This window comes from Malania oleifera, chromosome 2 (assembly GCF_029873635.1).
Source record: "Malania oleifera isolate guangnan ecotype guangnan chromosome 2, ASM2987363v1, whole genome shotgun sequence".
Taxonomy (NCBI): Eukaryota; Viridiplantae; Streptophyta; class Magnoliopsida; order Santalales; family Ximeniaceae; genus Malania; species Malania oleifera.
This window is the reverse complement of record NC_080418.1, coordinates 88,825,524-88,897,612: the sequence shown is the minus strand read 5'-3', so window position 1 is coordinate 88,897,612 and position 72,089 is coordinate 88,825,524. Positions and strand designations below refer to the sequence as shown.

Genomic DNA, 72,089 nt, shown 5'->3' with positions numbered 1-72,089 from the left:
AAAGTAAGAGTTGTAAATATTGAAAAGCTACAAAACAATATTGCATTTTTGAACAGAAATAAAAAAGAAAATAAATTATTTTATTTTACTAAACAAACTATAAAAACTTCTCAATTTCTTATTTCTTATAAAATAAATAACAAAAATTGCAGAGCTTTCAAGAATAACTCAACATTCAAGGGCTAGCTTAATGGTAAAAACTATTCTTATCATGTCTAAGGTCATCGATTCAAATTTTCATCAAATCCTCGACCTCAACCTCCTCCCCCACAATATCATGCCAAAAATCATATGTGGCTTGTTAATTAGGCTGCTATGTGAAATCTTATGTAACATTTAGTTTACAAAATAAAATAGGAAAGAAATAACATAAAAACTGTTTGAGGATGTTTAATATAACACAAATTATTAAGTAAAAATGTATATTATTTCAATAAAAAATATGAAATAACCTAAGAATGACTATTTCAAAATATTGTCATGAATCTGTTTCTATGATATTCAATACTAGTTGGCACAATAATGTCTTTGCATGTCACATATATTAAAATAACAGTTTTTTTTTTCTTTTAAACTAATATATTTCTATATAATATTTATTTCATCTTCACCTTTTACTATTTTTTAACTAAACATAATGTTACACAACATTTATTTCATTTCACTTTATTCCATTTTGTGAACCAAACATAACCTTATATTTATGGAAAAAGAAAAATTTAAATCATCTTCCACTTAAATTTAACCATCATTTGATTTGACCATATTTTTCAAAATTTGATTTATTCACAATGTTATGTTGATTTACCAAATGATATTAGACTTCTGAAAATCAGACAATATAAGATTAACTGGAATGGTAAATTTGAAGATTTCTCTTTATAATTTATCTAGATCAAGGAGTTTGCTGGAAGAAAGAAGACGAAAAAATAAAATAAGAAAAAATCATTTCTAATTATATATTTTTTATAATAATGCAATTAAAAATGGAAAAAAACTATTTTAATAAAATTAAAAATTAAGAAATATAAGTTAGAAATGATGTGCAAAACCAAGATTTTATTTATTGATTTACTATATATTCTTTTAATTTTTTTTTCTTTCCTTAATATATCACAAGGTTACCAATTAAAATCTGTGAATGGGGAGATTTTAAATGTAGCATTTCGAAACAAGTTTAAACTCTGGCTAGCAACTACCAGAATTTTCAAAGAGAACAGGCTCAATCTGTCAGTCACACGTGATGGAAAAAAGCCTCGACTGCACTATTACACAAGCTAAGAAACAGTATAGCACAGCTGCTAAAATTTCCACGCGTCATTGATACTGTATGTCCGGGGAGACTTTAATGTATGCATTAAAATATTGATCTTTAGTATTAAAATTTAAAATCTTAAAATGTTAAAATCTTCAAATATTACCGCATAATAAATCAGAAGGATATCATACTATGATCAATGGAAGGAAAATCTTACCAGCGATGCGTCACCCTGACCGAAAAACCTCCATCCCATGCAATCTACAGTATCAAAAGGCAAACATTAAATTACATATATTTCCAAATTTAACACAAATGAAAATTTAAAATTTCAAAAACAGTGCAGGAGAATCACAAACAAGGACGAATACAAATGCTTACTCACCTCGGATAGATAATTGGGTAAAGTAAAGCAAACGAAGAGCTCTTTTTTATTTTTAAAACCATAAATGGAAAAAGAAAATGGATGTATTCAACGATTTCTTCTTGAAAGTTTTAAACATGAGAACAAAAGCGCCCTAGATTTTCAAATTCCCAATCTAGAGTATAAGCAGGGAGAAGAAGCGAATTACCGATAGAAGAGGAGCAGGCTGTAGCAGATTCCAGTACCAAAAATGCAATTCTCAAGAAGAGAAAGGGCAAAACAGTCCCAAGAATCAACACAGCCGTCACTATCGCCCGATTAGAAATTCGGCGCGTCGCCGGCGAGGGCTTCCCTCCACCACCTCCTCCTCCCCCGCCGCCGCCCCCGGCGCTCAATATCGTGACTCTTTTCATCCCTGCTGTCGATATGTAAAACTTCATCTTCGCGTGCTGTTGCTTCTTTACGCTCCTGTTCCCTCCTCTGTCCAAACACAAGTGTAGACGGAGAAAGCCAAGGGAGGGAAAAGGGCAAAGAGATCAGCGGGTGCAGAAAGCAAGGAAGGAGTGCACCTAAGGATCCAGCGCTGCGAGATGCTGTGAAAGGGATGATTCGGATTGAATAAGCCGTCAACAATTTGGAGAGATCTGTAATCTTCACAACAAAAACTGCATTTAATTGAGTGAAATTTAAGTTAGAGGTCTCGAGCAAGCATTGAATTCTTGCACTTACTTACATCGGGGTCACCAGTTGGATTCTCTCGGAGTTGATTTCGGAATAATTTCCTACCCACCCTGAAGGATCACTCGAGCGAGAGCGAGAGCGGGGGGAGAGCGGAAAAGCCGAACCAAATGCCGCGTTCAAAGCCGCGGGAAAAAGACCGAAGATTGCGCCATTTGCCCTTCATTTTATCAAAAATTGCGAGTTAGCCTTCGCTAGCTTTTCTCGTCCCCGACAAACGGCGACCTTTAGATTCCTTTTGGCTTTCTGTTGCACTCGGAAGTTAAAATTGGGATTGGTTATCGTTTTAATTTCCAAGTATTGGCTACTAACAAAAGTAAAATTATAAAATTTTGTGCACAATTAATTTTTTTATTTTATGAATTTTAACAACTTTACTTTTGAACATTCAATTATTACGCATTTGTAACAAAAATATCCGTTCTGTGCACGTGAGGCACGCTCCATAGCCTTCAATTTTTTGCTTTTGAAAAAATGACGAGTTATGAAAATATATTAGAAATTCAAAATTAAAATTTTTAACTAGAAAAGATATAGAATTATGGGGATATATTGAAAACTCGATTATCAAACTAACTTGTCAAATTATATATTATTGTATATCTTAAAATTATCATTATTGATCATTTGTAAATGTCAAGTTGTCTTTTTTCTTTTTAAATAAAAAAAATTTGAATACAAGCTTTGGACACACTGTCTTGCGTGGTCGTGTGTTCCATGACCCCAAATTTGCTATTTTTAGGTAAAAATTGAAGGTGATGAAATAAGGCTCTAAAATATTCTTTTGTTGTTTAAGTTGGTAAGAATTAAAGAATTGTTGAGGAAAAAAACATTATTTTAAGAAAAATAAAAAAGAAAAAGGCACCACAGTTTAAGGTAGTCAAAGGTAGCTTGATTGCTCCACATTCACACAAGGGTTGCACGCACCAATTCACCTTGAATTTAGGTCAACAGGGCAGCTTGGTTGCATCTCGCATGCACGCAAGTCAGACGCACCCACTCGCCTAGGTTTGAGGTCATTAGGAGCAGCTTGGCTACACCTTGTCCACTCACGTATCACACACATAAAAGGAACCTAATCTTGAGCTCTTCAAGGCACCTAACTTAAAGTCTTAAGCACCTCAATTTGAGGTCTTCAAACGCAACTCAATTTCACCTCATTTATCCACTGTCGTGCACACAAATTCTCCTTGGATTGAGGTCAGCAAAGAAACTTGGCCACACCTCACTTGCATGTGTGTCAAACCACAGCCACTCATCTTGGTTTGAGGTTGTAGATAACAGCTCAGCGGCACCTTGCTTATAGATGTGCCACGCGCACAAAGGCACCTATTCTCGAGATGTTCACGACACCTCATCTTGAAGTCTTAAGCACCTTGGTTTGAAGTCTTCAAGCTAGCTTGGTTGCACCTCACATGTGCAGCATACTTGCATAGGGCACCTCAGAACATTGAAGGAGGTGACCAATTGCCACAACTAAAGTAGGTATGGTGGCATATAAATCCATGTATGTAGTCATAGGCAAACAATTATCTACCCCGAGATAACCACCCACATTAGGGAGGTGATAGCCACGTGCAAACATGTGAAATGTAGTTAAGCCCTTGTATGAGAACAAACCATAGGGGTTGGACATAAAGGATGAAGGACTCTCTCATAAACATGCTTCCACACAAGAATGAAAGTGTTGTATTTGAAGGAGAAAGCCAACTTCCTAATTATGTCACTTAAAGTTAGGGAGTAGGAAGCCTATTACCTAATCCACCAATGGGATTAGTCACACATATCCAATTATGTGCCTTTCAACAAAGAATTAAGGGAATCCTTGAAGAAATCCTCTAGAATCTATTGGAATTGGTGTATTCTCAAGAGGGGGGTGAATTAGAATTTTAAAAATATCTTCCTAAGTTTAACCGGATATTAGTAATACACAACTTAGTGTCTTTCTAATCATATACCAATTGCGCAGATAATGATATGCGAAAATTAAATCATGCGTAGCATTCACAATATAATAAATATAACATACATGTGTAGAAATATAAGGTACTGGAAATTAAAGTAGACACATGATATGTTATCGGGGTTCAGCCAATACTGCCTACTTCCTCGCCTCTAGCTCGCAAGCTCGATGATTCCACTACGGCTCACTTACTGGTTACAATCAAATCAAATTACCAAAACTGACCTCAACCTTTACATACAATCCTTTCGAGCTAGATTATCACCCCTTCAGGCTACGCCTGAAATACAACAGATTCACAATACAAGTATCGTGTACAAAATATGAGCTTCTCCAACAAGCAATTTTGTACCAGTATTAACCAATGCACATCAATCAGATAAGAACTATAAGCTCAGTGCAACAATGTGTAATCACACTTAATCTAATGTCAATAAGCAATTAATTGTAGGAGTGTATTCTCAATCTATCTTTGAAACAATATATCAAAATATATCAATCACAACTAGGGTTTCAAAGATTTCCAAAGAGTGAAATCAAAATACCTCAAAATGATTTTCTCAAAGCTAAGAACAAGAGATAATAGAAGTATAAGCTTGTCAAAACAATTTGTGCTTCACAATCACAATACAATCTTAAGATGTCAAGATCAAGCGCTACTGGTTCTTCTAAAACCAATTGGCGGTAGAAGGGGCGCAACTTTTTCCTTTAAACGGCAACGCAGAGCCCCGCACTAAGTGACAAGTGGACATAAGGGACTACACCAATTCCAAGCAAGGGTGCCGATGGGTTGGCACGTCAAGCACTGTCGAGCTTGTAGGTTTCTATATGCATGATATGCTATTTATTATTACAGACCGATATTTATTTATTACAAACCCAATGAATTGAGTATGAATTACAAAGAAATTTGACATTTTGGGTCTTCTTTTTCTTCAAGTCACTGTGTGTCGCTATATGATTTTGCCAATTTCATCCTGCACACAAACTCGGCAAACATTAAATATCTTGTATTTGTCATTGTCAAAAACAAGAGAGGACTCAAAAAGTCAACATAAGCGATGATAACATGATTTATGTTCACTATTGGAAATTATTGAAAATTCTAATATACAATCGTTTGTATTTTCTCATGTTATCTTGAGATTTATTGTCTATCTTTTTTTGCATGATGAATGCAAAGCTTCTGTCTTATGTCTTCACTGGATCTATACTTTTGCTTATGGTTGCTCTTTGCCTAAGCATTTATGTAAAAACCCCAAAAAGAGATATAAAAGATTAGTTGAATGGTTCCCAAAAAAAAAAAAAAAAACTTAATTAATTAATTAATCGGATTTAAAAAGAAAAATAAAAAAATAATAATTAAAATTTATTTTATTTTTATTAATAAAATATATTATTAATATTAATTAAATATATTATTATTATTATTATTATTATTATTATTATTATTATTATATATGTATGTATATATATATATATATGTTAAACCTCCTGAAGCTTCAAAGAAGCTTTAGGTGGATTCTTATAGTCTTCACACCCCCCCCCCCTTCTTCTTCTTATCTTCTTCTTTCTTTTCTTTTCTTTTCTTTCCTTTCCTTTATTCTCCTGCGCAGCCTCTGTAATCTCTCTCTCTCGCCTCACATTCTCTCTCCCTCTCTCCTCGATTTCGTGACGGATTTTCGCCCAATCGAAAATCCGAAGATACCACTTGACTCCATTCGCCGTTGCCGTCATTTCTACCGGAGCGGATTGGTGGTAGGAGCGGCGTAGGCGTATTCCCTAGGGTAAGTCATTTTCTCCTTTTTCCTTAATTTCTTGCAAAATATAAGTCCAATTGACGAACAGACACCACCACGAGAATCTTAGAATGATTCTCTACAAGTCTAGTGGGACGGAATTCTCGTGGAGGTGTCGGGCCAAAACCCCAAATTTGGGGTGCAGGGGTTATTAAAGGGCTTATTTTTAATTAATTAGCATTAATTTAGAAATGCCAAAACATTAAGTATCTATTACTGAAGTAAGATTTCTGGAATTTAGGGTCCGGGTGAGCGCCACGAGTGTAATTTTAGGACCCGCGGACAAAATTCAGAAAATTAAGTGGGGATGTTAAATAATAGTTTAAATATTAATTTAAGGTATATGGAGCCCAGGGAAGGCTCGATGAGTATTATTTTGGAGAAATAGATTAATTAATCTGGGGAAAATGTAAATTGTAGGAGTTAAATTTCGGGCGCCAAGGGCGTGAAATTTTGGGTCCTAACGAATTTCTCAGTAGCCAGGTAAGGGAATAAACTAAAACAGTTATTTTCCATACAAATTATTATTAATTATGGGTAAATTTATTTTCAGAAAAGCATATGCTATATTGTTTATTATAAATGAAATGTGCGATTGGGAAAATACTACTATGATGATTAAAATATATATGTATGTATGAGGTGCCGGAAAATCACAATTTTAGAATATGAAGTATGACTTTTAACAGCATATGTGTGGCATGAATATTATTTTACATGAAATGTATTATGATATAAAGGATTTTACGAACAAAGCATGATTTCAGGTATTATGAAAAGATGAGTTATGTTGTGATGAATTTGACGAATATATGATAAATGATTTATTTTCAGAATATATATATATACCTGAAACGATTTTGGAGCGAGGCCATGTATTTATGTTATCGGCACGAGACCGTATTTATGTTATCGGCACGAGGCCGTATTTATGTTTTCGGCACGAGGCCGTATTTATGTTATCGGCAAGAGGTTGTATTTATGATATCGACACGAGGTCGTATTTATGCATGATTTTGGCACGAGGCCGTAATTACTATATTTTCGGCACGAGGTCATAATGATGTTATATATATGATCATGTATTATATGTTATCACAACCAGGATGTTAGTTTAGTTCAGTTCAGGGGTTCGGTACCGTAGCTATATTGTAGATCAGATATCTACGTCAGATTAGAGCTAACCATCTCATGAGGAGATGGGAGATGGATAGTCGATGTGACTTTCAGTAGAGTGTGGATGTCCACCTGGCAGTCTGGACCAGGGTGTGGCAGGCTCATCGTACTTACAGACATATTTGACTCGGCAGTGGTCGGCTAGCCATTGTCGGGTCCCGTCTTTGGGCTGCACAACCCGTCATGGGGGATAATACATGACACCAGCTAGCTATTCATCCAGGGTTTGTTTTCAGTATTACCAGTATAACAGATGTTTTATGTATGATATGACTTATTAGAAAATATGAAAGCATGTGATTATTCAATATAATATGATGAACGTTTATGAAATATGAAATGTACTGTATACATATAATTGCATTTAATATTCATGTTGTCACATAGCTGTATTTAGTTTATTTTCCCTTACTGAGAAGTGTCTCACCCCCAAACTTAATTAATTTTTCAGGAGCCCCTGAGAGACCGGCGAGTCAGGGCTGCCGTTGAGCTAATGAGATTACCCTGTGAGAAGGGTAAGATTTTGTAATAGGGTCAAAGTTATTTTGTGTTTGACCCTAGAGATATTTTGATGTATATGAGGATGTATAGAAGTACAGTTTTATAATGTTATAGAAAGCTCTGGTATTATGTTTTATGATTGGATGTTTGAGATTTTAAGTTTACTACCGCTAGGTTTTCCGCTGTGTTTGACAGGTGTCCCCGCTACCCACGGGTTCCGGTTGACCATTTGATCTATTATGTGACATTTTATGTTAAGAAATTGAGGGATGTTACAATTTATATAATTTTTGATATCTTACTTTTTTTTTTATTGATGTCAAAAGGGGGAGAAGTTTTAGGCAAAAATTGTGCATGACGCTACATACCTAAGCATGTATATTGGCTTAACTATGAAATGAAATTTATGATCTTGAATTATGACATGATGTAATATTGCTCTAATCTTGATATATGAGCATGATATTGAAATTGATCGTGATGTATGATATGCTTATTGAAATTGATCTTGATATTGCAAATATTGTTAAAATGATGATTATTGTAAAGGGAAGCCTTTTAAGGCTTACTCATTTTTGCTCCTTGTTTGTCATCATCAAAAAGGGGGAGATTGTTGGCCTCACGAGGTTTAGAATCTTATTTTGATGATAATAAATCAAAGGAACCTAACATATTAGGTTAAGTGAAGTTTCATGACTCAAGTGTGTTGATAAATGATCAAGATCAAGTGTTTGAAAAGTCTATTGAAAGCTTGTACTTAAAGCTAGAAGAACTTGATGAAGTATGTTCTTAAGTCAATAAGCTATTAAGGAAGTCAAAGCAAATACATGAAGACATTGAGAGCAAAGCAAATACATGAAGACTTAGTGATTAGAAAGTCATAGTCCTTAAGAAGTCTATATAAGTACTTCAAACAATTCAATATTGAGGCATGAAGCTCTTAGGAATTTATATTGACTTAGAGACCTATGTTTGAAAATCTTAGAAAATTTCAAAAGTCTCAATTCAATATGACTAGTATAAAAGCTAAAAAGAGTTTTGGAAACAAATTTTTTAAAAGCATTTGTTTTGCACGATCAGGTGACTAATGCTTCACCATCAGGCGATTAGCATTTTATGCTGATGAAAATTAAACAGACTGGATAGAATCAAGTGACTGACCTCTCAGGATCAGGTGACTGACCCCATTCTGTGTTTTGAAAATACACTGTACTTAAAAGGCACAGGTAACTGACCCCGATATTTTAGTTGACCGACCTTCATGATTTTAAATTTATAAAAGTGGGGGAAAGTTTCCAAATTTGATTGCTTGGCCCCCAAACTTTCAAAAAACTTGAGAAATACTCCTAGTAACTTGGGCAACATGAAAATATTGTGCTGAATACAAGTACATACAAAATACAAATTCAAAAGTCTATTGCTGAAATTTCTGAACCTATTGTTGTGCTATTGCAGATAAAGCAACAAGTTTTCTCATTTGTTTGTACTAAGAATTTCAATTCTAAATCAAAAATCCGGTAACAATCATTTGAGCTTCATCTTTCTATATTGATTATTGATTGAAGAATATTGTTATTTTTAGTAACTGATTTATGTATTGGATTTCATTCCCCCCATGGTTGGGAACTAATGATTGGCTCATATTCCCCCAAAAGTGGATTCCGCTCTAATAGCTCCGAATAAATTAAATACATGCATTAAGATACGAAGGCTTCTTATTCCACAACAACGAAAGTACTTTTTCAATTTTTCATATACTAGGGGATTTGACTTAGAAAAGAAAATGTTCCATACTAATGGATTCGGGTCCATAACCATGGGTTCCAATGCGCGAGATCTTGTAACACTTACCAATAAGGCCCTATCGATTAGTATTACACAGAAGAAATCAATTATAGACACTAATACAATTAGATCCGTTCTTCATAAACAAACTTGGGATTTCCTATTTTGGGCGGAACAAATCTACTAATTCTTTCATTCCAGTTAGTAAGAAGGATCTTGCACTAAGAAATAGACCCTAAAAGCTAAACTAAAAAAGGGCACCTAAGTAATTGCAATAATCAGGTTCATTGATATTCTTGGTATAGTAGATGTTATCAAACATACAATCATTCCAGATTGTAATCTCTAATGAAAAATATTGCTCCACGGGCAAAAGCCCCTGTCATGATGAATCCTACGATGTATTGACAATGAGTGTATAACGCAGCTTGCGTAGCAAAGTCTTGTGCTATGAACGCATAAGCGGGTAAAGAGTTCTAACCAATCATAAACTTTATTGAGATAGGTAAACCAAGGAAACTCCCCCCCCCCCCTTGAGAACCATATATGAGAATTTCATCTCGGAATTCTTGCTGAAACTTCTTTAGAGAAAAAAATATCTACCTATCTATATTCTATATAGAATCGATATAGAAGAACAAAGTATAGATTACAGTAACAAGAATATTTCTAGTGGAACCTCTTTCACAATCCCTGAAGAGATAGTTCACTAATAGACTGAGGGAAGGGCTCGTGCAGCTACCGCAGGATGGATTTGCTGTTTGCTTACCGGCTTCATATAATTCAGGTCATTTTCGAGGATAACCAAAGGGCAGTTTAGCTCCCATTCCCCAAACTATTAAAAAACAAAAATCATTCTTTCAACAAAAATGTGAATTAAGGCATGATAGTCACTTTTTTCTATATAAAAGGATTATTCGTTACTCGTTGGACTTATTCGAAGCATTTCTTTCGGGATCCTTCATATTATTTTTTTTTCTTATTTATTTCTATTTATATATTTCATTCTATTTAATATTTAGATTGATCGATTATATGTAACTAATATCTTCCGTTTCATCCAAGTAGGATCTAAGGTATAAGCATTTAATATTTTTTAATGGATGAACATGGGTTACAAATTATGTCTCGGTAGGACATGTATTTCTATTACTATGAAATTCAAAAAAGGCCAAGATACTTTGTGATTTCTGGTAAAGGTCATAATGCCAGAGGCATCATTACCGCAGGGCATAAAGGGGGAGGTCTATCGAATTTTAATATTAGAATAGTGGATATAGTCATGATTCAATGGGTCAGGTCTACTTGCTGCCAAATCCATGGGCGAGCAAGAGACAACCTAGCAGTTAGTAAGAGGGATCTTACGCTAAGAAATAGACCCATGAGAGAAAAACATATTATATTGGCTAGTAATTGTGAGACCCTAACCAATTCTTTCAATTTTTTTTTTTTTATAATTTCATTCACGTCTTAGATCTGGAAATTGAATAGTTTTCCATACCATAAAGGAGCCGAATAAAGCCAAAGTCTCATGCGAATTGAAAGCTAAGCAGTGGGAATTTTAAAGATTCTCGGGGGAAAAATAGAGAGGCGCTCTATGTTTGGAGGATCTATGAATTCCTCTTGTGGACCAATTGCCCCTGTCTACGAACCTATTCTAGCTATCAATGAATTTCTAAAATTTTGGGTGGGATGGGAGTCGTAATTCTTTCTACTTCTTGAGGTATAATGACAGACCAAGCGGCTCAACTAGAAAAAATTGGCGGATTCATTTTATTTGATAAAATTAGGTTAGGGGTCTATAACAAAATTCAGATTATTATAAATACAAGATTAAAATGACTGGCATTTTTATTATTCACTATTCACAACCCAAGATTCTATTTTATCATCAATTCAATCACCGTTTACGATAGTTTCCATAAATCTCATGATAGGTACCCAAAGATTCATAATGAACTTCGATGGGAGCTTCTCTTGAGGCAATAATGCGTTGATCTATTCACCACCGAAGCCACAAAGAACTATCTAAATTGATTATTTTCCACCAATAAGTTCCGATTGCATCATAGGAATTACAAAAAAAGGTTCTTTTGTGTACCTATAGTTATTATCGTAAATTCTTTCATTTTGATAGTTTCTGAAATTAGATGGATTATACCTATTTGCACAAATGCCCAGTAAAAAATCAGTAAAAAAGTCCCTCGATGGTCATACAAATTAATCGACGAGTTGGAACACCAAGAGGGGGGAAATGAAGAGGACGTGGTGGGGATAGAACCTCCTCAGGGAATATAAGGTTTTCGTGAGGCTGATCTTGAGCCACCATCCAAGCACGAATACCTTCGTTTAAGAAAATATTTTTGGTGTAGAAAATCTCAAATTCCGGATCTTCCGCTGCATGGATTTCCTGGGAAACAAAGTCATAGGCACGTAGGTTCAGAGCCAGACCAACTACTCCAAGAGCACTCATCCATAAACCGGTTACTGGTACAAATAACATAAAATGAGCGATATCAGTCAACCATTAACTTTGCGTTTGTGGATGAAATCCCCTGAGAAGGGTTAAAATGGCAGTCCCCCCTAGGGGGTACCAAATAAATGAATATTTTTTAATGGATGAAAATGGGAGAATTTATAATCCCAATCCTTGTAGTAACATCTGTACTAATCTGCTCTTGTTGAGAGTGTTACTTGTACACAAGTTGTTTCTCTTGTTATTATTTGATGATTAAGGATTGTTGAATCATTGGTTGACGAGATGGGGTATTCTTGTTAGAGAGAGATTTGTTCTTGTTTGATGATTCAAGGTTGTTGAATTGTTGGCTAACGAAAAGGGTTATTCTTGTTAGAAAGGGATCTCCACCTGATATGAAAAGGTTGTAACTTGACCTATAAGGAAGTTGGAAAGGAAAATCCTCACAGCGGTTGCTTGGGGCAAGGACGTAGGCCGTTGGCTAAACCTTGTAAAAATACATTCTTCAGCTCTTCTCCCTACTCTCTTTAATTTTCTGCAAGCATATAATCTGCGTGTTTGATCATTAATTACTTGTTGAATCTTGAGAGTTGCTGAAGTTTCTTATTTTGATCCATATTTAAAATTAGCATACTATATTGATTGGTTGGTTAAAAAAATTAGATTATCAAATTTTGAAGCTCACTAAAATATTGAATTTGTTTCACATTCAAAACTAAGAAACATATTGGTTATTATTATTTGGTTGTTAAATGGTTTGACAAATTCAAAAGTAACCTTGAATCTTGATTTAATTACATTGCTGAAGTTAATATCGTTTTATTAATTAAAGGAAAGTTTCAGGCCTTGTAAAATCAAATCTCTGAGATTATCTTTCACATTAACTATTTATTGATTGAAAAGAAATTCAAATTTTGAATATTCTGAGATTTGTTAATCTATCTTACATTGGTACTCATAATTTACAAAGTTGATCTTGAACATCATACAAGAACTGAACTTGGATTGATTGTTGGATATACTTGATTGTTAATTAATATTACTTTACTTAAAGTAATTGTTGAAGGTTCATTGGATTAAATTTTCTATTAAAGTCTTGAAAGCTGAAATTGTTAAAAGTATAACTGATATAAAACTTGTATGATTGCCTTATCTATTTTGCAAGAACACTTCAGATTGGGGTATTGAAGTTATATATTTGTTCATAACTGAGAAAATTTATTGATTCTAAAATTTGGTTATATATTGAAGTATTGAATTCAAAAACTGAAGTGCTGAATATTAAAATTGAGGTTAATAAATCATTCGATTGAAAAAAAATTACAAGGACATTTAAGATTATTTTCTGAAATCAATATTGTCCTTCATGTATAAATCTAATCTGGAATTGTTATTCATTGAAACACTAAAAGTTGTATAAGCAACATCATCTTTTGTTGGTTAATATATATAAAGTGGTTGATAAGAATTAAGTTGTTGATTGGAGAGTGTGATTACAATCAACTTAAGTTGAAGAAGGGTTATACTTAAATAGTTTGCAAAGAAAATTTTAAAAATCCAATTCACCCCCTCCCCTCTTGGGAATTTACCTTACTTTTCATACATGATCAGGGAAATGAAAGTCTTCAAACCCTCGGAGTTGTGTGACATATACTTCTTCATTTATGAATCCATTTAAAAATGCACCCTTTACATCTATTTGGTAAAGTTTGGAATTTTTATAGGATGTATAGGCTAGTAGCCTTCTTATCGCTTCCATTCTAGCTACTGGAGCAAAGTTTTCATCATAATCTATTCTTTCTTCCTAATTGTAACCTTGAGCTACCAGTCTAGCCTTGTGACGGACTATAATTCCGTTCTCATCCTCTTTATTCTTGAATACCCATTTAGTGCCAATTATAGAGTGATTAGCAGGTCTAGGGACTAGCTTCCAAACCCTATTCCTTTCAAATTGATTCAACTCCTCCTGCATGGCAACTATCCATGATTCATCATTAATTGCCTCATTTATATTATTTGGTTCCTCTTAAGATAGGAACGCACAATGATTGCACAGATTCTTTAATGATGATCTGGTGGATACTCCTCGTGAAGGTTCACCAATAATATGATCTTCGAGGTGATTCCTTGCGAACTTCCACTCCTTGGGCAATTCAAATCTACCGTGAGAGTTATCATTTAAAGTTGCATTGATTTCATTATTCTCATCCTTTATTTCATGAATCTCTAAGTCTTATAAACCTTTTCTTACTTCAATTTCATCAATATCAATAGGTTTAGGAGAAAATGGATTAGCCTCATCAAATGCTACATGAATTGATTCTACAATTGAAAGAGATCTTTTATTGTAGACTCTAAAAGCTTTGATGTTCTCAGCATATCCTAAGAAGATTCCTTCATCTGATTTGGCATCAAACTTTCTTAAATCCTCTTTGTCAGTTAGGACAAGGCACTTGCATCCAAACACATGAAAGTAAGATATATTTGTTTTTCTTCTTTTCTAGAGTTCATATGGAGTCTTTTCTAGGCTGGACCTAAGTGAGACTCTGTTTGTTACATAAGACACGGTGTTCACCACTTCATCCCAAAAATATTTAGACAAGTTATGCTCGTTCAGCATGATCCTAGCCATATCCTAAAGTGACCTATTTTTCCTCTCAACAACTCCATTTTGTTGAGGTGTACAAGGTGCTGAGAAGTTGTGCGATATTCCATGTTCTGCATAACAATTCTCAACTTCTTTATTTTTGAACTCTCTACCTCGATCACTACGAATGTTTTGAACACCATATCCCTTTTCATTCTGAAGTTTCTTGCATAAATTAATTAACATTTTACATGTTTCATCTTTGGAAAGCACCCAAGTAAATCTGGAGTAGTCATCAACTATGACGAATGCATATTGCTTTCCTCCTAGGCTTTGAGTTTTGGTGGGACCAAAGAGTTCTAAATGAATAAGTTTTAGTGTCCTACTAGTAGAGATATGTTTTTCCTTCTTAAAGCTTGTCTTGGTTTTCTTCCCAAGTTAACAAGCATCACACACCTTGTCCTTAATGAACTTAGTGCTAGGTAAGCCTCTAACTAATTTTTTCTTTACTAATTTGGATAATAGATCCATATTGGCATGTCCTAATCTCCTATGCCACAACCTACTAGCTTCATTTACAACAGTGAAGCATTGGACTTCTTGAGATATCAGGTTCTCAAAGTTAATGCAATATACGTTGTCAACCTGATTAGCAATAAACAAGGTTTTATGATTTTCTCTATGTTCAACTATGCATTTATCTTGTTTGAAAGTTACTTCAAAATCTTTGTAACTTAGTTGACCAATGTTAAGCAGATTATGTTTTAACCATTCTAGTTTAAAACATCATCAATCTCCAAACAGGGTTTCTTACCGATTTTACCAATGCCGATAATTTTTTTCTTTAGCATTGTCTTCAAAGGTGACATATCCACCACCAACCTTTAGATTCAACAAGGTGAACTTGGACTTATCTCCGGTTATGTGCCTCGAGCACCCACTTTCCAAGTACCATTTATCTTTTGTTGGTGTGAACCTAAAGCATACCTACAAAAAGGGATTCAAGGTGTTACTTTTGATACCCATACCTTCTTAGGTTTTTTTGATTCATTTTCAGTTTTTACTCTTCATACTTTCTTACTTTTAATATCCTTTCTTTTGTATGGACATTCAAATTTTATGTGCCCCCTCTCCTTACAAAAGAAACACGTAGTGTGTTAATATGCATTAACTAAAGATGTATGAACATAATTGTTAGAGGCTTTTACGAAGTACCCCATGTAGAGGTCTTCTTTGTCTAAGGACATTTGTTGAGCTCCAACAAAGTTTGTCAAAGTTCTCTTTTCCTCTAGTAAATTTGTACATGATTTTAGTTTGATCCTCAACTCTACTTTTAAGACTACAAATTTCTGAGTCTTTTGCACTTTTACCATTTACTTGTAGCTTAACTAGTTCTTAAGACATCTGATTTATTTTACTCATAAGTTCATCAATAGTTGAGTTCTTTTCTTTTTCAGATAATCTTGATGACTCTAGTTGATTCACAAGTGTTTCATTTTGTTCTCTTACAGTTATGTTTCTCTTGGATACTTTTATGAATCTATTATGTAATGAAAATAATTCAAATTGGATTTCCCTATCTGAAGGCATACTTTCACATGATTCATTACAAGATTCATCATCAGTTTTACAAGATAAGGATGAATAGGAATTTACCTCGTTGTCTCTTGTAGTGAAGCATAGGTTAGCAATCTCATGATCACTTAATTCACTTTCTAAGTCACTGATCTTGAGTCATCCCAAGTTGTTTTCATTGCTTTCTTTTTCTTCTTCTTGACATCTTTCTTGAGTTGTGGACAATCAGGTTTTATATGTCCTACTTTCTTACAGTTATAACATGTAGGCGGTTCATTCTTTGCTTCTCTCTTACTTGTCCCACCCTTATCTGTTTTTGACCCTATGAATTTTCTAGCAAATCTTTTATTATTATTTAAGAATTTGCCTAATCGTCTATTGAATACAGCTAAATAATCATCATCTTCCTCATTGTCTTCTTCCTCACTAGAATTCTCTTTTGAAACTTTTAGGGCTATTGTCTTCTTTTATTTATTGCCCTCAGTGGTTCTTTCATTAATCACCATCTCGTATGTGAGAAGCCTATTATTTCATCAAAGGAAGTATTTTTCAAAAATCTTCCTTCAGTTATGGCAGTGGCCTTAGATTCCCAAACAGGAGGAAGTCCTCTAAGGACTTTCCTAATCATCTCATAGGTAAAATAGTTCTTACCTAGTGCATTAAGGGAATTTACCAGTGATAGATTCTTCTAGGTTCATCTTATAATAGATTCTTCTAGGTTCATCTTAAATGCCTCATACTCGCTGGTGAGCATGTCAATCCTACTGTCCCTAACATCCACTGTTCCCTCTTAGGTAATCTCTAACTTATCCCATATTTCCTTAGCTGATTTACAATCCATGACTCTATTGAATTCGTTTGCATCTAATGCACAATATAATGCATTTATTGCACTAGAGTTAATTTGGAGTTGTTTCAAGTCTGTGTCAGTCATTTCCTTTTCTTCTTTAAGGACTTCTTTGTTATCTATATTTTTTTTTGTGGGAATCATGTCACCATGTGTGACCACCTTCCACACCTTATAATTCGTACTCTCCAAAAATATCATCGTTCTTTATTTCCACAAGGCGTAGTTTACACCGCAAAAAATGGGAGGTCTAGATGATGATAGACCTTCGCCAAAAGGGGATACTCCTAACTGTGCCATAGGGATCTTTATGTAGCTACTTGTTAGGATACACTACAACCTATGCTCTAATACCAATTAAAATTAGGATATATTCCCAAGAGCGGGGTGAATTGGGTTATTTAAAAATTATTTGTGCAATTCTTAGTTGCTTTAACCCTTTTCCAACACAAACACTATTCTATCTTCCAATGTGTATATATATATATATGCAACAATCAAACTATATCAATAAGGAGTCTTTAGATACGAATGCAGAAATTAATACACAATATGAATTTACAATATGAGATACCACATTTAGTTAAACACTTGTTCGGAATATAACTTTTAGCTTGAATCAAGAAGGTTCACAACAATGTACTCAAGAATAAATTCACTGATTCGATTTAAACCTCAATTAGATAATCAGTATTAAGATCTTATTTTCACCAACAAAAATATATTCTTTCAAAAATGATTTTTGTAAGTCACTTGTTTAACTTCAGCACGTATGGTTAAATCTAAAAATCAATTTACAATTATTTGCTCCTCAGATTACTTCCTTACAAATTCAGAGTTGTATGTTTATCTGAATTTTTATTCTAACAACTCAACCATATAGTTGATACAAGTTTAATCACAATTGATATATATATATATATATATATATATATAGTATGGTTAAATCTGAAAATCGATTTACAATTATTTGCTCCTCAGATTACTTACTTACAAATTCAGAGTTGTATGTTTATCTGAATTTTTATTCTAACAACTCAACCATATAGTTGATACAAGTTTTAATCACAATTGATATATATATATATATATATATATATATATATATATATATATAATCTGAAGCAAAATATGTTCAGCTAGTTCAAAATATTCAGCAAGGTTCTTCGTTTCAACAAGTTCTTAAATATTAAACACAATCTCAAATATTTACCAAGATTCGATATTCAACACTATTCAATAATTAGCAAGATGACGGTGAAAATATATTCAAGGCCGCAGCCTACGTCCTTGCCTCACGCAACGCACTACGAGAATTTCCTTTCCCAACTTCGTTATCAGATGAAGTTATAACCTCTCTCCCTCAAAGGTGGAGTTTACCTCTCTAACGAGAATCCCCTCTCGCTAGGCAATGATTCAAAACCTGAACCGTCAAACAATACAACAAACAGCAAAAGTTGCTTGTACAAGATAAATGCTCCTTAAATGAGCAGATTAGTACACGTTAAATTCAAAACAATACTTCAAATAAACAATATGAAAGTTGGAGCTTGAAACTATATCACAAAAACTGATTTAAACGTGTGAAAATTGAAAGATCATATGAGTTTCTAAGAGTATTCGCAGAGAACACAACAATAGTATAACTAGAGAGTTTTTCAAAGTATGAACATGTCATTCTCTTTTCTTTTTGAATTTTCCATTGCCCTAATGTGCAAGAATAAGACATTTATATAGTGCACTAGGGTTTTAAAAAGTTTCCTTAAGGTTTTTTCTTAATTTGGAAATCAATCATGCAAGATATGGAAACAAGATCAACACTATAACTCATTTAAACATACGCATCAATCGCCTGTCCTCGTAGAGTCAGTCATCTGTGCTCTTTTAAAATTAGCTTATTCTGAAAGTCAGAATGAGGTCAGTCAACTGTGCCCGATAGGTCAGTCGCCTGTGCCTATTCTGTTTGCATATTTTCAAAACACTAGCACCCCAGTCACCTAATGATTTATCATCAGTCACCTGTCATTTCAACAAACTTTATTTTTCATTATTTTTTGTTCCAAACTTAAGTCATATATTGGAAATTTTAATTTGGACTTTGAAAAAATATTTTCCATGTATAAAATCTGATATCTAAGTCCAATGACATATCCTAGGAGCTTCAATCAATCAATATTGAGTTTTGAAGTACTTACATGAGACTTTCATATGATTTTCCTATCTAAGTTCCTAAGTCTTCATGTTGTGAAGCTTCCAATATGTCTTCTGAGCTTTATGCACTGCTTCAACGAGCTTCATGTCTCATATAACTTGAATTCTTCATGATTATCATGTCTCACATCCTTAAGGGTGATTTTTCATTCAAACTCTTCAAGCACATCCACTTTTAAGTCTTAAGATCACTTAAGTCCTGAAACTCAAAACTTGCATAGACATGTTAAGTAACCTTGATTTGTTATTATCAAAACGAGATTAAACCTTGTTAGGCCAACACACTCCTCTAAACGGGTGGAGCCACCACTTACACACTCTTTATAGGTGGAGCCACCTCTCCAAGCGAGACCTCACGCTCGGTACACCACTCCTTATAGGCAGAAGTACCTCTCCAAGTGATATCCCCTCACTCGGCCATGGTTCACAACCCAAACCGCAAAGAGTATGAATGAAAATGAAATTTGCGTACAATGAATACTTCCTCACAAGTTGATTTGTAGAATGAAGAATATATATAAATGCACTCACAAATGATTTGAAATATGAATCTCAATAAAGTTTGGTGGAAATGATTTTTCTCAAATGACCTATGAAATATTAAATGTAAGAAGGCTTTCAAGCAATCTATGAGTGTGAATATATGCTTTGGCCTTTCAAGGATAACTCAAAAATATTTTCTCCAAAAGATTTTTCAAAAGAAGAGTAGGAGAAATTTAAATTTGATGCTCAAGAAGACTTTTGAAATATCAAATATAAGAAAGCTTTGATGTAGAAAATATGAGTGTAAAAATATGCTAAAAGCTGTTCAAGAAACCCTTAAAATGTTTTCTACAAAAATGTTTTTCAAGAAGAGTAGGAGAAATTTGTATTTGATCTTCAAAAAGGAGTTTGAAATATGAATAAGAATGAAATAATTTTCAACAAAGCATCCCAAATGTTTTTCTGACATTCCCCAAGTGCTTAGGCTTGGCATATATAGGCAAAAACCAAATGTAGTCGTTATATGACCGTTGAGACTTTGAAATAATAGTTTATTTTGAAAAATAACTATTTTTTGGCTGTTGGGGCGCTTTCCGAGATGTCCAGTTGATTGGGGCGAAGATCCAATCGGCTGGATCTTCAAATTCGCGAGTTTCGGTCAACTGACCAATGATTCGATCGATCAGATCTGGGGTTTCTACGTGGATACCCTTCCATTTTGTGGACATAACTTTTTTTATACAACTTCAAATTTAACGTTCTTAGTATCAAAAGAAAGCTAAGAGAAAATTTCACAACTTTCATGTTGAACACTTTTTAAGATAAAAAGTAATTAATTGAGAAAATTGCTCATCAATGAGACAAAAGAAACATGAAGGAAATTTTTTGCTGCGGACATCTTTCAGTATTTTGGGCATTACGTTTTCTAAAAGATTCCGAATGGGACGTTCTTGATATCAAAAGAAAGCTAAGAGAAAATCTCACAATTTTCATGTTGAACATATTTTAAAATGAGAAATGATTGATTGACAAAATCACTCATTAATAAGACGCCAGAAACGAGAAAAGGATTTTGAAAATCTTGTTTTGGAGTTCTTTATTCCAAAAATGATTTTTACATTTGAAATAATTTTTAAACATTTGTAAAATGATTTTCCATGAAATATAGAGTGCCTAGGGTCACACTAAGGTCATGGTTGAGAGAGAGCTTCAATTCAAATCAAATGATATACATGCACAATTTAAACCTATAAACAATACAACTGAAAAATATAAAGTCTTCAATATTTGCTTTTCACAAATCCATGGAATATGCCAAATGATGTGAGCAAGTAAGTGTTTCATGGCTTCCATTTTGAATCACTCATTTGTACTTATAGAAATGTAAACTTGTTCATTTACTTAACGCACAAATGAGATGATGTGCTTTGCTATAATCAAAACGAGATAAGACTCAAAAAGTCAACAATTTCCCCATTTTTTATGATGACAAACATAATAGCAAAATTAGGTTCGCCTGACAAGGCTTTCCCTTACAATATGCATAATTTCAAAAGAATAAACAGTATATTTCAAGCATATTCAAATTGAAGACTTCTGAATTTTTCAAGCTAACAATTTAAGTTCAGTTCAATTCATTTTGCATAACTTCGAAAAAAAAAATCTTGAAATCATTTCCACTTTTGAGAAACAAAAGGTAGGAGAATACCAATTGTAAAAGGATTATGATAATTTTGCGCAACAAATTCTCTCCATTTTGTCATTAGCAAAAGGGCCAAAAAATATTTCTCCTTTGTTAAAAAGATCATTTAAACAACAAAGCCCTTAAATTTTTTAACTTCATGACAGAAATTGATTTTTAGAAAATTACAAACCGCATATGTCATGAATGCCTTTACGCTTATAAACTTGAAGCAAGAAACAAGATATATCTTTTATAAGTTCATTTCTTGCCATAAAAATTGCATTTTGTAAAAATTTCTCTTTGTAAAATATATCCTCTTTTGATATCATCAATAAGTATTAGGGACTAAGCTTGCTACATATAATAATTTTAGCACTAAGGTCAAGCAAGCTTAAATTTTTCTAGTATGTATTTAAACTTTTATCAAGTCAATTTTAAAACTTCAACCATATTGAGCTACCATATAGATCATAAATATCAAAAATTTTAATGCAAGTTCATATGGCTAAGCGTAGAAAAATTATGCCTAAGCACCATATTTCTACTTAAGATTTACTGTGAACACAAACGATCATATTGCCTAAACATACATGCCACAGTAAGCTTTTGAAAGAAATCTAAGTCAAAGGATGGGTGAGCGCAAAAAGAAAGAATTTTAAGTTCAAAAGCTTCCCCTTTTAATTTGAATACTAACTTAGATAAAAATTATCGCTTATACTCATTAAGGATTAATTTCATGAGGTGTGCCAATCAGTATAAGCAGCCAGTTTGGGCCTTTTAAAATAATTTTACTGGATATTGATTAAGGCATTTTATCATGCAACTAGTACAATCATTCCTATAGAACACACATGCATCAGAAAATGACATTTTATGCAAAATATTTGTTATTGGAAATGTCAAAATCGGAATATATGATGGTGTTGTAAAAAGCACATGCGATATAAAGCATGAACCGGGTCTAAGGAAGAATGTTATTTCATTGAGTTTTTTAGACTGTAATGGTTGTTGTTATAAGTCTGGAACTAGAGAAATGAAGGCTTGTGAAGGCGGCTCAATAGTGATGAAAAGAGAAAAATTAGCAGGAAATATTTATGCACTGCAGGGTGTTACGGTTGTAAGTGAAGCCACAACTGTTAAATCTGAGTCATATATTCTGTGGCATATGCGATTAAAGCATATGAGTGACTACATGTATTCAGATATTTGAGAACAAATGATGATAGCATCAGTGGATAAACATATGTATTTCTTGGATTTATCACAAAGGGTTTTGGTGTACTTCATAAAATGGCTGAGGTGGAGAACCAGACCGGTAGACAGATTCTCAAGTTAAACATTGGGACTGAGTATGCTGGTTTTGTCCGAGAAGTTTTTTGAGCAGGGCAAGTTATATATAGGGCTTGCAAGGTACTTCTTGGTGAAGTCGGTGAATATGGCGTGTTTATCTTGTGACCAATCGCCAAAGGTATCACTAGATAAGAAAATTGCAGGTGAATTATGGGCAGTTTTTGCGGTAAACTACTCGGTTGTAAGTGGACATCCACTAATGCGATATTCTAGTGATGGAGGATCTAAACTTGGTGTTATGTCTAGACAATAAACTTTTCTGGGGTATAAGAAATGTGGGTGTAAGCTAGGTGATCATGTGACAAACATATGGGTAATCAAAAACATGGCTTTTGTTGATGAAGTCATGAGGCAGCGTACTCTAGTAAAGGAAGAGAAACAAATGCCAGAAAACTATAGCAGCAGAAATCATGTTATTCAGATGGAGTTAGGGACTCAACGTAGAAATGCGGGGAATTCTATCTTAGGTCAACAGTATCACGATATGAATGGACATGTGATGCAGGTTGAGCAATAGACTCAAGGCAGAAATGACATAGTTCATATTGTAGGGAGTTTCAGCTCGGGAGACCAACAGAATCACGGTGGGCCCATGTATACTATTAGACCACTACTCAGGTGTGTGAGTTGGTGAGACTTTCAGTTTGGAAAAGGGTAATAGGATGTCATGGAGTGATGTATATGTTGTGTGTGAATAACATGTTATTAGCTAGAAACGCTTTGACTAAGGTAGATTAGTTGGGAACTCTGTTGAAACGTTTTGACATGAATGTACTGGGTACGGCTAAGATGGGTCTTGGTTTGCTGATTCGCATAGGCAAAACTATAGGGAGATTGGTGTTATCTCAGGGTGGTTTTGAGGACAAGGCTGTAGGGAGATTAGTGTTATCTTAGGGTGGCTTTATGGATGGAACCGAAGGGAGATTTTGTTTGCTGTCTCAAGGGAAGTTATGGGAAGAATCGTTATGTAATGTCTACTGCTTGGTATCCAAGGACAGGCTGTGATGTCTAGGATATGTCAAAGGTCCCCCATGATTGTGCAATGGGGTGTTTCAGCAAACAACCGAGTGAACCGTTAGTTGTTAGTTTTATTGAAGACTATGCAATGGGTTTTGGTGATAGAAGGCTTGCAACAATGTTTATGTTTACTATTGTGGGAAGGTCTTGTTAGAAGCCTAGGATGAAGCCTTCGAATGTTACATCTACAACTATATCGAGGTTGATGGTAGAAGCTGAAGCTGTCATAGATAAATTCAAGCAGTGTTGCTTGGACTTGATATTTGTCTCCAAGTGCTAGAAAGGAGAAAGCCCCAACCTAACATCTCAAGTCCAAGGTGAGGGTTCATGTTTTCAGTTTCTCCTAAGGGGCGTTATGTTCGCCAAGGTAGAGTTTATTGTGAATTATGTCTCACATACTAAGAAAAAACATGAAAGAAATCAAGGTACAACAGAGCAGAGGGAAATCGTTGACTGTTTGGCTGAGTTTTCAAAAAGTTTGCTCTCGGTATCTGAAACCATCGACGGTTTCAAGAAAATCGTCAACGATTTGGCTCGATGCAGACTGCACAGATTTTGAATTTAGAATTGTTTGGACATTATTTCAATTGGGTTTCAGGGGAAAACTTTCGAGGGGGCTTATATATACATATATTACGTTGTATGTTGTGCAAGAACAATGAGAGAGGGTAAAAGAAGGAGATAATATCATTGTATGTAATTGTATTTTATATCTTTGATCTTCATTGCGAAATCTCTTGCTAGTTGCTCCCGTGGATGTAGGCTTTGCCAAACCACATTATTCCTGGTGTCGTTGCCTTTATTATTGTTTTCTTTATACTGCTACAATTGTGGATACATTCTGTTTATCACCATTTAGATTGTTACTAGTGCATGTTTAATTCTTTACAACAATATTGTTATTCCAATGTGCATCATTGGAAGATGCCCTCTTTTAACAACACTACTTTCATCTAATTCTACTTTAATTTACTTTCTATATACAACTAAAATTGATTTCTTTCAAAAAAAAGAAAAACACTAGGTCTTATTTATGAAAGATCAAGATATTTAGTGTAAGAATAATCTAAACAACATCAAAAGACACTCACCTCCCTTTGAAGTTTGATAAAAAGACAAAAACATCCCTTAAAATTTCGAAATTCCATTGACTTTCTTGAAATTTCAAAAAATGTCATGACATCCCTTCAAGTTCAGGAAAAAAACAAACTTCCCATCAAAAAACTTATTTTTTTTATAAAATATAAGAAGAGATTTGTAATTTTTGTAGAAGTCCTTAAAATTCTTAAAATCTTGGGAAAGGTCCTTAAAAATTTTAATACTTCAAAGGTTATTTTTCTTTATTTATTTATTTTTTCACAAAACCTCATAAGAGGGTAGTGTTTTTTCCTTCTCAACCATTCATACTTCTATGCTTACCATAAAAATTTATTTATTTAAAAAATGTGCACCTCAATTTTGAACGATTATGATACTTTTATCTATAAATTAATTTATAATTATTCATACTTTTATATATATACACACACTAGAAATTTATTTATTTTAAAATTTTTCTTACTTTCAAAAAACAAAAATAACTGTCCAAGAATGATTTATACTATATATATATATATATATATATATATATATATATATATATATATGACTAAAGATGGGAATGTGAACAAGTTTTATTTCATTTTTAATTTTATTGTGACTTGGTGGGTGGTGGAGGGATAAGGGGGCGTCATTTATTCTATGAAAATTCTCAAATTTGCATTTGGTTATCAAAAAAATCAAAGCAATCTTACCCCAACTTCCAACACCCAAATTTAATACACCCCCAAGTTCTCCTGCCTCGTCACACTCACAGCCGATGACATGCATGCGTAATTGGAATTGGGGGATATGTCAATAAACCATTCTGGGTGTGATCCGCAATCCATTGATTGGCGGCCTGAGAATAGTGCACCCCATCCCAGCTTACAGAGGTTGAAGGGTCTTCACAAGGGCTGCCGTAGACTTTAGTATGATTGTTCAGGGCTCCCCAGTTCCCACACCATATATGGTCGTACTTGACGTGGTACCCACAGCACACCTTTAGCGGATCACCAAATCCTGCAAATTAAAACATACATATACATGAAATAAGTACATGAAAACTAGCATCAATTTTTTTTTTTTTTTCTTTGCCCACTGTTATTTTGCCATTTTTGGGCTAGTATTTCTTTACAATCAATTTGTCAACAAATGCCATTCGTTTTAGGTCGCAAACATATATTATAAGAACTCCATTAACACCAAATCTAAACTCATCTCATCAACAGTTAAAAACAAAGGAAAAGAAAAGGAAGGTCAGATGATCATGCATTCTCATTGTTTCATAATAATCAACAAAACAAAAAAAAAGGCTAAAAACCATGTTACTCTTTGTAGGCACTACCAATTTTATTAGGACCCTTACATTACACCAATTAATGTTGCGATTTTAGAAACAAGGTTGAACACCTCATTAAGAACAAGTGACACAGAAATAAGGTATGGACCATAGGTAGCAAGAATGACAAGTTAAGGTTGGGATGGAAGCAATGGATAACTAACCTATAGGTTGGGTCATCACATGAAGATGAAGATAAGCAATGAAAGGCTGAGCCTAGTAAACATCCTCCTTGTGGGACTCAAATTAGAATCAGAACAACCCTAAGGGGTCATAACTCTACCAATCACCATGTGTACACAACCAAAATATGCAAGCTTAATATACAAGTCATCTTCGAATAACCGAGCTTACTGAAACTTGATGAAGTTCATCACCTCCACTTACCACTGTTATGAAATACTCTACACACATCATGGTTGAAAAAAGTGATGGTTGGACAATATAAACTCCAATAATGCTATGTCGCCCCCCCCTAAAAGATACAACTTATTGTAGCCATTGACAACTTGAACCTATGAGACAAATGGTTGGGGCAAAAGGCCAACCAAAGACCAAAACTTGAAACAAAACTTAACCGAGGAGTCAGTCATTGAGTATTTGCAGATTGGCTCTAGTTTACAGGAATGACTAGTGAAATTAAAAGTAACCCATTTTCTCATAACCAACAGTATCATCTTTGTATAGATGATAGAAGATATTCCATGCATCAATCCATGGTTCATTGTCCATAAACTTAATGTGACAATTTCTAAGCAACTAAACAAGCCAAGCCAAACCAAGCATTAAGTGATGAGGTAGATAAGGTGATTAAGGTTGAGTTCGCATGAGAGGTTGGACTAGCTTGCCAACATGTTGATGGTGAAGACAATTAATGGCAAGGATGAACAAGCATTAACTTCACTAATTTGAACAAGACCTATCCCAAAGACGGCTACCCCATCTCAAAATCAATCAACCATTTAATGCCAAATCCAGTCACAAGCTACTGGCACTCATGGATGCATATTGGATGTACAAATAGATCAATTTGTATCCTCTTGACCAAAAGAAAACCCTTTTTACTATCAATTGAGGAATTTATTCTTATGAACCATTGTCTTGCCTATCACTGATTTAACACCCATCCAACCTCTTTTATGGACACTTTTTTGGATCACTTCAAGCGACCCAAGTGTCAACATAAAGTTCGAATTGAGATCACAAATTAACTTATCAAAAGGGTAGAGACTGATCCCTTAGGTTACATCATGAATAAAGCAACTCCCAATTTCACATGGAGGTCCTCAGTGTGCAAGTAAAATGTTCCTCATATAATCATGATCAACAAGGACATAATTGAATAAATGAATATTTTGGGATTGATCTAGGAATTGAAATCTAGTTTACGATGGTATGACACCCATAAGAATATGAACATGCTGAGGATAGAAATCTTAGCCTACCTCTAAAGATGGATTATTCTAACTCAAAGGTGATTCATGGACAAATTGCTCCAGATTCCTTGGGCTTATAAAATCACAAGCAAGCTCTCCCGAGAGTGGAACCACCTTAGCATGGTGTAAGGATTTGAAGCAGTTCATATTACTTTAGGTTGGTATAATCACTTTTTGCACTCAACAACATATGAATCATAACAACAATGATCATGTGGTCAATTTAGACCTATTAAAAAAGCTTAAAGAAGATGCGTCATTTTAATGATAGGATATCAACTAATGAATGGCTAGGTGTCACAATGCTAAAGTAAAACATTAAGAATTAGATATTGGGAGTTCTTTTTTTTTTTTTTTTAAAAAAGCTTCAATAACAAGGAAGGTACAATACATAAGAAATATCTCCCCCAACTAGGAATGTCCACGTTGATCGACATATCAACTCAAGGTTTTGAAAGGAACACATTGCCTAAAACATGGAATGTAGAAAATTTAAAAATTTTACAATCAAAGTGTTAAGGGAATTTAGCATGAAGGTCAATAAAAACCTACTAGAGCCATAAAGCTTCAAAAACCTATCACCAACAAATTCATAAATTTTAGGTTGGTTAAAATCTATTACCAACTTTAGTTTTAGCAATCTGGTGCTAATGTCTTTACAATTATAAGGTAGGTTAAACCTACTTTCAACAAATGTCGTGCTGAAGTACCAAATCAGAATGACCTACCATCAATATGAAGCTTTAATATCCTAACACCAAAAGGTTTAGAAATATCACGTCAAGTTAAACCTATTATTGATTTAAACCTTTATCAACCCAACAAGTGCCATGTTGGCTTAGAGAACAAGCCACATATCCCTACAGTTTGCTTCTTGAATCATTTACTTCCATAAGTCTAGCAAACTGTAATGGATGTTAAGGGAAAGGGCAAAGGCTTCATTAAGCCATTATTTTATTGAAGATTTTTAACATATGAAGGAAAGGTAGTCATTTGTATTGGCTATTATTAAGGTTTGACTTCACTAGAGTTAGTCAAGCTTCATTTACAAATTTGAAATCAAATGAGATTCAATCATTTGAGAATTAATGCATAGAAGTAAGATGGGAAAAAGTGAAGTTAGTTCATAATACTTGAAGATTATATTGTTTAGAAAAGAGGTGGTTAAACTGAGTAGTTAGACGACTAGTCTAGGATTAAAGATGACACTTCATATTCCTCGTGCTACCCCCTATTTCATTTTGGTTAAATCTTTTCTTAGAGGTGAAAAATTGGTCAGCAAGGTTCTTCTTAAGGTCTTCCTTCGGGAGCTTCAGACTCACTACTAGCCTACAATGATCCAAAAAAACCCTAAATGTGTGGACACCCACAACTTGCTAAGGCAAAAATGTCAAATTTGCTCGATGAAAATCAATCGAGTGGTCCTTTTCTTATATAGAAGTCATTTTCCCTAATTACAATATATCCCTTAATTACAACTTCTTCTAATTACAGCAATGGTATATATCCCTTAATTGCAATATCTCCTAATTACAACATCTCCTAACATTAAGCATTGACCCCCAATTCAGGAAAGATATTTACAGATTTGTTTCCTAAATAACTATACAACAATTTATGGTAGGTTTGACAAATTTGTTTCCTAAATAAATGTAGAACAATTTATGGTAAGTTTGTTGTCTATCCTACTAACATTCCCACTCATATTGATGTTGGTCGATCAAGAAGCATCAATTTGCCAACAAGAAACTAATGACGTAGTAGTGTCATAGCTTTGGTGAAGACATCTTCTATCTGAAGGTCGCTTGAGACATGTGGAAGAGAGATAACCCAAGTATCGACAGCTTCTCGAATAGAATGGCAATCTACCTTGATATGTTTGGTACGCTTGTGATAGACAGGATTTGTAGTGATCCGAATAGCACTCGTATTATTAGCATGAAGAAGAGTGGGAGGAGACTAAGGAAAACTTATTTTAGTAAGTAACCCACAGAGCCACACAATCTCCGAGCAGGCTGCCGACATGGCACGGTACTCTGACTCGGTCGAAGATTTGGAAACACGATCATGTTTCTTACTCTTCCAAGAGATAAGGGAATCACCAAGAAACATACACCACCCAGTGACAGACCGTCAAGTATTAGGACCCAGTCAACATCACTAAAAGCCACAAGGCGAAGAGGAGTACCAGGAGAAAGAACAAGCCACAGTAAGAGGAACCCCGGAGATATCGAATAATTCGGCGGACCGCTGCAAGATGAAGGTGACGAGGAGACTGCATAAATTGACAAACTTGCTAGATAGCAAAGGAGATGTAAGGTCGTGTAATAGTGAGATAATTGAGACTACCAACTAACTGTCAAAACACCGTGGGATCAGGAAGGAGATCCCCCTCCTCATGTCGATACTTGACATTCACTTCCAAAGGGGTATCCACTGAAGAGGAGTCCTACAAACCAGACAAGGAAATCAAGTCCTTCGTGTATTTATGTTGATGTAGGAAAACCTCAGATGAATAGGACTAAACTTCCAAACCGAGGAAATACTGGAGAGGACCAAGATCCTTCATATGGAAGGAATCATGAAGATGTTGCTTTAGCTGATCAATGAGAGCGGAATCAGTCCCAGTGATGACAAGGTCGTCGACATAAACTAGAAGAAGAACAATACCAACATAAGTCATACGAAGAAACAACGAGGAATCATACTGGCTTTGGATGAAAGAAAACCAAAGTAAGGTAGCCCGTAACTTATCAAACCAAGCCCGAGGAGCCTCTTTCAAACCATACAGTGAACACTTTAGCTTGCACAAATTCGACGTCAACGACGAGCCGAGGCCAAGAGGAGGTGTCATGTAAACATCTTCCTATAAATCACCGTGAAGAAATGCATTCTTCACATCCATTTGGCAAAGGGACCATCCCTGAGAGGCTGCAATGGCAATAATAGTACACGCAGTGGTCATTTTAGCAATAGGAGCAAATTTCTCCTCATAGTCAACCCCATACTCCTGGCGGTTACCAAGGGCAACCAAACGAGCCTTATAATGGTCCACAGACCCATCAAGCCGAAGTTTCACAGAAAAAACCCATTTACACCCAATTAGCTTGACATGAGAAGGACAAGGGACCATGTCCTAAGTCCAATTTTCTTGAAGAGCTTTAAGTTCTTCCTACATAGCCTTTCTCCAACACTCATGTTTATCAGCTTGTGAGTAGGAATTAGGAATTGACACAATTGATAAGGTAGCCATGAAGGAGGTATAAGGGAAACCATACCTATCCGGTGGATGAGAAGCACGGCCAGATCGTCGAGGAGGATGCAAAACAGGATTAGGATCAGGTGGCAGATCAGACTCAGGAAGGGGTAGAGTTGGCCAACGGTGTTCATACACAAAACCAAGCTTGAAGTGTTTAGAAGGGCATATCAAATCATCAAAGTGAGGAAGAACAGAAACTGCAGGAGATGATGTAAGAGAACTAGGAAAGAAACATTTCACAGCTTGTGCAGAGAGTTTGTGACGTTGATGCGAAGGTAGATGCACAAAACAGACACAACCAAAAGTGTGCAAGTTAAGAAAGCTAGCATGCTGTTTATGTAGACGATAGTATGGAGAGTCGAAATTTAGCACTTTAGATGGCAACCTATTAATCAAATATACTGTTGTAGCTAAACCTTCAACCCAAAATTTAGAAGGAACGGAAGATGCAAGTAACAAGGTCCTAGCAACATCTAACAAATGTTGGATTTTGTGCTCAGCCACGCCATTTTGTTAAGGCGTATAAGGACACAAGCGGTCAGAAACAATTCATTTGTGACAAAGAAACTCAAGAAATTCATGAGACATATATTCTCCACCAGAATCAGATCGTGAAGTCTTAATGCTAGTGGTAAATTTATTCTCAACATATGCTAGGAATAATTTGAAAACAGCAAAGTCTTCAGATTTATAGGGCAAAAAATATACCCAAGTATACCGACTATAGTCATCTATGAATGTCACAAAATATTTATAATAAGCATGAGAAATGACAAGAGTAATGGCCTATACATCACTATGAACTAGGTCAAAGCAATTCTTTGCCCTACTCCCGAAAGAAGGGAAGGGAAGAATCTTACTTTTTCCAATCTTACATGTAGAACAATCAAAAGACAAAGCATGAGGCAAAGAAGAATCTTTTTGTACCAGAATTCAGCAAATGTGATAAAACAACATCGTTTGGATGGCCTTAACGTTTGTGCCATACTTCACAATTATTGGAAACAATAGTACAAGCCAAAGAAATGATACTAGGAATGGAAAAGTATAATGGAAATAGTCTCCCAACTTTAGGCCCCTTCGCTATTGTCCTCCCTGACACCGGATTCTGCACATGACAACCATCACGAGAAAATTGAACATTATAATTATCATCCACTAATTGTCCAACCGAGATAAGACTCATAGAAAGCCCAGGTGATACAAAAATATTAGTGAGTGATGGTGCGATATCACCAACCCCAGTAATCGGTAAAAGATGACCATGAGCAACTTGAATATTAGAAGAACCAGTTTACTTACAAACATTGCTAAGTGTCACGGTCCGCCTCTTTTCACACCGTTGTGAAGGGGCCGTGCGGCGCTAGCCAAAGCTCTCTTGCTTAACTAGCCAGCCTATCGTTTACCAACATTCATCCACAAAACACTTTCATTAACATTCAATCAGATAGCAGCGGAAACAGTAATCCATTCATGAAAGCCGTGGCAACCAAACAATAAACATGGAAGCAAACGTAATTCATTAACAAATCCTCCGTTGACATGTTGTACTTAACGAGGGAGGCAAGTAGGCTAAACACGTTGACAATTGCTAGTGAGTTTTACAATGACTGATGAACACTCACCCTCCCCTAAAGAGGTTTTTATGTAATTATCATCCTGACACTAGGAAACATCAAAGTGACCGAGGAGTCATACTGCTATATTTGGCTTACAAAGACTCTACTAGCAGAAAATAACCCTACATTAGTATTTACATGATGGAGACCCATCCCAAGCACACGAGATAAGCGCTCACAGGCAAGCATAATGCCCTGAACAAGCTTAGCTCGTGACACTAAGCATATCAGGAGAATTGGACATGTGATTGGATGCAGCGAAATCAACAAGCCAAGATTGAGAGGGTATAGTACCCTTACCTTGCAGCCCTAAAGTGGAATATTCCGACACAATTATTTGCTGCACCATTTCTGGTATAAGGGCAAGTGTAGCAGCAGTGGAAGGTGACACTGGAGCGAGATTTTGCGCGTTGGTTACCCCATCCGAAGTGTGGCCAGTAGCAGTAGCATGATAAGCATTCATGGGTAGGTTTTAAGGACGTGTTGGGCATTCTTTGACTACGTGCCCCGTCTGTTTACAGTACCTTCAGAACTTTTTAGCACAATGGGCAGTAATATACCCATAATCTTTGCAGCTGTAGCACTGAACCGTACGCATGTCTCGACCCCTCCCCTTGCCTTGAGTAGCGTATGCGATAGCATTCTCTTGCGAAAGCAAAGATTGAGTAAGACGACGTTGTTCCTCTCGAAGAAGTGCTCCAAAACACACGTTAGATGGTGAAGGATCCTTGTGCATCAGGTTGGAGCGAATAGATTTGAATTATGGCCTTAACTTTATTAAAAACTAGTCTCTTTTGCTAGCTTCATGGATTGCTTGAACAACATAGAGAGACTCGACCAACACGTTGGCATAGACAACGTCGGAAAACTCAGCCCAAAGATTCTGAAAACCACAAAAATATTACTAAACAAAGTGTACCTTGGGAATAGGCAGCAAGATGAGTTGGGCATCATAATTCTTCCCTGTAAACCGAGTTTGAAAGACTTATGAGTTGGAGTTGTTAGCCATAGCTAGAATCTCTCGAAATTCACCAAAAAACTACAAACCAGGACCCACACCCAAGAAACCAGAAAACCAGAGCCTAGAACCATGGAAATTGTACCAAAGATAGGGTTGATTTAGAGAGTGGCTCTGATACCATGTCAGATTTGCTCAATGACCCTCAATCAAGTGGTCCTTTTCTTATATAGAAGTCATTTTCCCTAATTACAATATATCCCTTAATTACAATATCTCCTAATTATAGCAATGGTATATATCCCTTAATTACAATATCTCCTAATTACAGCATCTCCTAACATTAAGCATCCTAATTATAACATCTCCTAACATTAAGCATTGACCCCTAATTCAGGAAAGATATTTACAGATTTGTTTCCTAAATAACTGTACAACAGTTTATGGTAGGTTTGACATACTTGTTTCCTAAATAAATGTAGAACAATTTATGGTAAATTCGTTGTCTATCCTACTAACAAAAAGCACATCTTGAATGGATTTCTTTTCAACAATCACTATTTTTTTCACAAAAGTTGGTCAAACTCCAATAAAAAAAATTAGGGATCATTTCAAATTCAACCTTATTATGACCAACTTAAATAAATTCTTTGCTAAGAATTAATGCTATAGAAGAAGGTATTTGAACACACGTAAAAGTAAGATGGGAAAAGTGAATTTTATTCATTAAACCTAAAGATTAGAGTGTTTAAAAAGGAGGCAGTTAAACAATCAAGTCACTAGTTTAGGATTTAGGATGAAACTTCATCTTCCTCATGCTACCTGCTATCTCATTTTGGTTAAATCTTTGCTTAGAGTCAACAAGTTGGTCAACAAGGTTCTTCTCAAGGTCCTCCTTGACATTGCTCACTACTTGCCTAGAAAGATCCAACCTTGAACGTGTAATGGACACCACAACTAGCAAATGCAAAAGCTCTTCTTAAATGGAGTCTTAGTGGTACTTGAATCTTTAGTGCTCCCAACCAGCCACCCTATTATATTGATCACTTCAATCTCCCTTTCCATGCTTCTATAACAAAATTTTGCAACTCCATGGTTGTTTGTTTTTCAATCTTCATTCCAATGGCAAATATGAAATATCCCCATTAAGTGATAATAACTGCTATGGTTTATTACTAAGCTATGAGAAACAATGTCCAAGCAACGATATGAGCTTTTACACAACTTAGTGGCCTCAATTATGGCTTCCACCCTAGTTTCACTCTTTTCTGCCACCCTTAGATATGCCTCCACCAACTTTAAACTTTATTATCTAGTTGGACACCTAATACCCAACCATAAGAGCGCCTATCAATTTAACGAAGGCACACCAAGATGTATGATGGTGTGGTAAGGACGTTATGTGGTGTAAGGCATGTACCTAATCTACAGAAGAATGTGATATCTTTTGGCACTTTGAATTGTAACGGATATAGTTACAAGTCAGAAAGTGGGACAATGAAGGTGTGCAAAGGCGTCTTGATGGTGATGATAGGACAAAGGTTAGCAAGGAATCTCTATGAATTGTTGGGTAACACAGTTGTAGGTGGAACTGCAGCTAAAAGTTTTGAGTCAGATAATACCATTTTGTGTAAAACAACCACACACAAAAAGGAGGGTATTCTTAACTACATCGTTTTGGATGTTTGGGGACCAGTGAGGGTAGCATCATGGATTGGACATGGGTATTTTGTGAGTTTATCACGAAAGGTCTGGGGGTACCTCATTCAACACAAGTTGGAAATGTTTGTCAGGTTTAACTTGTGGCTGAGGTGGAGTACCAGACTGGGTGAAAGTTCCTCAGGTCAGACATTGGAGTTGAGTACGTTGGTGTTCAAGAAGTTTTTTTAGCATGGCAGGTTGTATGCAAGGCTTGCAAGGAATTTCTTAGTAAATTCTGGGACTATGGCATGTTTCTCGATTAATCGATCGCCAAAGGTATCACTAGATAGGAGAGTTGCAATAGGGGTTTGGACAAGTTATGCGGTAGACCACTCTGGTTTGAGAGTGTTCAGAGGTCCAGCCATGCACGTTTCTAGTGAGGTGAGATCTAACCTTGGTGTAATGTCTAGATAGTACATCTTTCTAGAATATAAGAAAGATGAGTTTAAGTTGTGTGATCCAATGGCAAACAAGGTCGTGATCGGTGGAGACATGGTTTTTGGTATTAAAGCCATGGTGCAGCGTACTCAGGTATATGAAGAGAAACAGGTGCCAGAAAGTTGCAGTAGCAACAAACATGTTGTGCAAGTGGAGTTGGAGATTTAGGGCGAAAATGCAGGGAGTTCCACCCTAGGAGACTTGTAGCATCATAGTATAAACGATACCAAAAAGAAGATTGTGATGCAAGTGGAGTTACAAACTCAGGAAAGAGATGGCATTGATCATAATGCAAGGAGTTCAAGCTTGAGATATCAACAGGATCACAATGGGCTCGAATGCACTATCAGACCACTACTCAGGTATAAATTTGATGATCTGATGTCCTATGTATTCTTTACTAACAGGAAGGATCCTACTACCTTTCATGAGACAATGCACAGCCAAGAGAAGGCTAAGTGGATAGGAGCCACAGTGGAAGAGATGGAGTTACTGTATAAGAATTAGACATGGGGGTTGGTGGAGCTGCTAAAGGGGGAGAGGGAGATAGGAGGCAAGTGGGCAATTATTCTGTTGTTTTATGTGAGTGACATGCCAATTGCTGGGAAGGTTCCGACTTAGGTAAATCAGTCAAAGACTCTGTTGGGAAAGGAATTTGACATGGAGGCTTTGGGTGCAGCCAAGAGGATTCTTGGGTTGGAGATTCGCAAGTATAAAGCTATAGGGAGATTGGGATTATCTCAGGGTGACTTTGTGGTCATAACCGCAAGGAGATGGTGGTTATCTCACGGTGGTACACCGGTGGTGAATCAAAGTAAACTATCTACCGCTTAGTACCCAAGGACGGACGGTGATGTTCGAGACGTGTCAAAGGTTTTCTACGCCAATGCAGTGGGGTACTTCGGTAGGCAATAGAGTGATCCATCAGTTGTGAAATTCGTGAATGCAAACTACACAAGGGACTTGGATGATAGGAGGCCTACAATAGGGTATGTTAGGGGAAGGCCAAATTGTTGAAAGTCTAGGATACAGTCTCGAGTTGCACTAGTTATAATTGGATCAGAGTACTTGGCAGTGACTAAGACTGCCAAGGTAGCTTTGTGATTTAAAGGATTGTTCAAGGAGTTAAGTGTTCAGCTAGGTGGAATTCTTGTTACCATGGACAAGTTTAAGCATTGCTTGAACTTGGTTTACGTCTCCAGGTGTTAGACGGGAGGCGGCCCCAATCTTTCTGTCCCAGGTGGAGCAGCGGTTATGCTTTCATTTTTCTCGTAAGTGGTGAATATTCGCCAAGGTGGAGATTGTTAGGTTTGAGACTCATATTTTGAGTGGAATGCACGCACCGGGAAAGCATCATGAAATGAGGAACAAGAGAGAAGTCTACAGGATGAAAACCAGCGACGATTTCAGAATTGAAGGATAACCGTCGATGGTTTGAGTGCAACCATCAACGGTTTCAAGCAAAATGCAAGGAATTCTTCTCGGCTTCAAACCATCAACGGTTTCGTTCAGCGCAAGTTACGATGTTTGAATTTGGAAATCAGTAGATTTGGGGGATCAGAAGATTTTCCTCTAAGGATTGCTACAAGGATGATTTAGATAGGTTCTACGGTTCCTATATGCTTAGGGTTCGTATGTAATCATATTTTGTAACCCTAGTTGTAAGCTTGATATTATTGATAGTGAAGATTCAGTTGCTGCTCCCGTAGACGTAGGCAAATTATCGAACCATGTAAATCTTGTGACTTTGATTGTTGCTTTCGTTTATTCTCATTCTTGAGTGATTGCTTATTCTATATAGTTCATCATTGAGTGATTGCATTGCTTGTTCTGTGATTGTTTCGTGGGTTTGCGTGTGAGGGCTTCCGTTGCGCGCACTCGGAACCAACAATTCAAAAGTAAGAAAATTTATGTAATACCTAAGATGCATTTAAATATTGCAAAGGGATGACATAGATCAAGTGTTCACAAATGGCCAAGATGGATTTCCTTCAAGTCACAAACCCTACAAAGACACATGGCTCATGTTTGCATAACTAAATGCAATGCATTACACTTAGACATCAATGCAACATAAGCATGAAAAAACTTAATCAGTTGAAGTTGCACTAAAGAAATCACAAGTATTAGTTCGATAGTATTCCTAAGCTCATGAGGAAAGATCATGAATATGGGATAATTGATGGTGGAGAAACGAAAATTAAAAAATCCAACCATTTGAATAGTTAAAAAAAAAAATATTTGGTTGAACCTCTGTTGAGTTAAATTAGCTGGGAAGGGATGTCAAAAAAGTTGCAACATATTCTAGAAATATTGTGCTAAATAGAAAGAATATGACAAGATTTAGGTTCAGCAATCCACCCCTAGACTAAGTCAACTATTTCTGCAAGGAATCACCAACTATGTTGGTATTCCCAAAAAATACATTTGCACTTGCAGGATGATGTATGCCTACTTTCATCTCCAAGTATGAAAATAGACCAAGCTATAATCCTATTGAGACTTTCGTGACTAACTTACACAAAACAAGGTCATTGGCCAATTTATGCAAGTTCTTAAGTCGAACTTGCTTAATCAAACCTTCCAATCATCCAAAGAACCTCATCAAAATTATATTAAATTTTATTTATTTATTTTTCAAATACATATACATATATATATATATATATGTGTGTGTGTGTGCGTGCTTTTATATATATAAATACATACACTTATATATATATATATATATGTATAATTTATACGTGTGCTTGTTTGTATGTGTGTGTACATGAAAGGTATTAACACTTGAAAGATGCACCCTCAAAAGCATTTATAACATACATTTAAGTTGATCAAAGGCTCAAAAGCTCAACATGTGGCAACCTACTATCCAACATGTGGTGCCCTAATAAACCTAGGTATTGGGCTTATCAAGCCTAAGAGGGAAAAAAGAAAGTACAATAACAACAAACTAAGCCTTAAGTCCCACCACTGAGGTCAGCTACATGAAACTTTTTTTTCCTATTTACACGATCGTGGTCAATTTCATCCAATAATTTAAAAGCTATTAAATCCTTACTATCTCATTCTAGAGTATTTTAGGTCTACCTCTACCCCTTTAATAACTAGCTTATTCTTCCTTACTAGTACACCATTTGCCCTACATTGCACATGCCCAAATCATCAGAACGGCCCTTCCCATCTTATTTTCTGCAAGGGTTCTATGTAGCTTACCATGAATATGTTCATTCCTTAATTTATCTTTCAACATTATACTGCTCATCCACCTTAACATTCCATCAAAAACCTTTTCCTTTTTAGATATGTTATTTCTTTATTGTCCGACATTTTGATCCATACATCATAGTTGTTATAGCCATAGGGGTATTCTATGATCATACAACATGCCTAAAGCACTTCTCCATTTTACTCACTCTACTTTAACTCTATGTATAACAACTTCTTGGATTTCTCATTCAGCTTGCATAGTAAATCCAATGTAGCGAAATCTACTAGTGCTAATAATTTATAGACAATTAAGTTTATTCTTTTCTCCAATACTCCTCCTTTCATGACTAAAATTACACAGTTTATAGTCTTATTTGTATTTTATCTTAAAAATTCTAGATTCTAAAGTTTCTCTCTATAATTCTAACTTAGATTGTACTTTACCCTAATTTCATTAATCAAGACACTATCTATAAACAACATACATCATCTCATTTGGGATACTCCTAGTAAGTTCATCCATCACTAGTGCAAAGAGGTAAGGGTTTAACATAGATACTTGATGCACAACTATTGTGATTGGAAATTCCCTAAACTCTCCACATATCACATATAATCCTAATGTTATTTATAACTCTATCATACATATTCTTAATGATATCATTATACCTATTGCATACTCCTTTTTTCTTTTTCTAACACTAATCATGTAACTTCCTTAGGCACCCTTCTTTCTCTAAGTCAATAGAAATGATATGCAAGTCCCACTTTATTTCCCTAAACATTTCCATTCATCTTCTTACAAGATATATATACCTTTTTGTAGTCAATCTACCAAGCATAAAACTAAATGGACTTTCTGAGATCCTCATTTCAAACGTTATCTCTGTTCAATTATCATTTACGACAATTTCATTGTATGACTCATAAGTTTAGTTCCACGATAATTATTGCAATTTTGAATATCTACTTTATTTTTGTACATAGGTATTAAAATACTTTTCTTCCATTTGTTTGGCATTTTTTTGAATTTTTATAATTGTATTAAATAAATTAGTTAACCATATAATTCTGTTATCATTTAGGCATTTCCAAACTACATTGGGATGTCATCTGATCCTATAGTTTTTCATTTTTCATATTTTTAATCCAAATTTAATTTCATTAAATTTAATTTTGCAAATAAATATCAAATTTTTAACTTTTTCCTTATTTGTTAATTCCAAGTTTAAGCATTTTATTTTTAACTTGGCTTTCATTAAATAGCTTATTAAAATAACTTCCCCATATTTCCTTTCATTAAATTACTTAGTATGCTTATGAATTTGTTTTTATGACTTCTAAAACATTAGTTTTAATATTCATATATCTTGTGAGCATGTCATTATAATGTTTGCCAAAACTCTATATTGCATTTTATCTTATAAATGTATCTAAGATGAGTTTGCATATGAAGATCATTTATCTTATGAATATATTTGAGAATTCAGTTTGTATTTATAAGTTATATCATTTATTTAGAAAACCAAATCTGCATGAAATGTATCTTGACATCCTTAGATCCATCTATCAACGCTTGACAAACACATCAATCAAACGATTAGAGAAATGCATCTACTGACACATCAAACAAACACTTTCTCCTATGCAATTGCAGAAGCATCAAACAGATGCTTCCTCAGACGCATTTGCAGATGCAACAAACAAACACATTTCTAGCAGACCTGTTTTGTCTTTAAAACTCCATCATCCTCATTTTTTTTAACAAATTTCACATCAACTAAATCCTAACTTCTTCTATCTAGCCCTAACAAGTTTAAATCCCAAGGCTATTAATGAAGTTAAACATAGAACATATAATAATTTATATACTAGTCTATCAACCAAGCTTTTTTAGTGTTCATTTATCTTCTTAAAGCATGTATTCATTGCTATAAGATCATATGATCTGTCGAAGTTTATGATCATATGACCATACTCATTTTTATCTACATAACCATGTTCTCCATGTACCCTCTCATGATATTTATTGTCCTTTCTAATGTTTTCAATTGAAGTTTTCATGCATAAAATTGTTGGAATATGATCACTATGTTTGGTTAACTTTAATCACAAGCTTTTTTGTTTGTAATTGTAATGCATAAATCTTTGCTCGTCTCTCTAAGTTTTCATGGTCTCAAACTTCAACACTAGATTTGGTTCACAGAATGCAATTGAAGAAAGAGAAGAATTAGATATGGATAAAATCAAGATAGAAACAGAACCATTGTTGGAATACAATGACTATGTTTGGTTAATCACACAGAATGACTGTTGGCTTCACAATTTTTGATTCTTTTCAGATGATTAATATTTTTAAGTGATGGTTGCAATAGAATTAAAAAAAATACGCTCATTTTGTTGGAAAGACTAACCTTTTCAGATCTTAACATCTTTCACATTTTATATAACATAATAGCAACAATAAAGATGTTGTTGTTGTTGCCAAAGATGACTAGCTTGTGTTTCAATTTTGTAGAATTTATTATTTAACACATATTATAATTGTCTTTAAAATAAACAGAGTTAAGAACAGAATTGCAATTTCAATTACTATTTTTTGAAATTCTTTCATTTATTATAATTTTGTTATTATTACTTCTGTTGCCGCTATTGTTTTTGTTATTGCAGTTTTTGTTATTGTTGTCATTGAAAGAGAGGCATATTCTGTTTCTTTGTTCCTCTTTTTTTTCCTTCTTTATCGTTTGGTGAACATTATGATTGACCTTTTAAAAAGAGAGTCAAGAATTGAATTGAAATTACTACATGGAAGACAGGAATTGGAATCACAATTCTGTTGAACAAAAGGAAGGATCAGCATTTCAGGGGAAAATGTGATTTCACTCTCATTTATATAAATCAAATATTGGAAAGGGAATGAAGCTTGGCAGTTGGCAGGGCTTTCAATTAAGATACTAGTTAAAATTTCAGAGGGTAGCATTATTACCTTCCTTCTTTGCACTGCTGATAAGCCCAATCTTAGCAGCATGGACATCCACATATGTTATTGCAGCTTCTGGAAGCTCTGCCCTGAGTTTGGTTACTCTATCCTTGAGCTCGCTATTAAACTTTACAGCCATCTCATTTTGAGCCTTGACGCACCCATACTCATCAAGATAACCTGACGGCGCCGGATCCGAGACATAGAATAGGTTTACTGGCAAGCATCCAAAAGGCCCTGTGTTCTGTATCCAGAATGCCCTCCCTCCTTGTTTATATAAATGCTGTCATGCATAAGCATAAATGCGTATTATATGTAAATATAATATGTAAATTATTTTATAGATAAAAATAATCATATTTAAAAAAAAAGGAAAAAAATTCTTAAAAGATATAATTATAATGATATTTATGGGAAAAAGTATTTTATTTTTAAAAGTAGACTTTTATAAGAGATCAACATTCTTAAAAGAAGTAAATTTGTATACCATATATAAAAGTAAGATAACGTAAATTAATTTTTTAACAAAAATACTCTTTTCTTTTGAAAGGAAAATCAAATAATTTTAAAATAAGTAATTTTTTATAATATATCTATATCTATACTATATATAAAAGTATAAATAGTGTAATGGTATTACAAATGTTAATACATCAAAGATCTACTTTGAGTCCTTATCTTTTTACTTTAGCGATGGACCAATTGACTAAGAGTATTCAAAAGGAGGTTCCATGGTGTATGCTGTTTGCAGATGATATTGTATTAATTGACGAAACTTGGGACGAAGTAGAAACTGACTTAGAGTTATGGAGAGAAGCTTTGGAATCTAGAGGCTTTAGGATAAGTAGAAATAAGACAAAATATATGAAATATAATTTTAATAATGATAGGAGGAATATTGGAGATAAAGTTAAACTTGATGATGAAAAAATAAATAACACTTGTGGATTTCGATACCTTGCATCTATTAAGCAAGCTGAAGGAGAAATTGAAGAAAATGTAATGCATAGAGTTAAAGCAAGTTGGGTAAAATGAATAAGTGCTTCAAGTGTGCTCTGTGATTGTAGAATACCCTTAAAATTGAAAGGAAAGTTTTATAGGACAGCTATAAGACCAGCTATGCTATATGGATCGGAATGTCGGGTGATGAAAAAACATAATATCTAAAAAGTAAAAATTGTCGAGATGAGAATGCTTACATGGATGAGTGGTATAACATTGAAAGATAAATTACGGAATGAACATATTCGTAGTAAGTTAGGAGTAGCTCCTATAAAAGATAAGATAAAGGAGGGACGACTTAGATGGTATGAACACTTACAACGTAGGTCACATAGTGTACCTATGAGAAAGAGTGACTTAGTTACTGTGGGGGACAGTAGAAGGGATAGAGGTAGACCTAAAATAACTTGAGAGGAGATAGTGAGTAAAGAAATTTAAACTGAATTCCTACATTCATTCCTGCCTAAATTTTATTTCTCCCTTTAATTCCATTCCGCAAATCAAACAGCTTAAAGTAAAGAGTGCTCGCATATAACAAAACACTTAAACAAAGATAGAAGCACTTTTATAGTTAAAATTTCAAAAAACAGTTTGAAGTCTCTAACAAAAGTTATTTCTTTTGAAAAAAAATAGTTAAAAGGAACGCACCTCCATGTAATTTTTTATTTTTATTTTTTTGGCGAAAATGACAAAAAGAAGAGCTCTTTTCAGCAGTCCTTATAAAAACTCCCACGGAAAAAGGCTCATCTAGCAAAAGCCCTATTTCTATTTCTCACACCAATACCAAAAAGTAAAGACACACAAGTGCTTAATTAACATGGGGCGTTACTCGAGTTTTTTCCCCTTTTATCCTTTTTTTTTTTTAAATATATTAAATAATACATTTTCTGGGAAAATATTTCCCAGAATAACCCTGACGTGATCTCGCTACTTGGAGTAGCGAGATTTGCCGTGTGTCATTTCCATAAAAAAAAATTATTTAATATATTTTTTAAAAAAATAATAAGTTGAGAAATAAATTATTCTGCATAATAAATCAGGAAATAATTTATTATGCAGAATAATTTATTTCCCGATTTATCATTTTTTTTAAAAATATATTAAAAGAATTTATTGTATAATAAATTGAAAATTTGAACTTTATTTTAAATTACCAATTTTAATTGTACCTAAAATTAATATATATATATATATATATATATATATTGACACAACAAATATTAATGACACAACATATATATATATATATATTATTCCCAAATATAATTTTTTATTTTAATTATTAACTGATTTTTTATGATCAATGAATAGAAAAAATCAAAGTAAAAAGTTGATTCTTTTTAAGAGAAAAAAAAAAGTGTGTTGGCCTTTTTGAGGTTAAATATTCTTAAGTCAAAGATTTTTGAAATTAATGTATTTATTTGTGGATTCTAATTATGTGAGATATTCTTTCTAAGACTACTTCTTAGATGTTTCCACTTATTGTTTTGTTCAATTAATAAAAAAAAATGAAAGAAGATTAAGATATTATAATTATGTATACATTTATTATTCAAAGTAAAGATGGATTATCTTTATTATAAGAAATGAGAAAAAAAAAATGTTAAAGACTCGCTTAATTTTGGAAGATATTTTTTATTTTCTAATATTTAAAATTTTAAAAAGTTATAAAAATTTAGCTTTTTAAAAAAAATATTTTGAATATACATATAAAAAAGGTATAAAATTGGGTGTAAATAACCAGAAAATATAATAAATAAAGAAATTGAAAAAAATAGATTTTCGGCTGAGAAAGGAGAAAAATCGGTGACAATTTTCTAGAGAGGAGAGAAAACCGGTGACGGGAATTTGTTGCGGGACAGTAAATAAAAACCTTTTCAAATTCTAAATAATTCTTTTTACATTTTGTTAATTTATTATTTATTAAATATAATTCCGCCTAATTATCAACAAGATATTCAAACTAGGATCATTTGTTAGCAACTTTTAAAAATTAAATTGTGGTATCCAAAATAATATGTGAATCGCTTTAATTTAAAATTTTAAACAGAATAGTATTTTTGATATTTAGTGAAAAATATAAAAATATATATTTTAAAATTTTGAGATTTATTCAAAAATATATATTTATCTTTATATTTAATATAAAAATATATATTTTAAAAATAAATTCTTCTGCATAATAAATCAAAAAATAATTTATTACACAGAATAATTTATTTCCTAATTTATCATATTTTAAAAATATATATTAAATAATATTTTTTTTTTAAGAAGCGAGATTAGGCTATTAGGGGAAATATTTTCCTATTATTTAATATATTAAAAAAAAAAAGATAAAAGAGGAAAAAACTCGGCGTTACTTACTTGAACCGCTGTGGCTAACTGGCCGACGATGTCCGGAATCGCTGCCCGAAGTTGATCCAAACTCATCGTCCTAAACCCCACCGACAGATCATTTTGTCCGATATCGAATGTGTAAAGCGCCTTCGAGAAGTCTTCCGGCACCGGTAGCTTACGAGCCCCCCGCTTATTCTTCACTAGACATCGCGATTCCCCAGCAAATAAATAAACAAATCAATCAATAGGACGTCTGATGGTCCAATTTGCAGATGAAATCTAATTTAAAAGCAGTAAAAATCAAACCATGGTTATAGAGATCGCCGGTACGTGCTTTGAACTGGTCGAACTGCACGATCTGCATATCCAGAGCGAACGGGCTAATCCCGTACTGGAAAATGGTCTCGTTCTGCCTCCTAATGGTGGATCCTCCGGTGGCGAAATTTGCTCCGTGCCGGTAGTTCGTTCCGATCGAGTTCAGGTACGCGCTCAAGTAAGGTAATTTTAAGCGCTCAGCTGCATAAACAATTAGTCCAAAATTAGGCCTCGCGGAGAAAAAAATTAAGAAATAACAGAGATTTATGAAGGGCTTTTCATTTCTGAATCTCTCTCTTTCTGGTTAATTTTTTACCTATGAAATCAATGATTAAGCGGCCATTGGAGCTCCTCCCGGCGGGTTTGTGAAAGAAAGTCTCGCCATAGGGAGCTCGGATTGGCTCGAATGCAGCCGATATGCCGCCGGTATCGGAATTTGAGTCCCCAAAGTTGTAAATCGCCGGGAAATCGCACGGGGGTAAAGAAGAACCATCAGCTCCTGCGCTCAAAACCCATGATGAAGAAACCACAAACCCAGCGACCACGGCTCTCCAAAACCAAAACCCCATTGCCAAGCTCTTTCTCGGATGTTCTTACTATCTTCTACCACCCACAGTGAATGGGTGCTGTGTGGGTAAAGCGCGTTTAAATATCAGTCTAAGATAGTGAGGGAACCAGGCCGGGCTATCCGAGGAATAGATAGACCGTCTGATGAGATTCGTCTGGCTGTGATGAAGTGTCTTCGTCATTCAAGCTGAAATCGGCCAGATAATTTTTGGAGCATGCCGGGGAAAAACGAGGTTAAAAAAAAAAACGCCGGACACTATCCACGTACACAAGAATTTCTAAGCGAGTAGAGCGGGAATGGAGCACGTGGTGTTTTTTTTGTTTTTTTTTTATTTTATTTAAAAATATTTAAGAAAAGTTGGGGGGGGGGGGGGGGACTTCATCTTCCCTTTTGACGTGTCCTAAAAAATACTAGACCATCCGGCGTTTTTTAAACAAAAGATGCTGGATCATCTAGCATCTTTTAGTCTGGGAGAGCTGGTTATTGTTTGACCCGTGGCAGCCAAAAAAGGCTAGATGGTCCAGCGTTTTTGCTATGCTATTTCACGTCTTCCTCCTTCCTTTTTCTCTGTGTATCGCAGAGCAGGCCGAGGATGAGAAGGAAAGGAAAAGACGGTCGGATGACCTAACGAGCCAGACCTTTCAGGCAACCGTTGCTTCAGATTAAAGAGCCAAATGTTGTGAGACAAAGTTGAAACCGAAAGTTGGGAAAGTTATTATATAAAAGAGGGAGATAAGGTATGTTTCCTACATTTAAACATTGTTCTTATTTTGTTACGATTAGAAATTTTGAGTACAAATTTGAACCAAATTTGGTGATTTGAAGCATCATTTGGGAACCCCCAATTTGAGGTTAGGGTTTTTTCATGTCTTAATTTGTTCATATTTAATTTATTTGAATTTGTTCTTGTTTTGTTAAGATTCGAAATTTTTAGTACAAATTTGTGTTAGTTTGTGGTAGAAATTAGTATTTGATACGTTGAATTTGATTATATTGAACCAAATTTGGTGATTTAAAGTATCATTTGGGAACCCCCAATTTGAGATAAGAGTTTTTTTTCATGTATTAATTTGGTTATATTCAATTTATTAGAAAAAATTATGAATGCATATGAAATTGTGTGTTTAATAGCATGGAATTATATTATATGATTTGTATTCTTTTTATCTTTTATTTATGCTTTTTTATTAGTAAGGGTAAAACTATATTGACCAAAATGGATATGTATAGAGTACACTGGGCCCAGGTAAAGAGGACTCAACTCCACATCCAAGATGCAGAACAAATCAACAAGATACATCAAAAGCCTTTATCAAGGCCAAATAAATAATCTAAATGATAGATCATCTGAAAGAAAATTATCTTCCACTAATATCAATCAATAGTATGAAGGCCAAACCCGTCAAAGAACTTTCCATGTGTCTCTGAACCACCCAGATCAGCTTATCGGCGGAAATAGATTTTCCTTCGAACCTCCTCTTGTTCTTGAAGTGCCATATAAAGTACACCGTGGTTGCCATGTAGATTTGTGTCCCACATAATGAATCTCAGATCCCTTTGCCTCTTTATGTAGCCATTTTAGAGCAGCTTTCAAGGTTGTCATATCTCTCCTCAAACCCAACCACACTCTAATCCGATCCCATACACAAGAGGAGAAGTTGCATTTAAAAAAGAGATGATCTATAGTCTCTGACTCCAAGCCACATAGAATACACGTTTGATCAATGTCATCACCATAAATCTTGTCACTAGTTAGCAACTTGCCTTTGATGCCTAACCATAAGATGAAGGCATACTTAGGAGTACAACTGCTCTTCCAAACCTCTTTGAACCTGGGAACTTTGACTTCTTTATTTCTCTAGAAATCATATCCCATAGAGGACTTTCCCTCACTTTCTCTTAATAGTCTATCTGCTTCTGACTGATTCCCACAACTCTGCAATATCTGCTTTTTAATCTCAATCATCTTTTTAAAAAGGGGGGAGTCTTCATGTTTAGAAGATACCGCCCACAGAGTAGATCCCTTCAAGTAATAGTGATGTACCCATTTAGACACTAAAAGGTTGTCATGTATGCATTTGCTAAATTTATTTTGTTTCCAAATTTTTAATAAGCATGTGATGAACTTAGTCTAATTGTTATGATAGATATTAAACATTACATGTTGTTTCTTCTCTATTAGGTCTACCTTTGTCGTATTATGTATTTGTTGTATTAATGAATCCTCAATATTTTAGCAAGCACATCCATTTGAGTGGGGTCAACTATTTGTGAAGGTTGCATGATTTGTATACTTCAAATTAGAAAGTGTTGGTTGTGTATAATGTTCAGCTACACATAACATCATTTGTAAAGTTAAAGGGAAATGGTAAACACAATATGACAACACGTGCAGAATATGAAACGTCACTAGTTTTATTAAAAGAATAAACTTTAATAAAATGTTGCCATTTTAGTTTCCTTTTCTATGAAGAAGTCATGCAAAATATGTTTATTATTATTATTATTATTATTGAAATTATGATAATGATAATGGCTCTATATTTCATATTGCATACAATTTTACACTGAGGACATGTCACAGACGTAGGGATGTGCAAATTAGTTGGTTCAAAGGGATAGGATTTAGGGAAAGGGTAGGATATAGGGAAGAAATCTATTGGTTCGAAGGGGTAGGATTTATTAACATTGAATGTAAGAGGAGCATGACATATCGAAAATTAGATCTTCTTGCCTTCTGATTAAGGACTCCGTGACGCGCTATTAGATGACAACAATCAAATCCACCTATTATCTCCAACCCCAAAACTCAAAGCTAAAGACATTGTATTTTATAGAGTACAACCCATCAATTGTGTACTATAGGGACATGTATGTGAATTTAGGTGCAATCCCAAGAGGAATGATGAATTGGGTATTTAAAAAATTCTTGGTCTTGAGATCCTAATTTTGAAAATCACAACTTCACAAGCACAAGCTAAGTGACTTTATCAAATAATCAATATTACCCAATCAATCACAAATGTAATGAATATTCAATTCATACACAATAAGCAAATAATCATATGCAAGCGGAAATTTAAATAAGTTAAGGGAAGAGAGATGCAAACACAGTTTTTACAAGGTTTGACCAAACCCAACCTACATCCTCACCTTGGGTAGTTTACCCAAAGATTTTACTAATTTGCTTCTTTAAACCCAGGCGAATTTTTCCATTACAATCCGCTGCTTACAAGAAGCGTAGTTTCCTCCTAACTATTTGCTGCCTATAAGAGGCGTAACTTCCTCCTCACGATTCACAAATCGAACCGTTAATACAAATAATGAATAAAATTTTTTGAACACTCAGACACTTTTTAATAAGCTAATGAGTACAATCAGGTTTAAGCACTCTCACAAGATATAATATGAAGTTCAAAAGAGAATGTATTTTTCTTAATGATGTATATGAAAAATATGATATTTACGTGAGAAATATGTATATGAATGATACCTTCAAGATCTAATCGTTATTCAATATTTCCCAAAAAAAAATGACTTCTTAAAAATACATGCTTTGGAGATCCTAGAGTTAGTTTTCAAATATCTTTAGCAAGAATAATAAAATCTTTGAATAAGAATATAACTTTGAATGTCACAAAGATTTAAACTTTTGCCTTCAAATACCTTTTGCAGAAAAATATGAAATCTTTTGAATAAAAAAAATATATACCTTTGAATATAACAAAAGATTTTTCAACCAAATATATAGAACACTAGGGTTCTTGCTCCAAATATATAAAAGAATACAGGAGTAGATGAGCTTATAAAAATAAGATTGAATGCTCAATAATAAACTTAACCAAACCTTAATATCAAACCATTTTTTTTGTAAGATGATATGAGTGTAAACACTTGGATCTTGAAGATAATAGTGACGAATGCCCAAACTTGATGTGAATGCTTTGGAATGAAGGCAAAGGTTAGCAAAAGGTGTTAAGCTAGGGTTTTGGGTTGATATTTATAAGTATTCTCGACATCTAAAAGATTTCTGGCCGTTGGATCATTGAAAATATTTTTAATAATAAAAAATATGTTTGTTTCAGTGCTAGAGCGTTGTTCTGCCTGACAGACTCGTCCATGAATGTTTGTACCAGTTGACAAATGTCCTTTAGTCGCTCCTCGACGAGAACAGGGGATTCGGCGACGAGTGGGCTGTTTGAGAAAACTAGGGTCTTGGTATTTTCTCGTCGACGAGATGACTCACTAGTCGACGAGTGTACTATACTCGCTCGTTGACTACTCCATGTGGCTAGTCGACGAGTGCCTTGTTTTTCAGCCCTATGATCCTTCTAAAATGCAGATGCACCCTATGACAAATGCATATGAATATTTCATGAAAAACATGCATCCTAGGGTTGGTCTATATGTCTTTTGAGCTTTCAATCATATCTTATGAAATATGCAGATACAATCAAACCTAATGCTGATTACAACTAAAAATCTGGATTGCCTTTATCCTTTTGCTCTTCTACTTCCATGGGTTGAGCCAAGCCATTTGCACTTGAAATTCTCATGGCTTCCATAGCGTACTTATCATTCATGCATGCTAAGTCATGATCCTATTCAAAATCTCAAATGCACAGGTCAAATATCAAGTGATTTGTCATTATCAAAACAGGATTGGACTCATAGAGTCAACAATGTACTTGTTGTGCAAATCAATGCACAACAGAAACAAAAGATCTCACAATGCAGCATTCAATAGTGAAATATACAAAAAAAAAAAAACACAATCACACAGAGTATGAAAGCAATAAAACAATGACATGAAGAATTACATGATTTGTCAATGCCTACATCCATAGGAGCAAACGACAGTGTTTTTCACTATCTCATGTCCAAAGACATGAACATTACAAAGTTACAAATACCATGTATATATAACCCTCTTAAAAGTTTTCCCCCTGAAACCTAACCCATACAACTTTCTAAATTCAAAATTCGAAAACCAACGTTGAGTTACCAAGCCAAACCATCAATGCTTTAATACCAAAAGCAAACAGTCGAAGTAACAGCACCAAAACAGTCAATTGTTTCTTGTCATCCTGAAAAAACCGTCAAAGGGTTGCTCCTACAAACCACATCTGTTGTTGTCTACCATGTTTTCTCATTGTACTTGTGTTCCACTCAACATATGAACCATATATTACAACAATCTCCATCTTGGCGAATATACATCCCTTAGGAGAAAGACGAAAACATAACTCGCTGCTCCACCTAGGACAAAAATCCGTATAGGTTAGGATCGCCTCCCATCTAACAACTGGGGACAAAAACCAAGCCCAAGCAATGCTTGAACTTGTCCATGATAGCTTCAACTATTGTCAAAAACCTCGACTCAAGTGTAGATAATACAACCGGAGAATGTACCTTGAACTTCCTACCTTACCCACAACAGTAAACACATACCCCTTTGTAGACCTCCTGTCATCCATGTCCCTTGCATAATCTGTATCCACAAATCTCATACCTGGCGGATCACTCTATTGCCTGACAAAACACCCCGCTGTGCTGGCATAGGGGACCTTTGACATATCTCGAACATCATTATTCGTCCTTGGGCACTAAGCGGTAGACAAATAAAAATGATTTGCCAACAATGTATTGGTGATCGGTTTAACTATGCTAAACCTCTCAAATACCTTCTCCACAAAACCACCCTGAGACAATCATAATCTCCCTACAGTTTTGTCCACAAAGCCACCCTAAGATAACCCCAATCTCTCTACAGTTCTGTCCTTATGAATCTCAAACCCAAGAATCTTCTTGGTCATACCCAAAACCTTTATGTCAAATTTTTTTTCTCAATAGAGTTTCCAATTGATTAACCTCAGTCAAAGTCTTCCCAACAACTAAAATGTCATCAACATAAAATAACAGAAAAATTACTCACTTGCATCTTGTTGCCCTCTTCCCATCTAGAAGCTTAACTAACTCCCACATCTGATTCTTTTGCAATAACTCCATCACCTCCACCATATCACTTATCCCTATATTTCCCTTTACTATGCATTGCATCTTGAAAAATAGTAGGAACCTTGCTGGTAGTAATTAATGCATAAGACACCAGATCATCAAATTCATACCATAATGGTAGCCTATTGGTGCATCTAGGCCCACTATGATCATGCTAGTCTTCTGAGTTAAAATTCCTTGCATTATTAACAATGTCATTTTTGCCTGAATCTCCAACTTCGCTTATATCACATGCTCATTGCTACTGCAATTTTCTCGCACCTATTTCTCTTTATTTACCTGACTACGTTGCACCGTGGCTTTCTCACCAAAAATCATGTCTCCACTGATCACCACCTTATTGCCATTGGATCACACAACTTGAACCTACCTTTCTTATACCCTAAAAATATGTACTGTCTAAACTTTTCACCAAGCTTAGATCTCACCTCACTATAAACATGCACAGCTGAACATTCAAACACTCTCAAACCGGAGTAATCTACCACATTACTTGTCCACACCTCTTCTACAACTTTCTTATCTAGTGATACCCTTGGCGATTGGTTAATTGAGAATACACCAAACTAACTAACTTTACCAAGAAGTTCCTTGCAAACCCTACATACAACCTACCATGTTGATCACAAAAATCCTTGAACACTAGAGTACTTAGTTCCAATGTCTGACTTGAGGATCTTTCTTCTGATCTAGTTTTCTACCTCAGCCACAAGTTAAACCTAGAAAACATCTTCGACTTGTGTAGTATGAAGTACACCAAAATCTTTCATGATAAACTCACAAAGTACATATGTACACCCCATGATGTTATCCTCACCGATCCCCAAATATATGAATAAATGTAGTCACCCATATGCCCTAACCGCATATGCCACAAAATAGTATTATCTGACTCAGATTCTATATCTATAGCTCCACCTATAATTGTGGTACTTGGTAGTACACATATATTTCTGCTAATTTATGTCACTTCAGCACCATCAAGTCACCTTCACACACCTTTATTATCTCCATTTTAGACTTGTAACTATACCTGTTACAATCTAAAGTGCCCAATAAAATCACATTCTTCCGTACATTTGGTACATGCCCTACATCACATAATGTTCTCACAAACCATCATACATTTTAATTTTGACATTTTCTATTCCAGTAATTTTGCATGAAGCATCATTTCCCATTAGAACAGAACCTGAATTTACTGTACCTGTAGGTGTTGAACCAATTTCTAGTTGGTGTCATGTGATAAGAACATCCTAAATTTAGGATCCAAGAATTTGTGAGACATTCTGAACCTAATGAAATAGAAAGCATATCACCATCACTGCTCCCTAAGTCTTCTTCTTCCATTACATTCGCGGATTTTGACGAATCCTCTTGATTTTATGCATTCCCTTCTTCCATTTCGGACACTTCGATTTTATGTGCCTAATTTTCTTGCACTTAAAATACCTTATATCCTTCTTCTTCTCGAGTTGCGATCGAGATCCACTCCGAAACTTGCGTCTCCCACGTTTCTGGTTACCCTTCACCACAAGCCCTTCGACTTGTGAAATTTAATCGCATGTTGTTTTCTTCTGATGAAAACCCAACAGAATGCTCGTTACCTCTTCCAAATTCAAGGTTTCTTTATCCCATGTTAGAGTTGTAATACGATTTTCATACGTGTGAGATGCATGTAGGAAATTCAATAGCATCAATACCTTGTCTTCTTCCTTGAACTTCACATCAACCCGCATCAAATCACTTACAATCTGATTGAATGCATTGATGTGTTGGTTCAAATCTGAACCCTCCACCTTCTTAAGTCAATGCAATCTTTTCTTAAGAAACAATTTGTTTGATATAGACTTATACATATATTGACTTTCCAATTTTTGTCAAACTACTACTGGAGAATTCTCATTCATGATGTGATACAACACGTCATCAGCCAAACAAAGCCTGATAGTCGACACAACCTTTGCTTCTGATTCCTTCCAACTTGTTTCATCCATGTCTTCCGCTTGACCTCCATATAATGCCTTCACCATACCTTGCTGCACTAACAGATCATTAACCCTACTCTGCCATAGTCCAAAGTTTCCCATTCCATCAAACTGAACAACATCAAACTTTGTAGAATAAATTCCAGAAGTCATTACAATAATGTTCTGATACCAATTTGTTGTGCAAATCAATGCGCAGCGGAAATGAACGATCTCACAATGCAGCACTCAATAGTGAAATATATAGAAAACACAATCACACAAAGTATAATGAAAGCAATAAAATAGTTACACAAAGAATTATGTGGTTCAGCAATGCTTACATCCATGAGAGAAAACGATAGTATTTTTCACTATCTTTTGTCCAAAGACATGAACATTATAGAGTTACAACATATACCATGTATATATAACCCTCTCGAAGGTTTTCCTCCCAAAACTCAACCTATAAACTTCCCAAATTCAAAAATCAAAAACCAACGCTAAGTTATCGATCCAAATCGTCGACGGTTTCAGATATACCATTGACGGTTTAATATCGAGAGCAAATAGTCGAAGTAAGAGCACCAAATAGCCGACTATTTCTTGTCATCTTGACAAAACCGTCAATGGTTTGCTCCTACAAACCACAGTTGTTGTTTTCTACCATGTTTTCTTACTGTACATCCATTTCACTCAACATACAAGTCATATATTACAACAGTAGCCATATCATATTAACTATGCAAAATAGTTTGTTGTTTTCTTTATAGATTTCAAAGTAACACAAAAAAAATAATTTTCCAATTAATCGAAGTCTAAAGTATACAATTTTCTATTTTGGAAGGTCTTTATTATTTCCTAATGGCCGGTCTAAATGGCAAGAAGCTCAAACAGTGTTCTAGTAACTATGTTGTTGTATATGGGGGAGGGATTATCACAGGAGTAGATGATGTTAGTTATAGTAATAAGCTTGTTCGAGAAATTTGAATTGGCAATATGACAAAATTAAATAAATTTTATGTGGAGATATACAAATATTTGCATATTGATCCAAACCGATACGCATTGCAGGCGACCGCAAGATACCCTCTACGTGGGTTAACTAGTACAGTACTCTATGAGGCTATTCCTATAACAGATGACTATGGTCTATGCATTTTGTTAGATGCACATAGCTTCAGCGCAAATATTTTAACTGTGCAGCTATATGTGAAGATCATTCCTCAAATTGGCGTCACTAAGGATAGGCAGACGGAGACGCCTAGGGAACAAGTGGATGAAGTGGAAGAAGACACCCGACCAATACCTCATTATGAAATGACTGTGTGTGGTATGGATAAATAGTACAAGAGTGCGGAGTTTTGTGGGGATGATTTGATTGTTGTGGATTTGAATGAAGGTTCGGGATCATCGTTCCAACAACCAACATATGAAATACTTGTTTATCGCATGAATGAACAGTATCAGTGTGCTAAAGTTTCTGCTAATTTGTACGCTATTGCAAACATTGCGTTAGATGAGGGCATGAACATTAGGAACGATGTTCATTTAGAAGATAAGGAAAACTACGAGCATGAAATTGCTGAAGGGTTAAATGAGTTCAATGATGATATAACTCTACGTCCCCCCCCCCCCCTTTGTTGAAATGAATGATGATATCTACAACACACAGTTTATGGATGAACCTCCAATGTATGCTCAAATTGATGTAAAGGCTGTAAAGTCACGACAAGAGGTGCTCCTTATACAAGTGACTCATTGAGATGAGTCGTTCGAGCTATGTAAGGGAATGATCTTCGGGTCCAAGGATTAGTTGATAGCTACAGTTCGGATTTACCACTCGAACGCACCATGATTTCTACATGGTGTAGTCTACTTTTGGATTGCTAAGTGTAAGGAAGAGTCTGAGTGCAGATAGAGATTGCATGCAATGTTTTAGAAGAAACACAATTTATTCGAAATCACTCACTATGGTGGTCTGCACACGTGTTTGAATCAACTACCATTACAGGACCATAACCAAATTACATTGTCCCTAATTTATGGGGAGATAGTGAATATGATTAAGGGAGATGCATCTACATTAATCGCTACATTGAAAGAATTCATAGATCATCAGTTTGACTATTATATTTTGTATAAAAAGGTATGGTTGGGCAAATAGAAGGTCATTGCTCAAGTTTTCGGCGATTGGGAGATATCATATCAAATCTTGTTGAAGTGGATGGAAGCGATGTGCGCGTACAATCTTGGTACTGTAGTAAAGTGGAGGTGGATTGTTATTCGAGAATACAAAAACTCTACAACGTTAGTATTTGTATTTTGGTCATTTACAGCATCCATTGAGGGTCGAGACACACCTGTACAGTAAGTATAAAGGTAAACTCTTTATTGCCACATTTTCGGATGCAAATAGGGAAATATTTCCCTTTGCATTTGCCATTGTACAAGAGGAAAGTTTCGGCATATGGAATTGATTTTTATATTGTCTTCATTTTGTTACCGATAGGGATGACATTTGCCTAATATCAGATAAGCATGCAGACATCTTGACTATCGTGCAACGAAATCGTGATTGGCAACCACCACATGCCCACCATTGATTCTACCTTAGGCATGTGGTAAGCAACTTCAATACTAAAGTAGCAAATGTGAATCTAAAGTGTATGGTAGAGCGAGCAGGGAGGGAACATCAAGTAAGAAAATTTGACAAGTCAATGGAGAGGATAATTACTAAAGGTGGAGAACCATAAAAGTCATTTTTTGACCACATCCCTCCTCATATGTGGACTCAGTGCCATCCGCTTCATATGGATGATGATGTAGTGATGCAGTACCTTTTGGCAGAGATGGTAGACCTACATGATGACGATGGGGTAGGAGATCGGATGGAGATGACTAGCAAGGAGAGGGCGAACACAAACAGCAGCCACCCCAACACCGGAGACCACTTGCATATGGCATTTGAGTAGTCATTGTTGTACATGTACTTTACGACTTATATTGTGATGTACATTAGTCTGATTCTTATGTTTTCATGTGCATGCACTCATTGCATTATTTTTGTATAATTGGAGATGTTTATTTGTTGTTCCTTAATATGTATATGTAATTGGAAAATACTACTTGCATAATCTCAATGTATGCCGTTGTGTATGAAAGTTGTGAAAATACTATTATCGATTGCCAATGAAAATTGTTTTCTTTGAACAAGTGCAAGCATGGATGGATATACTTGATTTTAAGAGGAGATTTTGCTAAAATTTTTACAGTTTTTCGATGTAGTGTGAAATAAACAGTTGTATATGAAAGTTGTGAAAGTACTGTTATCGATGGTCAATGAAAATTATTTTCTTTAAACAGGTGCAAGCATGGATGGGTATACTCGATTTTAAAAGGAGACTACCAAACTTTTTACAATAATTTGATGTAGTGTGAATGTAGACAATTGTGTATGAAAGTTGTGAAAACATTGTTATTGATTGCGAATAAAAATTGTTTTCTTTGAATAGGTGTAAGCATGGATGGATATACTCGATTTTAAGAAGAGACTATAGAAATTTTTACGATAATTCGATGTAGTGTGAATGTGTACAGTTCTATATGAAAGTTGTGAAAACAATTTTATTGATTTCCTATGACAGTTATATATAATATTTTCTTTTATTTCCTTCTAAGCCTTGATGAAGAGGTATGATATTCCTATACTAAATTTGATGTCATGAGCGTGTTGGATTTCTTGAAAATGAAATGTTCTTTCAAGGTAGGTACATTATTGTTATAAAAGGATCTATGTAGCTAAACCCTTGCATAAAAACCTTCATTCCCTTATCTTGGCAAGACTTGTGCTCTCATGCAGTAAGGGTATCTTCTTACTTTTTCGATGAACTCAACGAACCAAATAGAATATGATTGCCTTCAATCTTTCAAATAAATACTTCCCATCATAGCTAATTGAACACTTTGAAAAGCTAATTATTGTTGACTCTAGACTGCCCAACTCTTTATTCAAATGGCAAAAAAATGGTAACTAGTATTAAATATTCATTTTCGAAGATTATTTATAAGTAAATAGTTTGGAAGCTCGCCTTTTTGTCTAAGACACCGCCACTCTCTCCAACAACAATAATAAAAAAATAACCATACCTTAAATCCTAGTAGGTGGTGTCTGGGGTTAGTTACATGAATCATTTTCTACCATTACAACAAATAGTTTATTTTTATTGATTTAAGATTGTTAGGTTGTTACATTCTTCCCTTTGTGTATGCTAAATATTTGTGGACTTTTCTCTATCATTATTTTCTTCTATTTTGGTAGTTTGAAATGACAAAATTATTTGTACAAAGTTTGTTCACTAGATTATATCCTACATTAGTTCATGACAATATCTATTGAATCTTATCCATTATAAACTAAAACTGTACATTCTACACGTAAAAATACAATGGAATTACTAATTTTTCAAGTTATAGAACACACTCATTGTGTTTTAAAGTAATAAAAATATTTACAAGTTAAAAAATTAAAGCTGTTTATATACTCCAAATATTTTTATGTCTTAAAAGAAAATATTGAAAATTGTTTAAATCTCCAAATAATCCCTAATACAAAAAAATTTCAATCATTGAACGTTGCAAAAGACATGCAAAAAATAGTCAAAGTTTTTTACTAAAAGATGCTGCCCCAAGTAGCGTCTTGGACCATTCAATATTTTTTAGGACGCATCAAATGAGAAAATAAAGTTTTTTGAATCTTTTTTTGAAAATATTTTTAAATAAGATAAAATTAAAAAAAAAAAAGAAAAAAAGGAAAAAACTAAGAGCATGCATGTGATGGTGTCGGTGTAAATGAGGGAAAAGCAGGCGCCGGGGGCGGAGTCATTTAAGTTATTCGGTCAGGCAATTTTTGGAGCATGCCCGAGGAAAAACGAAAAGAAAAGAAAGACGCCGGACGCTGACGACAGTGTACACAATAATTCCCAAGCCAGTAGAGTGGCAGTGGAGCATATGAGCGTGTCGGTGTAAGCAAGTGAGGGGACAAATCACCAACGGACTTCAAATTTTCTAGAGACGCGGGAGGGGATTTGAGTCAGCGCAATGGGCGGGGAACATTTAGAAAAGTCTTCGGTATTGGATTTGAAATATATGTAATACAAATATTCAAATCAAAAGAAAGCTTTTCCTTGGGAAAAGGAAAGGAAATAAAAATAAAAAAAAAATTTATTTTGTATTATATTTTCTCTATATATCAAATAACAATAAAAATAAAAATGTGTTCTAATATGACTAAAAATTAAAAAAAAAAAACCAAATCTTAAAAATGAATAAATTTAAAATTTTGTTTATTAATTTGCTATATATATATATATATATATATATATATTCTTCACTTTTCTTGATAACTAAACATGAAATAGTAAAATCTTTCCTATTCTCCTTTTCTTTTTGCAATATTTTTCAATTTCTAAACTGGCCGTAAGAATTTTTCAAAAAAATAAAGGCCTATCTTAAGGTTTTAAAAAATCAAAAGATATCTTCTAAGATTTCAAAATTTTTGCAAACCTTCAATGGAATTTGTTAAAAAGATATAAACCTACTCCTATATTTGGCTAAAGGATAAATTTTTTTAGGGATATATAAGTATTCTTAAAGTCAAATGTTAGAAAAAATCTATAGAATTTTTATAATCTTAGGAGATGTTTGTATATTTTTTGAATTTTCAAGAAAAATTCTTATCTTTTTACCAAATCTCAAAAAAGATCAATATCTTTTGTTTCCTAAAAATGGTAAGTTTGCTAGTAATGAAATTGAAATTATTTTTCATCTTATTTTGGTCTTTTCTAGGTTCAGTATCCTTTTTTTTTTTTTTTTTTTCATGTTATTCCTTTTTGTCATCAGGTGAAGAAAACTTTTCATGCAAAAGATGACTATTTAAGGGGTCATTTTATATCATTGAACAAAATAGATGGAGAGAAGTGAATTAAGAATATGACACTTTGATGTTTTTTATTCCACTTGATGCAATTGAGTTAAGTACATGACTATTTTATAGGCTTAACTTAGAGCTTAGTACAAGTATCCATCATAATTGCTATTAGTACATTTATTGTAGCCTCTTAGTGTAGTTACATGAATCCTCATAGACATGTACATCTCCCAATTCAAAAGACATTTTATTTGAACCAAACAAAATGAATATACATCAAGTTTAATTAATAAATTTATTATTTTAATTTCCAAAACCTCCCTTAAACTTGACATTGACTTCATCCCAAGAAGACTCTTTCATTTGTCAAAGACATCTAACTTAAGAGGTTTGGTGAATATATCTACAGTTTGGTCTTAAGACAACATAAGTTTGAGTTGTACTTTCTCTCCTCCAATGCTATCTCTAATGAAGTGAAATTTTATATTTATATGCTTATTTCAATCATGAAACAATAGATTCTTTGTCAATGCTATCGCAGACTTTTTAGTCATATATATCTCTGTTGGTTCATCTTGCACCATCTTCCATTCTTTTAATAAATTTCTGAGCCAAATGGCACATTATATGTATGATGTGGCTGCAACATAATCCAATTTGCAAGTTGAAAAATCAACTATAGATTGTTTCTTCAAATCAATGTGAATAATGTTTGTCCTATGAAAAATACAAATCCAATTGTACTCTTCCAGTCATCGAAATCTCTAGCCCAATCACAATCACTGTATCTCACAAGCTTAAAAACATTAGAAAATGAATAATATATTCCAAAATCAAGTGTACCTTTTATGTATCAAATAATCCTTTCGATTGCCTTCAAGTGAATTATAGTCGATGCTTCCATATATTAGCACACAAACCCTATTCCAAAAATAATATCTGGTTTTGTGCATGTCAAATTCCAAATACTTCCAACAAGACATTGAAAATAAATAGAATCAACCTTACTTTCACCATTCTTTAAAAACTTAACTCCATACTCTATGAGGGAGCTAACCAGCTTGCATTCGTTCATCTAGAATTTCTTGAGAACTTTCTTTGCATACCTATTTTGGGAGAATAAGATTTCTTACTTCTTTTGCATTACTTCTATCCCAAGATAGTATGACATGAGTCCAATATTTGTCATCTCAAACTCCTTTGTCATTGCTTTTTTAAATTCTGCAAACATGCTTGGACTATTCCTTGTGAGTATTAAGTCATCAACATATAAATATACAAGAAATATATCTACATTTTCAATCACTTAATATAAAAATCATGTTTATCAAGTCTGAGGTGCTTTACCAAACCCATAAAGCACTTTGTTAAGTCTTAGCACCAACTTCATGCCCTCTCACTTGATGTCCCAATGGTTGTTTCACATACACTTCTTCCTTAAGTAATCCATTTAGCCAACTCCAAATCATACACCACTACAGTCAACTCCAAATCCGCATAGCGTAGGTCTTCTCATACTCTTTAAGTTGACGAGAAGCATATGCTACAACTCTTCCTTGCTGCATCAGAACACACTCCAGCCCTTTCTGAAACGCGTCACTATAGATCACAAATTCATCATCTCTTGATGGAATAGTCAAAACTAGTGCAGTGACGAGTCATTGCTTCAATTCTCGGAAGCTTTGTTCACAATCGTAATTCCACTCAAACTTAACATTTTTCCTTGTTAGTTGTGTCAAAGGCCCTGAGAGTTTATAAAATCCCTCTACGAACCGGCGATAATATCCTGCCAAACCCAAGAAACTTCTGATTTCTTGAACATTCCTCGGTTACACCCAATTCACTACCACTTTTATCTTGCTGGGATCTACAGAGATACAATTCTCGGATATCACATGCCCAAGGAATGTAACTTTCTCTAACCAGAATTCACACTTTCTAAGTTTAGCGTACAACTTCTTTTCCCTCAACACTTGTAGTACCATCCTCAAATGATTTTCGTGCTCCTTAGAATTCTTTGAATATACTAGGATATCATTAATGAAAACCACTACAAACTGGTCCAAGTACTGATGGAAGACCCTATTCATCAGGTCCATGAATGTTGCAAGATATTTCTTTAGTCCGAATGGCATAACCAAAAACTCATAATGGTTATATCGAGTTCAGAATGCTACCTTTGGAACATCCTTTGCGTTGACCTTCATTTGATGGTACTCAAATCGAAGATCGATCTTGGAATAGACCCGTGCCCCCTGTACGGGGAAGAGGATACTTATTCTTAACTGTCACTTTATTTATCTCCCTATAGTCAATACACATCCTCATCGTCCCGTATTTCTTCTTTACAAACAAAACTGGTGCTCCCTAAGGTGATACACTAGGTCTAATAAACCCCTTGTCTAATAATTCTTGCAATTGATCTTTCAATTCTTTCAACTTTGCTAAGGTCATTTTGTAGGGTGCTTTACAAATCGGGTGTCATCCTAGGAAGTAAATCAACGACAAATTCAATTTCATGATCAAGAGGTAATCCAGGTAACTCTTCTGGAAAGACATCTGAAAATTCCTTCACTACTGGAATATCTACAAGTTTCAAGTCTCCTCCTGAAACCTCCTTAATAAAAGTTGTATACCCCTTGCATCTATCCAATAGTAGCCTTCTCTCTTGAATAGCTGACAATAACTATGGTGAGGAGTGCACACACGACTAGACAAATCTGTACTCCTGCTCCCAAGGAGGTTTGGATACTACCTTTTTCTGATGACAATTGATGCTGGCATGATTAGCAACTAGTCAGTCCATACCCAGAATCACATCGAACCCATGCATATCCAACACTATGAGGTCGGCTGGTAGCACTCTCCCTTGCATATCTACTTAATATCCTTTGAGCCCTTTCCTACAAACCACTACTACTCTTGTTGATGCGGCCACACGTAATTCAACATTTTCCTACAAACCACTACTACTCTTGTTGGTGCGGCCACAGGTAATTCGGTATCCAATACTTGAGGTTCTATCCCACATAGTTTAATATATTCCCAATAAATAAACGAATGTGTGGCCCCTACATCAAATAAAAAAGTAGCTTTAATTGAAAACATAGGAATTGTACTTGTCACCACATCACTGGCCACCTCTGCATCTCCTCCCGTCAGTGCATAGTGACTCGTTCTGAGTTATGCTTCCAAGTACAGAAGTGTCAAGTTGTATCAAGGATGAGTCCAGGATCGTATTCCACAGGGACCACTGAGTATCAAAGTATTTACGCAAGTTTAGTGAAATCCTGTTGCTGTAAAATAGGGTTTGAAAATCTTTTTGGTCTTTTACGATTTTGAAAACAGTAAACAAAGTGAGAAAAGGTTGAGTAAACTATCAAAATGAAACTAAAATTTTATCAATTTTCCAAAAATGTAAATCTAATAACGCAACCAAATTAAACAGATTAACGGAAACAATTTACCAAATACTCGGGTTACGGGTTCAACATCTATTTGCTTCCGTCGTTTACTAATTTCCTAGGTCTTACTCCTCTTCTTGTTAATCCAATCAAGGCATTAATAAGACGAAATTTTATCACTAAAGATCGAGTAAATTGGCCTCATCCAAACGAAAGAAAATATAAACTCTCATTAAGCATCAACCGAATATCATGTAAATAAGTTGATTAAAATCCTAGATTAAATCAAGGTTTTGATGTGCCTAACGTCAACAACAAAACAAGAAGTAAGAGCTAGCGATTTATCAACGATGTCTTCAATTTTCGGTTTTAACCAAATAAAAGTTTAACAATGATATCTTAGGATAACTAATAAACCATGGAACGCAAACGATATCGACCCACAACCCGAGTTACCGAACTTAGCCACTCATGCTAACAATACACACTTTTCGGGTTAAATTAATTCTGTGGTGACTCATTCCATCAATAAAACGAAAGGCATCAAAATAAAACAAACCTAACACTTAAAGATACCGAAACATGAGAAAAATACGAACTTTAATCGAACCAATCCTAATATAAATTGAATTTCAAAAGAAAGAAAGAAAAAATTAAAACTTGAAAAACTTCAAAACTAAACAATATTTTTATTCTGTCTTTTTTTTTTTGAACCGAACTTAATTTAAAGAACTAATTAAAACCACCAAGAACTAGTTTAATGAAAAAAATTCAACAAGAGTTAAATGCTTAACAATATTCAATCTTAAAAGAAATTTTAAATAAACTAAAAAAAAATCTGAACTTTATGCAATATTTAAAGTCTTAACAAAAATAAATAAATAATTAAAAGCAAGAAGGGAAAAGAGAAAGTAGGGAGGGACGGCCATGGCAGGCCGTGAGAAACAGAGGAGAGGGCTGCTGTTACTGCTGCTTGGGAGCTGCTCTGGCTGGTTGTGGAGGCTGCTGGAGGGCTGAAAATCTGGAGCAAACAGCAGAGGAGCTGCTGCTGGAGAAGGTTTTCTGCACTGGCCTGCTATGGTGGAGATGGAGGCCGGAGCTGGTGGTGGTCCGTGGAGTTGCAGAGCTGCTGTGCTCTGCTGTGTATCTGCTGGAAAGGAGGCCAAAGGGGCAACTTTTACTGGCTGGAGCAGGTCTCTAGGCTTGAGTCTGTTGGTGTTTGGTTGGCTAGCAGGGGCTGCGGGTAGAAGTTGCAGCGGGGGAAACCAAGGGAGGCTGTGGAAGATAAGAGAGGGTGAGGGAAGGAGAGGGAGTGCAGAGGGTGCGTGGAGGCACACCGAACAGGGTTAGGAAAGCAAGTATAAATAGGATAGGGAAAAGAGAAAAAAAAACCCTATGACCCGTTGATAGCTAACCCGACCCGGCCATGCATGGCCGGGTCACATCAACCCATTCATATATATATTTTCTCATTTTATTTGTTCTCTGTTCGTCTCAAATTCTGCTCTTTTGGAGCCCGTATCTCACAAAACTCAAAACATGAAAGTTGTAGATGACCCTTTCCTATTTCTCTAGAAATTTAAATCGTCTCGATCGGAGCTCGGACGGAAAACTTATGCATAAAATACGAACAGGTATCGGTTTTGATTCCCGGGAATTTTCCTGCGACAAAAAATTACCAAAATCTCATAAATTGTGCAATAAAGTTCAAGAATGATGATTTTGGAATTTTATTAAAATATTAAAAAAATTTGAATATTTAATTAAAAATATAAACGGTAAAGCCCGGGTTAAACGTCCAATTTCGCAGTTTCAGCGCGTAATCATATAGACCCGTGCCTACGCAGTATTCCTCTAACGACTGCCTCGGGGGTGCCTGGTTATTTTCTCGAAATTGTCTATAAACGGGAGCATTGCTCGGCTGCACATGATAGTCTCATGCCATGTGACCCAATTTATCACATTGATAGCAGACATTCATTCCTGCTTGGCAACCTACCACATGCCTCCTACCGTATCTAGGGAAAATAGGATAAGTCTGCTCACCCTATTGCCCAAGCTTCCCATCTCCTATCTCTGACCTCTACTATATCTGACTCCCCTCCATAGGCCCCGACTGGTGACTGCCTGAATTATAGGAGGCGTGGGCGTCTTTCTATAACTCTGCACTCCAGCACTCCTTTTCCTGCTCGCCCCCGCTATAGCGGCCCTATCCACCAGTTTTACAAAATTCTGCACCTCCAAAACTGCCACCAGTTCATAAATTTCCTACCTTAAACCTCTCTCAAATTTTCTTGCCTTTTTCTCCTCATTTAGAATCATGTACGGGGTGAAACGGGATAGCTCAACAAATTTTGACTCGTACTGCTGAACCGTTAAATGCCTCTGAGTCAAATTCATAAACTCCCCCACCTTAGCTTCTCTAGTGGTGGTGGGGAAATATCGATCAAACAATATTTCCTTAAACCAACTCCAAGTCATGGCTACTGGTGCTAGTCTCTGCTCCTCCAGTAATTTCATAGTTGTCTACTACCTCTCGGCCTCGCCTGTCAACTTGAATGTGGCATATAAAACTCTTTGTTCATCAGTGTAGTGCAGCATTATCAGTATTTTCTCAATCTCTTGGACCTAGTTCTCTGCCACGAATGGGTTGGCTTCTTTTAAAAATGACGAGGGCTTCATACGAATAAAATGTCTGATTGAGCAGCCCTAATCAGCTGGTGGGCAGTCCTATTCCTTATAATTCCATGCTATTTCTGCCATTACTTACTGGGTGACACTATGTAGTACTGCTTTGGAATCACTACCGCCAACACTAGAAGACCCCGTCTCATTACCACCACCAGCATGTGCATTGCTATTTCCAGGGTCCATCCTGAAATAGAACAAAAATAATATGAGAATCCTAACTTCATAACACAACTAATACATCAATCTATCTAAGAATGACAAAATATTCTCATACCTTAAATCAACTAATTTAAGGTTCAATCTTACCACTCAGAAACAGAACCGACGATAGTTTACCATGGTTTTCCTAAAATTGTCATTTTAGGAAAATCATAGAAACTACCCTGAAATCTCTCCCTCTAGGCTACGAGACAAAACCCTAAATTCTCATGTTAATCTCCCTTATTGACTTACTATAATCTCAATCTACCCATTTCTTACCCTTATCAAGATCCATTCCTATACTCTGGTATTATTTTCCGTTGTACACTAAAGTCTATAGAACCTAACAACCTAGGTTCTGATACCACATTGTAATGACCTGAAAATTCTGCTACATTTTTTTTACTGCTGAAAATATTAAATTACTTTGATACCAATAATATTATCCACAATGTCCTTTAGGACCTAAAATGGGTACCGGGGATACCTGTCCATAAATACATACTATCTATGCAGCGGAAAACATAAAATACCTGAACCTTATATACAATACCAGAGTTTTATTATTTCCATAAATATACATGTGCATCCCAAAAAAACCATAAAACGTCCTAGAGATAATACAAAACACATCTTCCAGCTCAACACTTACCCTGAATCTAGGACTATTCTAACACCCCCTTTACCTCAGAGGTCGCTCTGCTCGCCTGTCTAGATCTCCTAAAATGTTTGAATTTTGGGGTGAGACACCTCTCAGTAAGTGGGATAGAGTATCATCAGTGTGTGGCATTATAAGTTCTAGTGTGTTATAATTATATAAATATTGCAAGTAATTCAGCTATAATATGTTTCAACTGTAACTAATAAATCATGAAAATCTATACCATTAAACATAACCATTCTATATCATAATAATTTTCTCTAACATGTAAATCATCCACTATAACTGTATATGTGACGACCTGCTTAATTTCCCCATATTATTATTATTATTATTATTATTATTATTATTATTATTTTTATTTTTATTTTTATCATTTTTATTTTTATTTTATTTTTATATAATAAACTCAATATCATAAATCCTAGCTCAGTAGATCATAATCCACCTGGACCCGTGGGTACCAGGGATACATCAGAACACATAATAGAAGCCTAAGCAACAGGAAACATACAATCACATTATCATAAATACGAAAACATCCATCGCAATACCATAAATACCAGAGTCACTATATCCACTGTATTTCAGTATATACATCCCAAAAACAAAATCTAGGGACATTCCCCACAAAAATCCATCTGTCCCTACTAAAACTTACCCTTCAAAGAGGGCAGACAAACAACACTAGATCAGCAAGGCTTTTCCCGTTCTCCTATTTGGGGCTCCTGAAAAGTTTATAAAATTTTGGGGTAAGACACTTCTCAGTAAGGAAAATAAACTAATACCAGTGTGTGGCAAAATGAGCATTCCGGGTTATACATATACCAAACAGAACATATTCAGTAACTATTTTGTCAAATTTGGGAAAACATATATATTATCAAAACATCGCAGAATATACTGCATTTTCATAAACATATTTCATCTCATATAATAATAATACAAAAACATTTCTGGTAGGTTAGCTGGTTGTTGTCATGTATTACCCCCACATGACTGGGTTATGTGACCCGAAGGCGGGACCTGACAATGGTTGGTCGACCACTGCCAAGTCAAAAGTACAGTCTGTAAGTTTGATGGGTCTGCCAGACCTGGTCCGTACACCAGGGGCACTCACACACTTCTTAAAAACCACATCAACCATCCAATCTCATACCACTTTGTACAGCGGCGTTAACACAAATATCATGATCACGAAGACCATGAACACGTAACAACGGTATCGTGCAAGTGCTAGCCTAGACCAAACCAACCAGATACCATATAACATATACTGAAACTGTGATACATAGATATTTCATATCATTAATTATCAAGTCAATCATATCATTTTGCATATATATGTATATCATGAAAATCATTGGTCTGTACGCTGGTATTTCACATTTTATCATAGCTCGGCCAGTACATAGCACAGCTCGTACGCTGACAAATCATTTCCATAGCTCGGCCCGTACGCCAATAAATATATCAAAATTACGGCCCGTACGCCGATTTTCACATTATAAAAATTCATATCTTATCATATTCCCAAAAAACAATATTTCATAACAATTTCAACTCATACCACACGAAACAAGTTTTTTGCATATTTAATATACCATCATTTTCAACAGTATTTTCTCAAATATAAATCATATATAAATATATTTATTTTCCTGAAATCGAATGCTATAACAATATACATATTTTTCATAAAATACTAGCTTAGTTTATCCCCTTACTTGATTCTTGAAAAGCCCCTAAGAAAAACTGTCCCGCACCCGTAGGGTTTCCCGTTCAACACCCTAAAAACGAAATTTCTCGGAACTAAAGTTCAGTATTTCCAAGCATATAACACTTTCTACAACTGCCAAAAATCCAAATATTGAGTAAAAAGCCTTACCTTGGATTTGGGACGGTTTCCACCTCAGTCCCACCGGCAATCCGCTCTGGCAGACTCGCAGAGAACTTTTTCAGGAGCGTCGTGGTGGCTTCAGATCATCAAACCGGTGGAAATTTGGCCCAAAATCGAAGAGAGAGGGAGGAGAAGTTGTATGGGGAGAGAGTGGGGGATTCGGCGTAGCAAAATGAACTAAAAATCACGTTTAACTCTATTTATACTGCGGGATTTATCGACGAGCCACGTCATCTCGTCGATGAGTCCTTAAGTAATTTCGTCGACGAACCTTACCCTTCGTTGACAAAATTCAGAGTAGCTCAAATTCTTCTCTCGGTATTTTCTCATCAACGAATCCTATCCTTGTCGACGAGCTCCTATTATACCCTCATCGACGAGTCCCCTGTATTCGTCGACGAGGAGCTGAAAATTTCTTAGGATTTTTCCTTTCCAAAATGCAACGTCGTCGACTGCCTCCTTTTGTTTCCGGTTTCCACTTCCCTTTCTTTTTATTATTTAAATACCATTATTCTTCGGGTCATTACATTCTCCCCTCCTTATAAAATTTCATCCTTGAAATTTACTATTTACGTAACTCGTCATCGCTTAACAAGAAAAGGTCTACTTATTTTATTACTTATCCTTACTTATGGCAGAGGAATTCCGTGATTACATTCCGAGTCCTGGGAGATTACATATATAAAAGAAAAATTCTTCCAAAACTAAAATGCTACACTAAATAAACCATTACATGTACCTGCAAAAGAAATACTACCTAACTACTTACATTTTTACCTGTTCAGACTTCTTGGAATAGACGCGGATACCTATGCCTTATATGCTCCTCGGATTCCCAGGATGCCTCTTCAATTGCATGATTCATCCAAAAAACTTTTACCTGAGGAATCTTTTTGTTATGTAACTCCTGTACTTTCCTATCCAGAATCTGTACTGGTACCTCCTCATACACCAGTGAATTGCTAAACTCTAATTCATCATAACTGATGATATGAGAAGGATCTGGGACGTATTTCCTCAATATAGCAATATGGAATACGTTGTGGATCCTGGACAACACAGGTGGTAAAGCTAGCCTGTAAGCTACCGACCCACCTTTATCTAGGATCTTAAATGGACTGATAAACCTAGGGCTAAGTTTACCTTTCTTCCCAAATCGCATAACCCCTTTCATCAGAGCTATCTTCAAAAACATATGATTACCCACATCAAATTCCAGATTCTTGTGGTGATTATCAGCATAACTTTTCTGTCTGCTCTGAGCTACACTAATCTTGTCCCTGATAAGACGAACCTTATCACACGCTTGCTGCATAAGCTCTGACCCCACTACTCACCGCTCACCCACTTCATCCAATAATAAAGGAGAACGACATCTCCTACTATACAAAGTCTCAAACAGTGCCATGCCAATGCTGGACTGGTAATTGTTATTATACGTGAACTCTACCAGCGGCATGAACTGAGTCCAACTACCCCCAAAGTCTAATTCACATGCTCGGAGCATATCTTTTAGTATCTGTATCATTCTCTCAGTCTGCCCATCTGACTGAGGATGGAATGTTGTGCTAAATGACAACTGAGACCCTAGTGCTTCCTGTAGACTCTTCAAAAAACGTGACATAAAACTTGGGTCTCGATCTGACACAATCGATACTGGCACCCCATGAGAACGAACTATCTCCTAAATGTAGATCTCTGCTAAACGGTTGAGGGAGTAGCTAACCTTGATAGGTATAAAGTGGGCGGTCTTAGTCAAACGGTCAACAATCACCCAGATGGCATTCTGGCCATGTAATGCCATCGACAGTCCTGACACGAAGTCCATAGATATATGATCCCACTTCCATTTTGGGATAAATAACGGCTGCAACTGCCCTGCCGGCCTCTGGTGCTCAGCCTTTACCTGCTGGCATGTCAAACACTGGGCTATATACTAGGTGATCTCTCTTTTCATACCACTCCACCTAGTACGACTCTCGCAGATCCCTGTACATCTTCGTACTACAGGGATGAACTGTATACAAAGATCTGTGAGCCTCCTCTAAAATAATCTTCCTGATCTCAGTATCGGCAGGAATGCATAATCTGGAACGGAACCGCAAAGCCCCATCATCTGCAATATTGAATTCCTTTCCCTGACCACTCTGTACTCTGTCTATCACCTTTACTAATTATGGGTCTTCTTTTTGAGCGGCTTTAATTCTTTCTTGTGGAGTAGGCTGTACTACTAGGCTAGCAACATACACTGGAGGATCACTCTCTACCAACTCTATGTCGAGTCTCTCTAGATCCATCATGATCAAATACTGGATCTCCATAGCCGCCAACACTGGTTCCCTGGATTTCCTGCTCAACGCATCAACTACCACGTTTACTTTCCCTGGGTGATAACTGATGGTGTAATCAAAATCCTTAATCAGCTGCAACTACCTTCTCTGCCTCATATTCAGTTCCTTCTGCGTGAAAAAATACTTTAAGCTCTTGTGGTCGGAGAAAATCTCGCACTGCTCGCCGTACAGGTAATGCCTCCAAATTTTCAATGCATGTACCACTGTAGCCAATTCAAGATCATGTGTAGGGTAGTTCTTTTCATATTCTTTCAACTGCCTGGATGCCTACACCACTACCCTACCATGCTGCATCAATACACAGCCAAGTCCCTTTAAGGACGCATCACTGTAAATGACATACCCCTCACCCCCTGATGGGATAACCAATACTGGTGCTGTGACTAATCTTTGCTTCAGTTCTTGAAAACTCTGCTCACAGTTGTCGTCCCACTTAAATCTGATATTCTTCCTCGTCAGTCGTGTCAAAGGTCCTGACAAAGCTGAGAATCCCTCAACGAAACGGCGGTAATAGTTAGCTAGTCCCAAGAAACTCCTGATCTCCTAGACATTTCTCGGTCTAGCCCAATTCACTACTACCTCAATCTTGCTAGGATCCACAGAAATACCATTTCCAGATACAACATGCCCCAAGAACATGACCTTCTCAAGCCAGAATTCACATTTATTGAACTTGGCGTACAACTTCTTTTCCCGAAGTGTCTGCAAAACCTGTCTCAAGTGCGTCTTATGCTCCTCGAATAGACCAGTACATCATCAATAAAAATAACAACAAACTAGTCTAGATATTGGTGGAAGACTTTGTTCATCAAGTCCATAAATACCGCAGGAGCATTCGTCAAACCAAATGGCATAACAAGAAACTCGTAATGCCCGTACTTGGTCTTGAAAGTCGTCTTCGAGACGTC

The 72,089-nt window shown here is 35.3% G+C and overlaps 2 protein-coding genes across 14 annotated transcripts in view; both read right to left on the bottom strand.

The window, feature by feature from the left end:
- Window positions 1-2,594, bottom strand: part of LOC131149502 (probable galacturonosyltransferase 15) — an 8,319-nt gene extending 5,725 nt beyond the window's left edge. For 3 of the 13 annotated variants that reach the window (XM_058099985.1, XM_058099974.1, XM_058099979.1), the window contains exons 1-3: window positions 2,352-2,594; window positions 1,831-2,273; window positions 1,476-1,519 (exon numbers count right to left, since the gene is read on the bottom strand). In XM_058099985.1, coding sequence (XP_057955968.1) covers window positions 1,476-1,519; window positions 1,831-2,062 — 276 coding nt within the window. In that variant the 5' untranslated portion in view covers window positions 2,063-2,273; window positions 2,352-2,594. Of the gene's footprint in view, window positions 1-1,475; window positions 1,520-1,830; window positions 2,288-2,351 lie in introns of all 13 variants that reach the window. The other 10 variants (XM_058099984.1, XM_058099972.1, XM_058099980.1 and 7 more) reach the window with 5 other exon arrangements.
- A 22,883-nt stretch (window positions 2,595-25,477) lies between these two features.
- Window positions 25,478-46,342, bottom strand: LOC131147948 (GDSL esterase/lipase At5g14450-like). The gene is made up of 5 exons (XM_058097625.1): window positions 45,808-46,342; window positions 45,483-45,692; window positions 45,204-45,376; window positions 41,841-42,117; window positions 25,478-25,914 (listed from the first exon to the last, which is right to left on the bottom strand). The coding sequence occupies exons 1-5, from the start codon at window positions 46,058-46,060 to the stop codon at window positions 25,664-25,666; spliced, it is 1,164 nt and encodes a 387-aa protein (XP_057953608.1). The 5' UTR covers window positions 46,061-46,342; the 3' UTR covers window positions 25,478-25,663.
- Between the last annotated feature and the right edge of the window lie 25,747 nt (window positions 46,343-72,089).

Coding starts and splice junctions, on each gene's coding strand:
- LOC131147948 (XM_058097625.1), bottom strand. CDS start 46,060: ATGGGGTTTTGGTTTTGGAGAGCCGTGGTCGCTGGGTTTGTGGTTTCT. Junction 45,377..45,482: donor CGGCGATCTCTATAACCATG/GTTTGATTTTTA, acceptor CGCGATGTCTAG/TGAAGAATAAGCGGGGGGCT. Junction 25,915..41,840: donor CAGCAGTGCAAAGAAGGAAG/GTAATAATGCTA, acceptor TTTAATTTGCAG/GATTTGGTGATCCGCTAAAG.